We start from the raw sequence: 72,089 nt of genomic DNA, 5'->3' as shown, positions 1-72,089 counted from the left end.
ACGAAGATGATAAATCGCCAAGCGGGAACCATGCGTCGTTAAAGAGTTCCATTTTGATCAGCATCAGCAGTTCCACTTCATCAAATATCACTTTATTAAATGTAAATGCTTGACTTGTTGATGAAAGTACAAAAATCACTATATGTATGCTTTTCACATTTGAAGAGTTCCCTCAATTCCTCATGGATTCCATCATCAGAACTGAGTTTTGATAAAAACGGGACCAATCTGTATATACATATATTCAATCAAAAAAATAATTTTCTAAATCGGTTCAGAAATGACGGAGTTATGAAGTAACAAACATTAAATAAAAAAACAAAAAAAAACATACAACCGAATTGATAACCGCCTCCTTTTGAAATCTTGAAGTCAGTTAAAAAGTGCGAGTGTGGCGCGGGAACGCAGACACGTGGCCAATGATGGGGTTAATACTAACAGAAGCCGTGATGGTATTAGTTATAGTGAGTTGTGACACTTGCGATGTATGAGGTTCGGTTATAGTTTACTAGTATATATGTGTATATTACATGTATGTTTCTTTGTTGTTAAAGTATTAGCGCCGCCTATGACCTCTCTGTTTTGCCTGGAGGTTGACTGATAGAGAATGCTTTATGGCATTTAGTCTGCCTTTTGTCCTGTAAGTTTTTCCTTTTGCGCAATTATGGTAAGGATTCGTCTTTCACCTTTTGGCACGGAAATTAGGGTTCCGGAAAGGTGTCAGATTTGGTACATTTGAATAGGGGATTCCTTGACAAAATGTATTTTTCCCTTAGACATTTCGATTTTGTATGCAAATGTAAACATTTAAAAAGTTAACGCAACGGAGAATAATGGATCTTCATACCCACACAAAAACTCATTAATATTGTCCGCTGCGTTTTAACTTTTTAAATTTGAAAAGATATAAATTGGGCACTTCCCTTGTTTAACAAACAAATCGCAAGCGTTACCGAGCATGTATAAGTAAATTATATTTTACCACTACCTACTAGGTAAATTCCTCAAAACAAAAATCAGAATGAAAAGTATTCCCATCACAACATTGGTTTTAATTTACTTTCTTGGTCGGCACTTATTATCACCGTATCGAAAACATCATTTACTTGCCGTGATAGTCCTCAAGTTCACGTGCAAGTACGTCTACCTACCCCATTTACGCGCAAATGATTTCACTTATTTTATTTTATGGGTAAGATAAGCAAAAGTCATCACGCGTGCACAGTATATAGGTACTGTGCGTGCACAGTATAGTACATTGTGTGACATGCATAGTAAGTTATAAACCCTTTTGCGTTACCAGTGTGCCATATTTTTGTATTTCATCTCCAGAAAATGTGTTTCAGAAATGTGCTATAAAAATATAACTTGTAATTGAATAAATCAAGACTCTGATGTATTTTCGGTAAGTGGCTAACTAACATTTTATTGGAAAACGCAAATAAGTACTAGTACTAGGTAGTAGTAAGCTTGATGAAGTGGGATAACTGGGGTAGTAACAGTCTTTGCCCCGGAGTAAAGTATCAACTCGCTTTCTGGGATTCTGAGGTACCAGCACAGCCAGACTTCCAGGTGGCAACGGAATTAGACGTCACTTGAGATGTCAACACCGAGAATCCCAATTCCCCCTGACATTCTCCATTTATGTTAATTATTCCGCCGTTTTGAATAATTCCCAAAAAAATATCGACAAAAAGTTCTACCTATATAATGATCAAACTAGTTTACCAAATTTCCTGAGGTTTGGTTAAGAAATGCGACCAGTAAAGGAAAATAGCTGGACATACGAAAGCATTTTTGCCCAAGTGAGACCTTAGCTTTCGCTCGAATATTGTTTTATATTTCACTACGTTGTGAGTTAAGGCACAAACAACCCTATAAAAAAACTGGAATATAGACGGCTGGACTGACAGATAGATATCAAATCTAAGCATATACTGAGAGAGCTGCAAGATTTTCATACAAATGTACATGTCAGTTGACGCGACCCGAACATCCTTTTACTCTACTCTCAGGAGATGTATGAAGGCGGTGGCTCTTCATTCACTTTTCTTTCTTACTTGTTCGCCCTTGAGCTGCCCCATAAAGTTTATATAATATTTTGGAAAATGTTCCCCTCAATTAAACTTAAAGCTCCACAAGTAAGTTAAGGTACGAACGATAATCATTCAAAACTTTTTGATCGATGAGACAAAAAGTGTATATATACCTATCTACAGCAGATTTTATTTTCCTCTGTTATTCTAAAAAGGAAAACCATTAATTTACTTCCATAAATAAAATCTATTGAAATCAGCCGCGAACCAAGTACGAGAGCATTAAATCATTCTGAAAAGCCATTTGAACACAAAGGATATGGTTAATAAACAAATGGGACTCTGAGCGGGCACTGGCGCGAGTCGCGTCGCGGATGTAACTTTTCCGTCACAAGTCTACCTGCCGCGATATATATCGCGACGAGCCTCATTTCAGACCCTTTATCTGCAAGGGAGCGGTGGAAATCAGAAATCTTGTTTCTTTGGCCGACCACCTAGCTAAATGCGCGACTAATAAACTGGTCACGTCAACGTTATTTATTATTATCGCAACAGAGTAGAACAAAACATCCAAGCCCAGTCTCATTTTATTTTATTGCTCAATTCCTATTGGATGAAGCGTAAATACATAGGAAGGTTTTCTGAATTTTTAACTTTATTGCGCTATATCTGTAATAAAAGGATTAAAAATTGCAAAAGGTTGATTCGTTAATAGAAACGAACCTAAAAAGTTATACTCGTTATATCGACATAACTAGTAAAACTTTTACTCTTTTTTTATTGGTCACTTTTGGGTTTCAAGCAACTACTCATATTTCATTTAAAAATATTAAATACACTTTTCATATAGATATTGAATAGCAAAATAATATGATATAAATTGCTTCGTACCTAAACTTCAATTCTAGTAAACTTTCTTTGTAGATTCTAAGTCTAAATAAGAGTATTATACAATATACGCAATATTAATTTACCTCTCATGTACATATGAAATTGAATGTCTAAAATATCTGAATAACGATGCATGCCGTAAAAACGCATTTCGTTGCACAGATTCTAAAATTATTTGAAATTGTGTCAACATGCGGGGCGCAGGCGGCAGGCGGCGGGTGCAGGGCGCGGGCCTGTGGCGGCGGGAGCAGTCGGAGACGGCTCGCGCGACCGCCCTCCGGTCCGGTAAATACAGCCTCCTCGCTGCTCCGGTATGGATTATTCGCGCCGAACGGCGAGCGGCGGCAGTGGCAGTGCGACCCACGCGCTCCTCGCGGCTGCTCGCTCCACGCCGTCGTGCCGTTAGCGCCGCCGCCGCGACAGATCCGCTCACCGCTCCCGCGGTCGCTCGGGCACACGCTGCCGCCGAGCGGAGAGCGCTCTCTCGTCCTTCCCACAGCGCCGGAGACGAACGCTCCGCGCGGCGTTAAAAGCATGCCATTAATACGGACCTCCTTGTGTTTGAATGACGAGACTAATGTCACATTACTATATCATGAAAAGCTTCCGTGGAGCAATTAATTTATACGACTTTCGTGCGACATTAAAGTGATTGTTGAACATTATCTTCAAGTCGAGAACAGGTAGGTATTTATATTAAAGACGATTTGGTTAGTAAAAGTTTACAACTACTTACCAAATTAAGTTTTTTCCTGTTTAATTACGGCACGAATAATTTTATGCTCTATATATTTTTATTCAAATTGTTATTTAAGTTTGTCTTAAGCTTTTAGTAGTTCACTTATACATTTCAAATACCTACCTACGTAACATAAGTAAGTAATCTTTCAAGTAAAATTTATAAAAAATAAAACAGCTAAGTGGAATTCAAGCAGGTGGGTATAATCGTAACTTGTTTTTACATCAAATAATAATGATATCGTCAATACATAATTTTCACTTATGATATTTACTATTTATCGTTCGCTGCTAGCAACGCACATTGGCATATTACTATTAAGTCGCATATATTTCTTAACCATTAGTGTATCATCTGGATATTCTATTAAATTCTGCACCTAATTCTTTGACAAACAGAACGATCCGTTTACAAACCTTATTTTATTAGGAACGGTAAATAATGCAAATTCTGTTACGAGCTACAAAGCTACGCTGCGCCAGCGCTGCCTACGCAGTGTCGTAGCACTGCCCTCGCCGTAGGTACGGTTACCCAATTTGCACCAATTAAGAGGATAGGGGATCTCCATATAAATGTTGTCCCCATTTTCCTCCCTAGATATTGACACTATGCTAAATATTTTTACACAATTTATTGAATATTTACCATAGCTATGTCCCTTCATTTGACTTTGTTAGATTTTGTTATTATTTTAATAATAAAAAAAATCACATTTATACAAGCTCCTAACTCTTGTAATTATACTAATTATCGTAATTAAAATTTAAACGAGCGGTCATAACTGCGGTTAAAATACATCAAATAGCATAAAAGTATTTTCTATAATGTTCATATTCAGAGAGGAAAATGGGGACTACGTTTGTATGGAGAAACATTCGTGTCCTTTCATCTTAATCATACAACTTATTCGAGAGATGTTCGAGAGATTGCACCGGCAAATTATTATAATACCGATACAAAAATAACCAATTTCCTTTAAAATGTTCATTACAATTTATAACGTTTTTACGTCAGAATCCATAATACATCTTACTAAAGTGACCGTCTCGCTTAAAGTTTCCTTGTCGATCATTTTAACCCAAACACGACGCCATCAACGATATTACCGATATTTAAAATTTTATTTCTGAATTATTCTTTTTGGTAATAGCGTTATTAATCATGATTTATATATACCCCAAAAGTATTGCTAACAAATCATTGCAGCTCGACTAAATACACAGGGCAAAATAATAGAACCGATTATTGCTCATTCCAATTTATATTACGTGATGATAAGCTTGTAATAATCCCCTCTTTGTATAGGGGGTTCAAACTTTGTGAAAAGGGCACTGATTGTTTGAGCCGTATAAATACTTTGGAGATATTTCTGTGGTTGCCTTTATTCTCAATGTTTCTGTAACTTTAAATTAAATTTCTTTACCCAATTTGTATACAAAGAAAAATTCAGATTTGTTTTTCGTAAGTAGGTAATAAATCATTGCTAAATAAATAAAATACTTACTTTTTAAAATATGTGTTTTAGATTCGCCTTACTGCTTATGTTTGCTTAAAAAACGCGAGCTCGTTAAATAACAAATTTTATAACATTTGGGCATTCATAGTTCTTCGCTATAAATTCAACGTCTGAATAATAATATCAGGCGGGTATTTTCGTAGTCGAAGCTGCATAATTGGGTTATTAGCATTGTAGGTATGTATATAAGTAGAATAATATACTACTCATTTTGTTACAAATCCCGTACAGACATTTAGGAGTGCCTTCCATTTGATTTAAACACCTGTTTTTACATTGCTCCTCATTTTCTTAGTTTTATTTGATTCAACAAACACATTTATTAAACACCTATTTTTATTCTATTTACAATGTATTCTATGTATAAGTAAGAAAACAATCGCAGCTATTAACGACCCATATATTAATGGGCCCAGTAGGGCTAAGATGGTCGGCTCTTTATCATTTGTCACCATGCCTGTCACGCTCTAACAAGTATATAAGTCCGAAAGTGACGGGAATAGTGACAAGCGATAAAAATGGAACCATGCTGACACTGCTGGAGGTTTTAAAATCTTATGTTGGGCCATTATAATATATTTAAAAATAAATTAAACTGCATTTTTTTTATTCGCTTCTCTCTCTCTAAAAGCGCTGGTGGCCTAGCGGTAAGAGCGTGTGACTTGCAATCCGGAGGTCGCGGGTTCAATCCCCGGCTCGTACCAATAAGTTTTGTGGGACGTATGTATGAAACATCATTTGATATTTACCTGTCTCGGTTGTTTGATTATATGGGTATGTAATAGTTGTATGTTATAAAACAATTGACAAACAAGTACGGTATGGTTGGTGGTGGTTGTGATTATGGTAAACATTGAAATCTTAACTGAATCAAACAGAAAAGTGACGTGAAACCGGGTGTGTATCGACAATAAATTCGTGGATACCATTTACAATAAAAATTGTTGTGATAGACAGATAGAATAGACTGTTAATATTTTTTTTTTTTCTGTTTTACGGTGATATATATTTATAAAATATAAGTTCATAATCAATTTCTTCCAGATCTTACAGGCCAAGGCTGTATGAAAATCGTTAGTTAGCTTTATGGCCGTTTCTTTGAGTATCCTTTAGATGTTGTAACAACACTCATCTTAGCCTCATTTTGTTTCGGTGTTTTTAAATAAATAAAATAAACTATTCAAGACATATTGAGGCATTATCAAATTTTTATAAAATTAATTCAAGCAGGGACGATTGGAGTGAACCTATTCCCTTTTGTCCCAGTGACGACGATGGGGTATTCTCATATTAGCTCTCGTACTCAGAAGTTGGTGACAAATGGGATATAATATCGAAGCACCTGTTAATGGGATAATTTTTAACTAACCTACTTATGCATAGAAGATATTTCGAACTAAAAAACACCAAACAATCAGTTTTAATTTGTAAATTATTTTTTTAATCGACTTTAGCTACGATACATTTAAACCCGCCGAGTCTCGTCGGAAATTGACTCGAGCCTCAACCCCGACTGCTGTTGTTTTTCCCAAGGGACGAGTTGTCTTTTGACGGCGACTTTCAGAACAATTTGTAGGTGGAAGAAGGACAAGGTTTATAATATCGGAGCGTGACTTAGTATTATTTGTATTTAAAATATTATTTTTCGAAGTGATTGTTTTTTGAGGTGAAACTAGGCTGGTCTGTCTGGCGCATTAAAGATGACTAGCAGAAAAAGATCACCACGTATTGGAGCACTCGAGACTGAATGTAAAGAACCGGCAGATCACATGACAAGGACTTCTTTTTGAGAGACTAGAAAAGGAATCCCATTCGATCCTGGTTTAACATTACTGACAATACTTTATGTGCACAACAAAGCACGAGCAAGATGCACTGTGAGTAATATCAAATTATCAAACGGGACGAATGGAGAATTGGAGAAACAGGCGGAATCTTTGCCCTGCAATGAACACAATGGACTTATAATGCTACGTAGGCAATAGCATATGGTACCTACGTCCTACATTCGAAAACTCATTTAATTTGACGCATTCTCGTGCAAGAAGAGTACGAGGAAAAACAGTTTTTCCACACGATTATTACTAACGCGTCTTGTGGTCGAATTATATTAGGTATTTTTATATTTTTATCTTTTAAGACCAAGTTAAAACAATTTTTATTTGTTTTGCTTGTTAAGCTGATATAAAAGTAAGTTTACCACAAAAGGTCCGCATAAACTTAATATAAATATTAGTATAAAAAAAACGATATAGGTACCTAGTTAATATTAGGTTATAATATAAACATGAAGCTCTCATATTGTAAAGATGCAAATTTATGTCCCTATCCTAGATTCTAGTATATTCATCTGAAGAAATATGCATTGCACGGGTATAGTATATATCTAAATACCTACTCTGTAAATAAGTAATAAGGCATTATGTGTATTCCTACAACCCCGAAAACACGTTATTGTTACGAGCCTATTGTATCCCACTGTTGGGCAAAGGGCCTCACCCTTCTTCTTCTCTCACATCCTGTTACTCGTCCCAGGTTTGAGCTACATCTGGCCAGTCTGAAAAAGCAGTCCAATTTATCTCGCCATAGCCGACGAGGTCTGCCGGATACTCGATTTGACCCACGGGACACCCACGCCGTGGTTATCCTGGCCTTTATATTGTTGTCAAATAACTTTAATTAATCAAATTTGTTTTATTAACCTTATACTTATGTTACCAATAGCTATCAGCGTCATTTTAAGCATTAAAAGACTCAAATATGATCGTCGAAATACGAATGCAAGTGTATGCGCTATCATTTAGCGTTTCCAACATATAAGTACGGTTATTTTGACGAGAAACGAGCCAGGACCGCAGGCAAACTTTACCCACATCGATTAATCTGTGTGCCCGCACACGCACATTCGCTCACACTGCCCATAAAGACCATTTTGTTGAAGAGGGCGAATACGAATATCCAGTACTTACTCGACTAACGAGAGATGCCTTTTAATATAAATTTACAAGACACACCCTTTCCCCTTTTATTTCAAATTATATTCTTCGAATATGGTAATTGTTTGAATTCCAGTATATATACGGTACGGTTATTTTATTACATAGGAAATTCTATTTCAAATCAACAAGGGTTGCAAAAAATATTTTTGCTCTGACTGGATGTTTCTTCGTTTTCGTATTATTTTTACCTGTCTGCCTCCATTAGTTAAAGTTAGGGAGACTTATCCAAATGACTATGGTCCAAGGCCAAAGAAAAATCAAGCCATAAGGTAAAATAAAATATGTGATTTTATGACTAAAATCATCAATAACATAGATAGATAGAATATTAATTTTTGGCATACCTCAGTAAAAAGATACAAAAGAAAAGAAACAACTGATTAAATGTAGAGGTAGATAACACGCGGACTTATCACTAAAGAGCGATCTCTTAAAGACAACCTTTGGGTAATAAAATTGAGGCGAAATAAGCCGTACGGCGTCAACCTTATTCAAGTCTAATTAAGTATTCACGAGTGTAAGATATCAAACAATAACCTCAATTTGAGTCTCGGCAAATTGTTTTAGAACTCATGCTGACAGTTAAAAAGCGAGCTTCTTTGCGAGTTAAACTGAATATCAAAGTGGTCTATACCATGAAAATAATTGGAATTTTAATAACTTTCGCCGTATATTCTTTTCTTTTCGCTACGTTTAAATACTTCAAATGTATGAAGGTAGGTCTTGAAAATAACATGTGCTTCTGAGTCTCCAGTACCGGAAACGCTGGGGTTTTTATTCTAACATTTAGTGGGTATTGACGCCATGGTAATCTCTACCTCTATTTCTACTTAATATTAGTATATGTTAATGAAAATGTATGTATACAATTCCTAGGAAAGGTATATAATTCCTGAAATCGCCCGGAAATCCGTGAAATAATTTATATTAGGCAAATTTCCTAGGAAATCTATACATTTTCTAAATAGCAATCGGAAATGTATGTTTGTGGGGATCGCAATTAAAGATAAAAATAGTAAATTTTCCAAGTAGGCATATTACAATGCGCTTATGAACGTCAAATAAAGCTACTCCGGCTCTAACCCTACACCTCTGACCCGATAAGATAATACAATAATAGTTCTAACCTAACCTACTATTCTGGCAACAATTCGTATTCGTGGGGATCGCAGTTCTAACCTAACCTAACCTGCTTGCTGCTCAGTTTACTAACGTGTTCTATTTATATTATTCACAGAAAGCATTAGTTTTACACATTTCCTAGTACAATATCGAAATTTCATACAATTTCTAGATATGAGTGTATTAAAAAATCTTTTAAACAATATTTTATACATTTCCTAAATAGCTTCGGAATTGTATACATTTCCTAGGTTTCCGGTGAAGGATATAGGTATACTCGTATAGTATGTATTTATACATAAACATATTACAAAAAAGCTGATCAAGTGCGAGTCGGACTCGCGCACGAAGGGTTCCGTACCATTATCTATAAAAACGGCAAAAAAATAACGTTTGTTGTATGGAAGCCCCGTTAAATCTTTATTTCATTCTGTTTTTTAGTATTTGTTGTTATAGTAAGCGATTACCGTCGTATATAGACACCCGCGCAACACCAAAAAGATTGTAAGTGCGTTGCCGGCCTTTAATATGGGAGTACGCTCTTTTCTTAAAGGTTTGGAGGGCGTTCGTTGATTAAGTGAAATACATACCTAATTAATACAAAAGTTATAAAATTCCATACCTAATTCAATAAGACTACCCGAAAGTATCTGTACCTAATAATAATAGATATATTGAGAAAGACACTTAAGTAAAACCATAACTTTAAACATTTCACTTTAACAAAAATACAAAAGAAAAGGAAATCTCGAATCACCAAAAATCTCAACGGAGTATGCAAACCATCGTATGTTAATCGAAACTCCCAAGATGCGACCGAACAATCGACGAGAGGACTTCGCTTCTTTCTTTCTGAGAATCGTCCATGTTGAGCTGGATAAATCTAATTTCCTGCGAGAGATCACGTTGTGAAACTTTTCTCAAGTAACTGCAAACAGGAAGAAAGAAAACTATTGTGGAATATATTATAAAGTGCCAATGGAGAGCAGCATCACTTCATTTTGGTGAATATTCCGGAAACTTGGAAAGTTTTATGACAAGGTTCTACATCTTATTGTACTAAAAAGTTTGTTTCACAAAGTAGTTTTCCGCGTCCCAACATTTTGTTACGCATAGTAATCTGCGGCCACCGCTTTCGTCTCTGGTCGTAAATAAGTCGGTCGTTGCCAGAACCGGTGTTATTTGACTTAAATTTAGTTTTGGTTATAGTGATTGCATCACGTAAACCTTCTCGAAAAGCCGCTGGCCGCTGGAGCAGATTTATAGGATACCAAAAAATCTGCACGGAATTATGAACCATAATACATGAACTGACACCCGCAGAATGACCGGTCGTTGTAAAGATCCTAGGTGAAATCTTCAGGCTAATTCAATAGGTTATAGGAGATGATGGCTTACTTACTTCAAAATATACGTACATAAGTACGAATACACGATTCGCCATTTTCACCCTATTTTGAATAGGCGATCGCTCTTGTGTAATCAATTGTTCGGAAATACCGGTGTTTACAGTGTTTCGAGAAACGTCGTAAATAAGGGTGAAAAATTCGCAAAAGGAAGGTACGTCACTAACCGTTCTCGATTATTTTTTCTGGACGAGTGAGCATTTTTCTCGGCTGCTTACAAATGACCGCTTACTTACTAAGAAATCTCTCAGCCACATTTTATTTTCTCCCGTGTGGATATTTCCTATTCTATTAATGGAACGCTGTTTGAGAGATGCCCAAACAATGTAACTCATTGTATGTTGGCGTACCTTCACTTCGTTGGAAGGATGAATTTCGTAATAATTGGAATAGTGTGATACAATAATAATATTTTTCCTTGGTTCTGTTAATTGCTTATTCCTATTATTTCGTTGGTTTATTGTATAAAAAGGGCACCTATTCGGACTGAGGTCCATTATTGTTTGCCCCTTATTCGGGACACTAACAATAATCAACGTTAATTGAATGTTTCTTACGACGAAACCTTTTGTACATGACAATATAGAAAAATGCTATTTTTTAAAGTTTAAACACATTACATTCCAAATGAAAATTACAATTATTATTATTAATTATTAATTAATATTACACTCTAAAATTAAAAAGGTGTAATTGAACCCTTACTCCTACAATAGCATATTTCGTAAGACCGTCGTGTAAGATCGTGCGCATATTGCTTAATAAAATCAAAGACTATAATTTTCATATTTTTAAGGATCTCATGCGTGCACATTCAGCTTATGTTGCACAATTATTATATTGAATGAACGAATGCTGAATGGCAGAATAAGTTGTGCCTTTAACTTTTCAAAAATAATTAAAGAGGGAAATTGAATTTGACGTTTTTGATATGAAGGTTCGATTTGAGTGCTGGTTGATGCTTAAAATATGGTTATTTTACCTTATTTCTTCGCATGTTTGGAGAAAAGCAGGATTCCGCTTCGCGACGTCCGACAAAGTCGAAACTCATCTACGAATTGTCCTTTCCCGGCCTCTACAATAATGTACTATTACCACTCCTTGATTTTTACCAAAATATATAATATAAATATAATATATAATATATTTTACACAGTTACTTTACAAATACATTTTTTTACTTGTAACTTCTAAACTAAATAGCGGCTCAAGAAATACACCTATGTTTTGACAAACGGATAGACGGACGGAGACGGACATGACGAAACTAAGAGTTCTGTTTTTGCCATTTTAGCTACGGAACCTTAAAAATCGCAAAGTGATATCGCAGACGGATTCTTGGAAATTTAAAAGTATTCTGAAATTTATGTATATTGTATAATTATCTACCTGTAATTTATACTACTCATGTAAGCCTGACCTGTAATTTATATTATCAATAAACTATGAGTATGAGTATATAAAAGGAATATCAAATGAATTTAGGTATATCAAATATTCAATGCAGATTCAGGCTGCTCTACAGCAATTCATCATGAATCGTTAAATACGTCCCAACACCTTGGATAGATATTGTTATTTCTGCCTACAGCACAAGTAATACGTATTGAGCATATTGTGTATTGAGCATATATTTAGCATATTGTAGGTATAGGTTTTCTTTGTTTCAGCACGGCTAGCACATGATTACACGCGGGATAACTCGCGCCGCGAGAAACAACAGTCGCGTGTCACAAATTTCTATCTCGACCTGTCAGTTTCTCGATTTTGGTAGCATAAGTTGGCAGATCGAGAAAATAATTCCACGCGAGAGAGCCATCCCGCGCGCGACTTAGCCAGTGTGGCCATTTATACTTGGAACAAACTTTTCTTTCGTGGCAACACTGAATCGGTACTAACATAATCGGAAAAATAATGAATAGTCAGCTTTAGAAACGGAGCGTCCCTAGTCACGATAACTTTGTCTCCTTCTCGCAGTATTAAGATTAAAGAAATAGCAAATATTATTTTGAAGTCGGAAATGTCAATGTGTCAATCATAATTTGATTCGCTTTGTCGTTACAAGTTGGAGTACATTATTATATCTAAAGATAATTACCTACCTAATAATTAAATACCACTCCTTACGAATGATTGGTGTTTTTTTATGATAATTGAGATTACCCGAAAGTGTTGGCTAATAAGCTACCATCTTTACGAAGAAGACTGAAATTCTCATGATAATCCCCAACATATCTTCCTTGTGGCTGGCTAGTTGCAGCCCCGCTGGTTTTGAAGATAGATTGATGACATGCACAAGTCTGTCATCAAACACGGCGCCTATACCTAAGCATGCTGCTGCTGGGCGCAGCCATCCTGCCACGGAGGACATAGAAGGGCTCAAGTTGGGAACCTACTCCATACAACGATACTCGAATGTTAAAAACAATGAGTTATTTTTGCATGTTTTGTATTTTAGCGATCTATGGATGCAGCGTTAGTTTTTTAAGTTTTCTCATATTGCAAATACACAAAAACATTAAGTTATTTTATTTACTCTGACCTTTTTTAGATATTTAGATTTAAGTACGACTACTACGACTCCCACCGAACGGGCGGAGTCGGATCGCATTTCACATTTATGTGGCCGCAAGCCGGTCGGCTGCTCGCGGACGCGGAGACGCCTCCGGACGGATTCTATCGCTTCTGCGATATATCATATATAGGCACATTAAAAATGCGCTCCGGTGCGGCCTGACTCCAGCCAGTCGGTGGGAATCGTGCATTAGGGTGGTAACTACAGAATACTCGTATTACGGCCGTGGCCTTTTGTAAGGTGGAGGTTGAGTTGGGCCGCCAGATTAATTATTTTGCATTATTTTATTATACGCAGATATAGTAACAAAAGTGTACTTAGACACCTACTTAGGGTAAGTTATAGGTACCTAAGTACAGTAGGTGTAGGTTACCCTACCCAATCGGAAGGCTTTCTCCAAAGTTTTAAAATACATTGCGTTTTTGTACTACTACTACTTCTTCACTCGCTCAGTGACCCAAACAAGATCTTGGCCTCTGACGCAAGAGACCGCCACTCTGCCCTATCCTGCGCCACTTCACGCCAGTTGGGTATTCCGAGGGCGAACAGGTCTTTAGGACTTCGTCACTCCAGCGGTATCTGGGACGCCCAGACGTACGTTTTCCACCCGGGTGCCCCACATACACTCTTCTCACAGCACGATCCTCTCCCATCCTCTCTAGGTGGTGCGTTTTTGTACATATATTATAAATCATTAGTACCCGGATATACCTATAATTAAACCCCAAGACCGCGGTTTATATCCCACAAAGCACGTGACGAGTTTTTGTACTTAGGTGGTGGTTTATTTAACTATTTGCGTATATATTTTTTAGATGGTAGGTTGCATGCATTGACTGTAAAAATACGCGTGTAAGTGTAATGGGTTAGCACTGATTGACTAGCACTTAATTATTTCGTGGATTAGCGAAGTAATATTTTTGTATCAATTAATACGGATTTCCACAAAGTAATTTCTATTAATCACCCTCCAGTCAATTCGCCATCAAAGCGCGTTCGCGTTTGCTTTGTTGATGTAGTGGCACAATCTTAGGCTTTTAATTTTTCTGTCGGGTTTTCATTTAACTTAAGAGAACAAACAAGTAAATGTGAAAAAATACAATCATTTTGTTATTACCGGCATGATATAGATATAGGTATCTTAATAAAGATAAAGATAAAGATATATTTATTTGCAAAATGTAGTGGTAAACATAGTTGGTATGTTATAAAGCAATACCACGTACCTACACCTTACCTACCTAGCTAACGGACAAATCATAAAACTCAGGATTCATATTAAAATTACACAGAAAATTGCTGTAGTATGAAATAAATACAAAATATAGAAAATTAACTTTCTTTGAGGATCAAAGTCAACAAAACTTGGACAAAATATGCTTCTCGCGACCGTCTAGCCTCGAAGACAGTTTCTCTCCTTTTGACGTTGAAACGCGGGATATTTTCTCTCTCATAGTGCACTTGTGCTACGAGTTTCGAGAGTATCCCGCGTGGAACTGTCAAACGACAAAATTATGTCGCTTTGACATTTGTCCGCGAGACAGCGGGTTGTCGCGCGCGTCTTATGCTACCGATTCGCGAGAAAGCTCTATGTCGCGGCATTTTCTCGCCTGTCGACTGTCGCGCCCGTCATGTGCTAGGCGTGCAGGCTAAGACACATTTTTATAAGAATATGACATTACCCTTTTCCAGCACGGCTAGCACATGATTACACGCGGGATAACTCGCGCCGCGAGAAACAACAGTCGCGTGTCACAAATTTCTATCTCGACCTGTCAGTTTCTCGATTTTGGTAGCATAAGTTGGCAGATCGAGAAAATAATTCCACGCGAGAGAGCCATCCCGCGCGCGACTTAGCCAGTGTGGCCATTTATACTTGGAACAAACTTTTCTTTCGTGGCAACACTGAATCGGTACTAACATAATCGGAAAAATAATGAATAGTCAGCTTTAGAAACGGAGCGTCCCTAGTCACGATAACTTTGTCTCCTTCTCGCAGTATTAAGATTAAAGAAATAGCAAATATTATTTTGAAGTCGGAAATGTCAATGTGTCAATCATAATTTGATTCGCTTTGTCGTTACAAGTTGGAGTACATTATTATATCTAAAGATAATTACCTACCTAATAATTTAATACCACTCCTTACGAATGATTGGTGTTTTTTTATGATAATTGAGATTACCCGAAAGTGTTGGCTAATAAGCTACCATCTTTACGAAGAAGACTGAAATTCTCATGATAATCCCCAACATATCTTCCTTGTGGCTGGCTAGTTGCAGCCCCGCTGGTTTTGAAGATAGATTGATGACATGCACAAGTCTGTCATCAAACACGGCGCCTATACCTAAGCATGCTGCTGCTGGGCGCAGCCATCCTGCCACGGAGGACATAGAAGGGCTCAAGTTGGGAACCTACTCCATACAACGATACTCGAATGTTAAAAACAATGAGTTATTTTTGCATGTTTTGTATTTTAGCGATCTATGGATGCAGCGTTAGTTTTTTAAGTTTTCTCATATTGCAAATACACAAAAACATTAAGTTATTTTATTTACTCTGACCTTTTTTAGATATTTAGATTTAAGTACGACTACTACGACTCCCACCGAACGGGCGGAGTCGGATCGCATTTCACATTTATGTGGCCGCAAGCCGGTCGGCTGCTCGCGGACGCGGAGACGCCTCCGGACGGATTCTATCGCTTCTGCGATATATCATATATAGGCACATTAAAAATGCGCTCCGGTGCGGCCTGACTCCAGCCAGTCGGTGGGAATCGTGCATTAGGGTGGTAACTACAGAATACTCGTATTACGGCCGTGGCCTTTTGTAAGGTGGAGGTTGAGTTGGGCCGCCAGATTAATTATTTTGCATTATTTTATTATACGCAGATATAGTAACAAAAGTGTACTTAGACACCTACTTAGGGTAAGTTATAGGTACCTAAGTACAGTAGGTGTAGGTTACCCTACCCAATCGGAAGGCTTTCTCCAAAGTTTTAAAATACATTGCGTTTTTGTACTACTACTACTTCTTCACTCGCTCAGTGACCCAAACAAGATCTTGGCCTCTGACGCAAGAGACCGCCACTCTGCCCTATCCTGCGCCACTTCACGCCAGTTGGGTATTCCGAGGGCGAACAGGTCTTTAGGACTTCGTCACTCCAGCGGTATCTGGGACGCCCAGACGTACGTTTTCCACCCGGGTGCCCCACATACACTCTTCTCACAGCACGATCCTCTCCCATCCTCTCTAGGTGGTGCGTTTTTGTACATATATTATAAATCATTAGTACCCGGATATACCTATAATTAAACCCCAAGACCGCGGTTTATATCCCACAAAGCACGTGGCGAGTTTTTGTACTTAGGTGGTGGTTTATTTAACTATTTGCGTATATATTTTTTAGATGGTAGGTTGCATGCATTGACTGTAAAAATACGCGTGTAAGTGTAATGGGTTAGCACTGATTGACTAGCACTTAATTATTTCGTGGATTAGCGAAGTAATATTTTTGTATCAATTAATACGGATTTCCACAAAGTAATTTCTATTAATCACCCTCCAGTCAATTCGCCATCAAAGCGCGTTCGCGTTTGCTTTGTTGATGTAGTGGCACAATCTTAGGCTTTTAATTTTTCTGTCGGGTTTTCATTTAACTTAAGAGAACAAACAAGTAAATGTGAAAAAATACAATCATTTTGTTATTACCGGCATGATATAGATATAGGTATCTTAATAAAGATAAAGATAAAGATATATTTATTTGCAAAATGTAGTGGTAAACATAGTTGGTATGTTATAAAGCAATACCACGTACCTACACCTTACCTACCTAGCTAACGGACAAATCATAAAACTCAGGATTCATATTAAAATTACACAGAAAATTGCTGTAGTATGAAATAAATACAAAATATAGAAAATTAACTTTCTTTGAGGATCAAAGTCAACAAAACTTGGACAAAATATGCTTCTCGCGACCGTCTAGCCTCGAAGACAGTTTCTCTCCTTTTGACGTTGAAACGCGGGATATTTTCTCTCTCATAGTGCACTTGTGCTACGAGTTTCGAGAGTATCCCGCGTGGAACTGTCAAACGACAAAATTATGTCGCTTTGACATTTGTCCGCGAGACAGCGGGTTGTCGCGCGCGTCTTATGCTACCGATTCGCGAGAAAGCTCTATGTCGCGGCATTTTCTCGCCTGTCGACTGTCGCGCCCGTCATGTGCTAGGCGTGCAGGCATAGTACGATTTATCGACCACATAGGCGCCAATAGAATTTCTACTTAAGCATTTCAATTTAAGGTTCAAATTACATTTCTCTTTCGGGAAATCTCGGGTCTTCAAATGAATCATCAAAACTGGAGTTATTGGAATATATTTGAATTGTATGGGAAAGCCTTGTAGATTGGTGTAGCCTGGAAAAGGGTTAACAAACCTAGGTGCTCCACTAGGTGCTTTGTTAAAAATAATCGAATTAATAGCGATCAAACGTTTAAGGTTTGACCAACAAATTAAGGACACGTTGTATATATCCGAGTCACTGACGATGGCGGGAAGAATATGTACGAAAAATGAGCACTCGGCACATGTACGACAAAGCTGTAAAAGCCTATTGTCATTGTGGAGCGGTAAAACGAGCATAAGACAAAATGGCTTACCGTCGTCCGCCACGCGTTGCCGTGTCTGTGACACGTCTGTCGAGATACCTACTACATATGTCTACTCATCGTCTCGGCTTGGATTTTCCGCCGCTGACACAAACACTCTCCCTCGTGATCTGCGAAAACATGTCAATGATTATTCATACGGCAACTAGGAACGCATCAAGCCGGGCGAACGGCGGCCTTAAAAAGCTGTTTTATGGATACACATACATATTACACATAGTGCCACATTGTCGAGGAAAGAAAGTATAAATTTAATAGAGATGCTTTGGATTAGCTCGAGTTGAGCTATTATGTGTTAACACGAACAATGTTGAATATAGGTACATAAGGTACAGCGTGTATTTTTGATACGACCGCATAATCAAAGGGTAATTTATTAAGGCTTTAATGAACACACTTTTTTAGGGTTCCGTACCCAAAGGGTCAAACGGGACCCTATAACTGAGACTTCGCTGTCCGTCCGTCCGTCCGTCCGTCCGTATGTCACCAGGTTGTACCTCATGAACCGTGATAGCTAGACAGTTGAAATTTTCACAGATGATGTATTTCTGTTGCCGCTATAAGAACAAATACTAAAAACAGAATAAAAAAAATATTTAAGGGTGGCTCCCATACAACAGATATTTTTTTTTGCCGTTTTTATAAATAATGGTACGGAACCCTTCGTGCGCTAGTCCGACTCGCACTTGCCCGGTTTTTTAGGTTTTATATAAATGGTACGACTTTTATTTTTCCTCATAAAATAATACATCAAGCATCACTTCTTTTTTTTAACACAAAACGTTGTATTTTGACGCGACGTCACAACTGTCACGGGTGACAATGATGTACGAAAAACATTGCCGCTAAAAAAAAAAAACAAGAATCAATTATGCTCTGGTAGTTATGGTTAAAAAATCGTTCTTAAATATTTTTTAGCACTAAAACCTACGTCTAGTTTAAGTTTGCAGTCATAGATTAGTGTATATTATTACTGTTTTGCGGTTATATCAAAATACACTGTATAAAAATAGATATAAAACCCCCTTTGTATTTCTATGGTTACCGATTTTAATCTACATTTATAATCCCTCTTTATTTTATGAAAAAAATATTTTACTACTTTTTTTTTAAATGCTTCATAGACGAGGATCTCTAGAACTGTGCCGTATACATAATCGTTAGACCGCAGTTTGACTTCTGATTTCTGATCCATATAACTAGGTAAGTTTTAAGAAACTCGATGTTGCCAGGCTGAAAAGTCGTGTCGATTCCACCACCAGCCTGTTTTCATTTCCCTCTTACAATTCTCATACATTCGCAAGAGTTACACTTTTTTCACAATTCGGACTTATGTGAGCCTAGCTCTTGGCGTACCTAATTGCACTATTTCGTTGATATAATATTAGGTACATTACTGTGTGCCAGAGGTTGTACAAAAAATCGATGGAATTATCAAAATATATAATAATATATATATAATTCAACCTTATACGTCCCACTGCTGGGCACAGGCCTCCTCTCATGTGCGAGAGGGCTCGGGCTATAGTCCCCACGCTAGCCCAATGCGGATTGGGGACTTCACATACACCTTTGAATTTCTTCGCAGATGTATGCAGGTTTCCACACGATGTTTTCCTTCACCGAAAAGCTAGTGGTAAATATCGAATGATATTTCGTACATAAGTTCCGAAAAACTCATTGGTACGAGCCAGGATTTGAACCCGCGACCTCCGGATTGAAAGTCGGACGTCATATCCACTCGGCCACCACCGAATTATCAAAAAGCTATATTAAATTTGTACTATCAAGACGGCGCTCGAACCGGAAGTCCAATGCTTATAAGATGTCACAGCGATACGATACCGATCTGTCAGTGTAGAAAGGGACGTTTTTGGTTGAAGAAATGTCACTTTTGACACTGACACATCGGTATCGTATCGCTGTGACCTCTTATAAGTATTGTTCGAATACGGCCGTCACTTTGCTATATATATCTTCAACATAACCCAATTTATTGAATGTTTATACAAGTCTAACAAGAAAATAATCTACCCGCCGCCCATTAGGGTAGATTCGGGTAAATACCCGTGACCCATCTCTACGCATGGCAACTTGTCACGCGTTTTAAAGTAGCTTATATCGAAGCCTAAGAAAATGAAAGTTGGTTCGGGCCTACTTAATAAAATATATTTTTTAATACAGATGCTCGATACATTAAGTAGCTGTTTAGCGTGCGGAAAGTTTAGCGCACGCTAAACAGCTACGTAAAATAGCACTTTTTGAGCAACTGTATTAAAATAGTACATTTCGATACTAGTGCGGAAAGCATGTCATTACTCCACGAGTACCGAGATATCGGACGGGACGAGTGAAGAATGACATGTCCGCACGTGTATCGAACGACGTTTTAATACAGTTGCGAAAAAATAAGAAAACAAGTAATTTTATTAATGTATGCTCTATAAGACAGAAACAATTGTAAATATAAAACATTGTACTATTATTACCTCAGATCGTTATTTACAATTATTTGTGTATCGTATATTTAAATTGTATAAAAAATATCGAATGTTGCCTTTGTAAAATTAAAACATACTTGCCGTAAGAAAAAACGCCTCTTCTTTGACAAGCGTTTTCAGCAGCTATTCCCTTCCATTCAAACAACTTATTAAAAACGATTTTTCAATATTGAATATTAAAAAATAAACGTGTTATAATGATGAAGACGTAGGTAAGTAATAAAATACGAAATATGTTTATTTTTATTATTCTTACATTAACAGTACGCTTATGTTAATTATGACTTTTAAAGGAAACTAACATTAACACTCATCAATAAGTAGTCATGAATTGGAACGAGTATAAATTTAAAAAAATTGGAAAGGTAAAAAGCACTAGTTCGCGAAAACCAACTTTCCGCGCGCTAAACAGCTACGAAAAGTAGCACTTTTTGAGTAACTGTATTAAAAAATATTTTTTTGTATGGAGAGGGGTCTCGACACTGTCGACCTCCGCTCCGGGTCGTTCCTAGCGCAGACATGCGGAAACGCGGCTAGCGTGATGGGCACTTTTTCGCCCGGAGCGATGCGGGGTGGGTTGTTCGATTAGAGTTTATAGATTACTTTAGGTTTAGATGTATTTATAGTTAAGTGCTTAAATATTTATTATTTCTTAGGATTTATTTACGATTGTTTTTTTGGATTAGAATTAAATAAAGCGTTTCGTTATTCTAAAGAATTTTGATTTAAATAATAGTACTGATTGAGATTTGTCTACATTTGAACAAATCGTCTCGACTGAAATTAGTGCTATTCAACCATTGACTAACAATCTACTACGTATTCAAGAGAGCGCTACAGAGCCCTTGGAAATATAATATGAAATTTTATATTGTAGGTATAGGTTTTCTTTGTTTCAGCACGGCTAGCACATGATTACACGCGGGATAACTCGCGCCGCGAGAAACAACAGTCGCGTGTCACAAATTTCTATCTCGACCTGTCAGTTTCTCGATTTTGGTAGCATAAGTTGGCAGATCGAGAAAATAATTCCACGCGAGAGAGCCATCCCGCGCGCGACTTAGCCAGTGTGGCCATTTATACTTGGAACAAACTTTTCTTTCGTGGCAACACTGAATCGGTACTAACATAATCGGAAAAATAATGAATAGTCAGCTTTAGAAACGGAGCGTCCCTAGTCACGATAACTTTGTCTCCTTCTCGCAGTATTAAGATTAAAGAAATAGCAAATATTATTTTGAAGTCGGAAATGTCAATGTGTCAATCATAATTTGATTCGCTTTGTCGTTACAAGTTGGAGTACATTATTATATCTAAAGATAATTACCTACCTAATAATTAAATACCACTCCTTACGAATGATTGGTGTTTTTTTATGATAATTGAGATTACCCGAAAGTGTTGGCTAATAAGCTACCATCTTTACGAAGAAGACTGAAATTCTCATGATAATCCCCAACATATCTTCCTTGTGGCTGGCTAGTTGCAGCCCCGCTGGTTTTGAAGATAGATTGATGACATGCACAAGTCTGTCATCAAACACGGCGCCTATACCTAAGCATGCTGCTGCTGGGCGCAGCCATCCTGCCACGGAGGACATAGAAGGGCTCAAGTTGGGAACCTACTCCATACAACGATACTCGAATGTTAAAAACAATGAGTTATTTTTGCATGTTTTGTATTTTAGCGATCTATGGATGCAGCGTTAGTTTTTTAAGTTTTCTCATATTGCAAATACACAAAAACATTAAGTTATTTTATTTACTCTGACCTTTTTTAGATATTTAGATTTAAGTACGACTACTACGACTCCCACCGAACGGGCGGAGTCGGATCGCATTTCACATTTATGTGGCCGCAAGCCGGTCGGCTGCTCGCGGACGCGGAGACGCCTCCGGACGGATTCTATCGCTTCTGCGATATATCATATATAGGCACATTAAAAATGCGCTCCGGTGCGGCCTGACTCCAGCCAGTCGGTGGGAATCGTGCATTAGGGTGGTAACTACAGAATACTCGTATTACGGCCGTGGCCTTTTGTAAGGTGGAGGTTGAGTTGGGCCGCCAGATTAATTATTTTGCATTATTTTATTATACGCAGATATAGTAACAAAAGTGTACTTAGACACCTACTTAGGGTAAGTTATAGGTACCTAAGTACAGTAGGTGTAGGTTACCCTACCCAATCGGAAGGCTTTCTCCAAAGTTTTAAAATACATTGCGTTTTTGTACTACTACTACTTCTTCACTCGCTCAGTGACCCAAACAAGATCTTGGCCTCTGACGCAAGAGACCGCCACTCTGCCCTATCCTGCGCCACTTCACGCCAGTTGGGTATTCCGAGGGCGAACAGGTCTTTAGGACTTCGTCACTCCAGCGGTATCTGGGACGCCCAGACGTACGTTTTCCACCCGGGTGCCCCACATACACTCTTCTCACAGCACGATCCTCTCCCATCCTCTCTAGGTGGTGCGTTTTTGTACATATATTATAAATCATTAGTACCCGGATATACCTATAATTAAACCCCAAGACCGCGGTTTATATCCCACAAAGCACGTGACGAGTTTTTGTACTTAGGTGGTGGTTTATTTAACTATTTGCGTATATATTTTTTAGATGGTAGGTTGCATGCATTGACTGTAAAAATACGCGTGTAAGTGTAATGGGTTAGCACTGATTGACTAGCACTTAATTATTTCGTGGATTAGCGAAGTAATATTTTTGTATCAATTAATACGGATTTCCACAAAGTAATTTCTATTAATCACCCTCCAGTCAATTCGCCATCAAAGCGCGTTCGCGTTTGCTTTGTTGATGTAGTGGCACAATCTTAGGCTTTTAATTTTTCTGTCGGGTTTTCATTTAACTTAAGAGAACAAACAAGTAAATGTGAAAAAATACAATCATTTTGTTATTACCGGCATGATATAGATATAGGTATCTTAATAAAGATAAAGATAAAGATATATTTATTTGCAAAATGTAGTGGTAAACATAGTTGGTATGTTATAAAGCAATACCACGTACCTACACCTTACCTACCTAGCTAACGGACAAATCATAAAACTCAGGATTCATATTAAAATTACACAGAAAATTGCTGTAGTATGAAATAAATACAAAATATAGAAAATTAACTTTCTTTGAGGATCAAAGTCAACAAAACTTGGACAAAATATGCTTCTCGCGACCGTCTAGCCTCGAAGACAGTTTCTCTCCTTTTGACGTTGAAACGCGGGATATTTTCTCTCTCATAGTGCACTTGTGCTACGAGTTTCGAGAGTATCCCGCGTGGAACTGTCAAACGACAAAATTATGTCGCTTTGACATTTGTCCGCGAGACAGCGGGTTGTCGCGCGCGTCTTATGCTACCGATTCGCGAGAAAGCTCTATGTCGCGGCATTTTCTCGCCTGTCGACTGTCGCGCCCGTCATGTGCTAGGCGTGCAGGCTAAGACACATTTTTATAAGAATATGACATTACCCTTTTCCAGCACGGCTAGCACATGATTACACGCGGGATAACTCGCGCCGCGAGAAACAACAGTCGCGTGTCACAAATTTCTATCTCGACCTGTCAGTTTCTCGATTTTGGTAGCATAAGTTGGCAGATCGAGAAAATAATTCCACGCGAGAGAGCCATCCCGCGCGCGACTTAGCCAGTGTGGCCATTTATACTTGGAACAAACTTTTCTTTCGTGGCAACACTGAATCGGTACTAACATAATCGGAAAAATAATGAATAGTCAGCTTTAGAAACGGAGCGTCCCTAGTCACGATAACTTTGTCTCCTTCTCGCAGTATTAAGATTAAAGAAATAGCAAATATTATTTTGAAGTCGGAAATGTCAATGTGTCAATCATAATTTGATTCGCTTTGTCGTTACAAGTTGGAGTACATTATTATATCTAAAGATAATTACCTACCTAATAATTTAATACCACTCCTTACGAATGATTGGTGTTTTTTTATGATAATTGAGATTACCCGAAAGTGTTGGCTAATAAGCTACCATCTTTACGAAGAAGACTGAAATTCTCATGATAATCCCCAACATATCTTCCTTGTGGCTGGCTAGTTGCAGCCCCGCTGGTTTTGAAGATAGATTGATGACATGCACAAGTCTGTCATCAAACACGGCGCCTATACCTAAGCATGCTGCTGCTGGGCGCAGCCATCCTGCCACGGAGGACATAGAAGGGCTCAAGTTGGGAACCTACTCCATACAACGATACTCGAATGTTAAAAACAATGAGTTATTTTTGCATGTTTTGTATTTTAGCGATCTATGGATGCAGCGTTAGTTTTTTAAGTTTTCTCATATTGCAAATACACAAAAACATTAAGTTATTTTATTTACTCTGACCTTTTTTAGATATTTAGATTTAAGTACGACTACTACGACTCCCACCGAACGGGCGGAGTCGGATCGCATTTCACATTTATGTGGCCGCAAGCCGGTCGGCTGCTCGCGGACGCGGAGACGCCTCCGGACGGATTCTATCGCTTCTGCGATATATCATATATAGGCACATTAAAAATGCGCTCCGGTGCGGCCTGACTCCAGCCAGTCGGTGGGAATCGTGCATTAGGGTGGTAACTACAGAATACTCGTATTACGGCCGTGGCCTTTTGTAAGGTGGAGGTTGAGTTGGGCCGCCAGATTAATTATTTTGCATTATTTTATTATACGCAGATATAGTAACAAAAGTGTACTTAGACACCTACTTAGGGTAAGTTATAGGTACCTAAGTACAGTAGGTGTAGGTTACCCTACCCAATCGGAAGGCTTTCTCCAAAGTTTTAAAATACATTGCGTTTTTGTACTACTACTACTTCTTCACTCGCTCAGTGACCCAAACAAGATCTTGGCCTCTGACGCAAGAGACCGCCACTCTGCCCTATCCTGCGCCACTTCACGCCAGTTGGGTATTCCGAGGGCGAACAGGTCTTTAGGACTTCGTCACTCCAGCGGTATCTGGGACGCCCAGACGTACGTTTTCCACCCGGGTGCCCCACATACACTCTTCTCACAGCACGATCCTCTCCCATCCTCTCTAGGTGGTGCGTTTTTGTACATATATTATAAATCATTAGTACCCGGATATACCTATAATTAAACCCCAAGACCGCGGTTTATATCCCACAAAGCACGTGGCGAGTTTTTGTACTTAGGTGGTGGTTTATTTAACTATTTTCGTATATATTTTTTAGATGGTAGGTTGCATGCATTGACTGTAAAAATACGCGTGTAAGTGTAATGGGTTAGCACTGATTGACTAGCACTTAATTATTTCGTGGATTAGCGAAGTAATATTTTTGTATCAATTAATACGGATTTCCACAAAGTAATTTCTATTAATCACCCTCCAGTCAATTCGCCATCAAAGCGCGTTCGCGTTTGCTTTGTTGATGTAGTGGCACAATCTTAGGCTTTTAATTTTTCTGTCGGGTTTTCATTTAACTTAAGAGAACAAACAAGTAAATGTGAAAAAATACAATCATTTTGTTATTACCGGCATGATATAGATATAGGTATCTTAATAAAGATAAAGATAAAGATATATTTATTTGCAAAATGTAGTGGTAAACATAGTTGGTATGTTATAAAGCAATACCACGTACCTACACCTTACCTACCTAGCTAACGGACAAATCATAAAACTCAGGATTCATATTAAAATTACACAGAAAATTGCTGTAGTATGAAATAAATACAAAATATAGAAAATTAACTTTCTTTGAGGATCAAAGTCAACAAAACTTGGACAAAATATGCTTCTCGCGACCGTCTAGCCTCGAAGACAGTTTCTCTCCTTTTGACGTTGAAACGCGGGATATTTTCTCTCTCATAGTGCACTTGTGCTACGAGTTTCGAGAGTATCCCGCGTGGAACTGTCAAACGACAAAATTATGTCGCTTTGACATTTGTCCGCGAGACAGCGGGTTGTCGCGCGCGTCTTATGCTACCGATTCGCGAGAAAGCTCTATGTCGCGGCATTTTCTCGCCTGTCGACTGTCGCGCCCGTCATGTGCTAGGCGTGCAGGCATAGTACGATTTATCGACCACATAGGCGCCAATAGAATTTCTACTTAAGCATTTCAATTTAAGGTTCAAATTACATTTCTCTTTCGGGAAATCTCGGGTCTTCAAATGAATCATCAAAACTGGAGTTATTGGAATATATTTGAATTGTATGGGAAAGCCTTGTAGATTGGTGTAGCCTGGAAAAGGGTTAACAAACCTAGGTGCTCCACTAGGTGCTTTGTTAAAAATAATCGAATTAATAGCGATCAAACGTTTAAGGTTTGACCAACAAATTAAGGACACGTTGTATATATCCGAGTCACTGACGATGGCGGGAAGAATATGTACGAAAAATGAGCACTCGGCACATGTACGACAAAGCTGTAAAAGCCTATTGTCATTGTGGAGCGGTAAAACGAGCATAAGACAAAATGGCTTACCGTCGTCCGCCACGCGTTGCCGTGTCTGTGACACGTCTGTCGAGATACCTACTACATATGTCTACTCATCGTCTCGGCTTGGATTTTCCGCCGCTGACACAAACACTCTCCCTCGTGATCTGCGAAAACATGTCAATGATTATTCATACGGCAACTAGGAACGCATCAAGCCGGGCGAACGGCGGCCTTAAAAAGCTGTTTTATGGATACACATACATATTACACATAGTGCCACATTGTCGAGGAAAGAAAGTATAAATTTAATAGAGATGCTTTGGATTAGCTCGAGTTGAGCTATTATGTGTTAACACGAACAATGTTGAATATAGGTACATAAGGTACAGCGTGTATTTTTGATACGACCGCATAATCAAAGGGTAATTTATTAAGGCTTTAATGAACACACTTTTTTAGGGTTCCGTACCCAAAGGGTCAAACGGGACCCTATAACTGAGACTTCGCTGTCCGTCCGTCCGTCCGTCCGTCCGTATGTCACCAGGTTGTACCTCATGAACCGTGATAGCTAGACAGTTGAAATTTTCACAGATGATGTATTTCTGTTGCCGCTATAAGAACAAATACTAAAAACAGAATAAAAAAAATATTTAAGGGTGGCTCCCATACAACAGATATTTTTTTTTGCCGTTTTTATAAATAATGGTACGGAACCCTTCGTGCGCTAGTCCGACTCGCACTTGCCCGGTTTTTTAGGTTTTATATAAATGGTACGACTTTTATTTTTCCTCATAAAATAATACATCAAGCATCACTTCTTTTTTTTAACACAAAACGTTGTATTTTGACGCGACGTCACAACTGTCACGGGTGACAATGATGTACGAAAAACATTGCCGCTAAAAAAAAAAACAAGAATCAATTATGCTCTGGTAGTTATGGTTAAAAAATCGTTCTTAAATATTTTTTTAGCACTAAAACCTACGTCTAGTTTAAGTTTGCAGTCATAGATTAGTGTATATTATTACTGTTTTGCGGTTATATCAAAATACACTGTATAAAAATAGATATAAAACCCCCTTTGTATTTCTATGGTTACCGATTTTAATCTACATTTATAATCCCTCTTTATTTTATGAAAAAAATATTTTACTACTTTTTTTTTAAATGCTTCATAGACGAGGATCTCTAGAACTGTGCCGTATACATAATCGTTAGACCGCAGTTTGACTTCTGATTTCTGATCCATATAACTAGGTAAGTTTTAAGAAACTCGATGTTGCCAGGCTGAAAAGTCGTGTCGATTCCACCACCAGCCTGTTTTCATTTCCCTCTTACAATTCTCATACATTCGCAAGAGTTACACTTTTTTCACAATTCGGACTTATGTGAGCCTAGCTCTTGGCGTACCTAATTGCACTATTTCGTTGATATAATATTAGGTACATTACTGTGTGCCAGAGGTTGTACAAAAAATCGATGGAATTATCAAAATATATAATAATATATATATAATTCAACCTTATACGTCCCACTGCTGGGCACAGGCCTCCTCTCATGTGCGAGAGGGCTCGGGCTATAGTCCCCACGCTAGCCCAATGCGGATTGGGGACTTCACATACACCTTTGAATTTCTTCGCAGATGTATGCAGGTTTCCACACGATGTTTTCCTTCACCGAAAAGCTAGTGGTAAATATCGAATGATATTTCGTACATAAGTTCCGAAAAACTCATTGGTACGAGCCAGGATTTGAACCCGCGACCTCCGGATTGAAAGTCGGACGTCATATCCACTCGGCCACCACCGAATTATCAAAAAGCTATATTAAATTTGTACTATCAAGACGGCGCTCGAACCGGAAGTCCAATGCTTATAAGATGTCACAGCGATACGATACCGATCTGTCAGTGTAGAAAGGGACGTTTTTGGTTGAAGAAATGTCACTTTTGACACTGACACATCGGTATCGTATCGCTGTGACCTCTTATAAGTATTGTTCGAATACGGCCGTCACTTTGCTATATATATCTTCAACATAACCCAATTTATTGAATGTTTATACAAGTCTAACAAGAAAATAATCTACCCGCCGCCCATTAGGGTAGATTCGGGTAAATACCCGTGACCCATCTCTACGCATGGCAACTTGTCACGCGTTTTAAAGTAGCTTATATCGAAGCCTAAGAAAATGAAAGTTGGTTCGGGCCTACTTAATAAAATATATTTTTTAATACAGATGCTCGATACATTAAGTAGCTGTTTAGCGTGCGGAAAGTTTAGCGCACGCTAAACAGCTACGTAAAATAGCACTTTTTGAGCAACTGTATTAAAATAGTACATTTCGATACTAGTGCGGAAAGCATGTCATTACTCCACGAGTACCGAGATATCGGACGGGACGAGTGAAGAATGACATGTCCGCACGTGTATCGAACGACGTTTTAATACAGTTGCGAAAAAATAAGAAAACAAGTAATTTTATTAATGTATGCTCTATAAGACAGAAACAATTGTAAATATAAAACATTGTACTATTATTACCTCAGATCGTTATTTACAATTATTTGTGTATCGTATATTTAAATTGTATAAAAAATATCGAATGTTGCCTTTGTAAAATTAAAACATACTTGCCGTAAGAAAAAACGCCTCTTCTTTGACAAGCGTTTTCAGCAGCTATTCCCTTCCATTCAAACAACTTATTAAAAACGATTTTTCAATATTGAATATTAAAAAATAAACGTGTTATAATGATGAAGACGTAGGTAAGTAATAAAATACGAAATATGTTTATTTTTATTATTCTTACATTAACAGTACGCTTATGTTAATTATGACTTTTAAAGGAAACTAACATTAACACTCATCAATAAGTAGTCATGAATTGGAACGAGTATAAATTTAAAAAAATTGGAAAGGTAAAAAGCACTAGTTCGCGAAAACCAACTTTCCGCGCGCTAAACAGCTACGAAAAGTAGCACTTTTTGAGTAACTGTATTAAAAAATATTTTTTTGTATGGAGAGGGGTCTCGACACTGTCGACCTCCGCTCCGGGTCGTTCCTAGCGCAGACATGCGGAAACGCGGCTAGCGTGATGGGCACTTTTTCGCCCGGAGCGATGCGGGGTGGGTTGTTCGATTAGAGTTTATAGATTACTTTAGGTTTAGATGTATTTATAGTTAAGTGCTTAAATATTTATTATTTCTTAGGATTTATTTACGATTGTTTTTTTGGATTAGAATTAAATAAAGCGTTTCGTTATTCTAAAGAATTTTGATTTAAATAATAGTACTGATTGAGATTTGTCTACATTTGAACAAATCGTCTCGACTGAAATTAGTGCTATTCAACCATTGACTAACAATCTACTACGTATTCAAGAGAGCGCTACAGAGCCCTTGGAAATATAATATGAAATGAATAATTAACCTGTCTTCACCTTAATTTTCCTTCAGATTAGTATGACTAAAAAAATTATATATGTACCATAGTATAGTCAGCATCGAAACTAACGGATCAAACTGCACGTCAAAAGTATCGATAATTCTCTAATAGCTTTACACAAAGAAAAATATACTTTTGAACAGGAACAGTAGAATATCTATTTTGAAAAGTATTCCAGGCAGTTACTTTTGTTATTGATGGTGACTGTACATGAGTAGGAACAATATGCACTTACAAATAGGTAAATGAATAACGGATCGGGGCTCCATTAGCAATGAAACCCCTTAGGAACCCACGCTTCAAGGTTTTCTATCATCAAAAACATAATCAGGTTTATACTTATTCTGCTTTGGCCGATTTTCTTTGTAGCACAAGGAGATTATCGCAGGGTGCCAAATTGACAATCACATAAAAGGGTCAACATATGGTACTCGTATATCTGCTTAAGGCTTAAAGCGATCGTACAGTCAGCATCAATAGTAGCGGATGAAACAACGCCCCAAAAGTATCTGATATTTCGAATAAGTTTTCCAAATATAGATAAATCTCTAAAATTCACGTTCAAAAATCTTTTACAGTCTTAATTGTTCGACATATAGAACCATCACTTTTTGTTAAGCTGTTATATAGAATGGTAGATACTTTTGACATCTTGTTTGATCCAATACTTTTGATGCTGACTGTACGTAGGAAATGTAAATCTTATTAAGATTCACAGATAGACTCAAGTGAACGAGCATCGCAAATATATTTCAGAAAAATATTGAAATACGTAAATAAGGGTACAAACATTAGGCAAAAAAAGTGAATAGGCTTATGAAAAAATCATAATTACCCATGATTGTAGTATTCGCTTGTACAAACAGATTTGGCCCATAAACTTTGACTCACCATGGCTTTTCAATAATTTTCGATAACTGTCGGTATGTTACCTATTCTAGATACACACTGAAGGTTTTAGAATAGACAAAACTGTAGTAATGAAGCAGTTAATCATTGTTTGGATGTTTAGCAAACTTTTTCTGACCATGCATATATATTTCCATTAGGATGGAATCACCCCGCTTTAGCACATGGGTCAAGCAAATAAATAACTAAAACTAGAATTCTTCCTTTGCTGCAAAAAAGCTTTAAAAACCCTAAAAACTGCTGAATGAAAATAATGAATGATGATGCTTATTGAAAGCTTTGTTGGAATTTAAGTCATAACTCTATAACATAGTAAATAAACATCAATGAGAATTTGTAATAAAGGTGGATTGTCAAAGTAAACTTTGTAGCCACAGTAAATTTACTACCATTTTTCGACACATGATTAAAACTTTTAGAACGCCATTTGACTTTGACCCTTAATTTTTCACTGATATGTGTTAAATTTGTTAAATATCAAAAAGTGGCGCCATCTACTACAGCATAGACCATGGCGGCATGTTTTCGAGCGATGCGTCAATCCACCTCTATTTCAAATTCTCTTTGATATTAAGTATGTAAGTACTTAATAATATCAAATTAAAGCCTACTCGTCTTGGCCAAGAATCATGCCTCATTAAAACATGTACTGATTCATTTTTTTTAAGAAATTACCAGTTTAATTTTTTTCCCAAGTCAACCGATTTTGGATTCTCGGTCGATGTGTATGAGGATCATTGACGGCCTGCGAAGTCGGAAGTGACCCTGCCTATGAAGCGAAGGTTGCGGGTTCGAATCCCGCTCAGAGCATTTATTTCTGAGTTTATCAGGAATATTTGTTCCTGAAATATGGATGTATAGATGTGTATTTATTTATTTATTTATATAAATAAGTATGTATATCATCGCCTAGTACCCATAGTACAAGCTTTGCTTAGTTTGGGGCTAGGTAGATCTGTGTAAAATTGTGCCCAAATTTTGTTATTTATTTATTTTTTGGATATTCTATTTATGATTCTTGATTACTAAATAATTAATCAAATATAAATGCCATAATCGGCAACAATTCGGTATTTGGCCATTTTGCCGTATATTCGGTATTCGGCCGAATATTGCCTACTATTCGGCTGAATACAGTATATCCGTTACACCTTCCTAAAAATAAAAATTACACTAAAAATAACCGCAAACCACTATACTCGTATTTAATTTAAACATATTTTCTTGGAATATTGTGAGATACGAAGACCCTGTTTTTAACCATTTGTTGATTACAAAATAAAAAATATTTTTACTATAGATCTGATTTGATTAACTCTAACTATATAATTTACTAGTTATGAACTATAACTTAAAATGTTCACATGTTATGCCAAATATTCGGCGCTTAGGCCGAGAGAGGGGCTGAATATTCGGTATTCGGACAAAACCACTATTTGGGTTACTTCGCGGAAATCCATATTAATTAAAACAGAAATGTTACTTTGCTAATCCCAGGTGGACCGTCAACATCTCCGGCATCTCCTGATGATACCTCGTAGGGAGGCGAAACACGTGTCGAATTTTGTAGGGTAGGACACACATGGATTGAAAGACTTTACGTTTCACCACCTGTAACTATTTTATTTTTACAGTTAGAAGGGTATGCGCCTGTATTATTAAAGGTTATTTATTTAGTTTTTTAAATATGCTTGCAAGGCCTACCGCCCAAGGGTTACGTAATGATAGGGAATTAAAGAGAATGTGGAAGAGTGGTTCAATTGACCCCATAGGTACGTTAATTGAATCACTGTGTGTGGACGTCTGGAACACCTTAATATATTTGGTAAAATGTAAGACCTTTCTAATCTTTTTCAAATAACTTTCACGGTAAGCTTCATTTTCACGGTATTCACTTTATACCGCGAAATTCTTAAACTGCTCCTCAAGACTACTGCTAATCGCTCAGGGCTCGAGCGCTATTGGTTAAGGATTTAAGAATATCAGCTGACTGCATAGCCTGAGTATTGAGTCACACGCATAGGTATTGTAATTTCCAAGAAATTTGACTTATTTCCATCATAACCTGTTTCAATTTTCCCCGTCCTACCCTACTTTTGGTGGTGGTTTGTTATATTTGTTTGTGTAGGTACTTATTTTCGCGGTGCGAATATGGGAACATTAATTGCATGTAAAAATCCGCAAATAAGTAATAACGGGTTAGCACTGATTGACTAGCAGGTTATTATTTCGCGGATCAGCAAAGCAACATTTTTGAAAAAAAAAATTATTACTGTCAGATTGATACCTAGGGAAGTTAGAATCTGGCGGATATGCAACTTTCATGTCGTTTTTAGGGTTCCGGAGCCAAATGGCAAAAAACGGAACCCTTATAGATTCGTCATGTCCGTCTGTCTGTCCGTTTATGTCACAGCCACTTTTTTCCGAAACTATAAGAGCTATACTATTCAAACTTGGTAAGTACATGTATTCTATGAACCGCATTAAGATGTTTACACAAAAAAAGAAAAAAAAACAATAAATTTTGGGGGTTCCCCATACTTACAACTGAAACTCAAAAAATCTTTTTTTCATCAAACCCGTGTGGGGTATCTATGGATAGGTCTTTAAAAATGATATTGAGGTTTCTAATATCATTTTTTTCTAAACTGAATAGTTTGCGCGAGAGACACTTCCAAAGTGGAAAAAAGTGTGTCCCCGTAACTTCTAAAATAACACAATGAAAAATCAAAAAATATATATATAATATACATTGCCATGCAAACTTCCACCGAAAATTGGTTTGAACGAGATCTAGTAAGTAGTTTTTTTTAATACGTCATAAAATTTAAAAAAAAAAAATTTTGATCAAACCCATACGTGTGGGGTATCTACGGATAGGTCTTCAAAAATGATATTTAGGTTTCTAATATCATTTTTTTCTAAACTGAATAGTTTGCGCGAGAGATACTACCAAAGTGGTAAAATGTGTCCCCCCCCCCCCGTAACTTCTAAAATAACAGAATGATAAAGCTAAAAAAATATATATGATATACATTACCATGCAAACTTCCACCGAAAATTGGTTTGAACGAGATCTAGTAAGTAGTTTTTTTTAATACGTCATAAATGGTACGGAACCCTTCATGGGCGAGTCCGACTCGCACTTGGCCGCTTTATTTATTTACGGCAAATTATTAATGCCAGTGAGGTATATTTTTAAAAATTAAACGCTTGTTTGTATTGCATGATCTCTAAATAAATGCCCGATTCTAAGAATATTCAGTGTTACCTATGGAATGTGATGGTAAACAAATGTATGGTAAGAAAACTGAACTGCAACGAAACAATAGTAAAAACCGGTAAGTGCGAGTCTGACACCCACATAAAGGTTTCTATGCATATCACCAACAATCTTACCTATACCATTTTTTTCTTAGTTGAACTCACTTCTACTTGAAATTAAGTTTATTCGTATTTTGCTTTGACACATATACCTACCGTTCTCAACAAAGAACAACAAAAGACTTGTTTGTTCAACAAAAGAAGTTTTTGGGTCTCTCTAACTTTTATTTAACCGGAATTGGGACCGTGCGAAGTGCATGGTGGGGGTAAGTAAAGCGATCCCAGCGCATAAGGTGGTAAAAATTTGAACTAACTGCGGATAGCGTCTTTAACATTTCGTATAATTATATGCCTCGAAATGAAACTTTGATTTACGATTACTTCTGAAATATTCATTTAAATTGAATGGTGTAAGGGACCATTGTAATCTGTATGAAATGCTTAATATAACTAACGTATTTATTTTGATAATTGTTAATAATGTATCCATGTAAATAGCTTTGCAAATGCCACATATTACGTGATCTTTTTCTATAAGTTAAGAATGGATATAGTAAGTTATCCTTAAAAGATAGACATTTAAGATCGCGGACTTTTTTGTAGACCTATGAATGAGAAACAACCCCACCATACATTGTGTTGTTATAGCTCAAACAGATTAGGCAGCGTTTTCGATTAAAGCTCCTAGCCAGCGTGATTTGTTCCGACAACATCGTTATATTTCAAACAATTTACACAAAACCTTAACAAGTTATATACTTAAGCCTTCCTCACGAATCACTCTATTGATAGATGAAAGTCGTATGAAAATCCGTTCAGTAGTTTTTAGTTTTAGAGTAGTTTTATAAGATGTAGTGAATTGACGTTTTCCCCTAGACTTGCGGACACTAGGTTGCGTGACAGTCGTGCACGCTCCCAATAGAAATACAGACTAAAAATTTCAACTGTCAACTATTGTACTTAACTGTACCTACCTATTATACCTACCCATATAATTATATTATCTTGTTTGAGCAATCCATCGTTAATTAGCAGAAGTCCTTTTGTTTTCGATTTCCCATTTGTACAGATAAATTTAGACATATTTTTTAAGTAATCAAGGATTGATGGAATAAATGAGCGTTAATGTAATAGTACATTGTGAATATTGTGATACAAGTGTGCTTGTGTTGGTCATTACACACGGGGCGATATTGTGCGTGCGAGCGCGCAATAAGAAAGCCGATGTGTGTAATGACCATAGCACACGCGTTTCATACGACGTTTTTCAACACACTTGCGAGGAATAAAGAAACTTTCATATTAATCAAATTTTATTGTTAAATCGGTTAGTAAAAATCTTACATCTGTCATACTGCCTGCCGCCCCTCACCCCGCCCCGGCAGCGGGCGGGGCGCCGGCTCCCGCCAGTCCACGTTGTAAAATCTACTCGACCAATTTAAGAAGGCTCCGTTTCCATACATATTATTAGCAACTAGTTATCTTCTTAACTCAGTCGGATAATATAATGAAAAAGTGCGAGTGTTATAATATACTGAAAAAGCACGCGTGTTTAATATCTAGGATTATCAGCCAAAATTCAGTGGAAAAAAAACGCCGTTTTGAAGAAATATTTGACTGACTATTACTTAAATTAATAACAAGCTGAAGAGTTCTAGAAGCTGTAACAAAATATTAGTGTAGTAAACCAATATTCTAAGTTCATTTATTTCCACGTAGACTTTGAAATCAGTAAACTTATGGAGATACAATAATAAGTATCATTAGTCTTCGATGTTTATGAGCATTATAACAGTGTTTACCCAACGATACCCTAATAATTTATAATTTTAAGATTACGCTAGAATACCGATTTTTAGTCTGACACTGCCAATTCGTTTTTGGTCTGACTTTCTTTAAATCAAGTCATGAAATAACATTAGCGAGTAATAACATTAGTAGTAAAATACTAGCGAGTCCTTTGTCAAAAGTTTTATTTATGATACAAATCGGATTTTTTAACAAATTAAATTTTGAAAATACAAACCTACAGAGATCATCAGAGCACAAAATTTGACTCGAACATACAAACATTGCAAGTTAAATAAAAGCTTGTAAAAGAGTAACGTTAGGTATGTAAACGACACTTCACAGTCATGTTCCTGCATTCACAGCGAATTTTCCACAGGTTACTTACAAAAGTCTTATTAGTTGATAACTTCGTTACTACAGACTTTACGGTTGTCAATAAGCATATATAAGTACCTACACAGTCAGGATTTAGGCTGAATAATTCAAGCGGCTTTCGTGAAGCCTTCAGACATATCAGATTTCCCAGTTCGGCGGGCCGTGGAACATCCGGAAAACCGACCGGATACACAAGACTTTTACCAAACTGATAGGCGCTTTTACCAGGTACATATTAAGGAAAAGACGCGATTCTTTTGGAATCTTGTTAAATGAATTAGGGGCGTTTAGCGTAGGTAAATTCCTACGCAATCCAAAAAGGAGCTAGGTGTTTAAGTTAGCAATTAGAATTTACGTGAAATCTAAATGAACGAAAAATACGTTTTATTTAAAGACCATATAGGCATAAAATGAATAACCAATGTAAAACCCCCAATAAATTGTTTCGTTAACTGCTATTAACCCGGCGCAATACATAGATAATTAGTTAGATAAGTAGTATCCTGCATTAGTATCATCCCACAACTTGTAAGATTCGTAAAATCACATATGTAAGTAGATAAGTTGGTTATGGTTTATTTTACTGACTAACCGGTTAATATCGGAAAAGATTAAAAATAGGTGCACGGGTTATCTTTCGCGAATAAAGTTGTACATTTAGCTCCAAAATATGAACATTAGATTTTTTATATACTTACAACTTTCTCAAATTTTCGTAAACATTTTGGGAAAGGGTCACTTCACTTCAAGCGTGTTCTTTAGTGATTTTCTGATACTTGCTTTTTGGCCGATTACCTTCCTTTGCACATTTATCAAATACTCGAGGCGCTTCAAATGAGCACATTGAAGACATGCGCGTCCTAATAAATAGTAGCCGTTAACATATTGATTATTTTTCTTTTCACAGGTACAGACTCCACAAAAGCGAAAAGTTGAAGACTGAAGCATGCTTCAAGTAGACGGATTCAAGAGACCGTCGCCTTCGCCATCGCGGAGTTCGGTGAGAAGCGACAGTCGAGTATTCCGGCCACCGCGCGTCATCCACGTTAACCGAGACGCCTCCACCATGGTAGATGACGACGCAGGTGGCACGGGCGGCGCGCCCTGTTTGCCTAGTGGGGCCGGACTGGTCTCCGACTGGGAAAATGTCGAACAGAACCCAGCCAATTTTCGATCACGCACCTTCAGCGATGGCTTCATCAGAAACACGAGTCTTGAGCTGTTACTAGGTGTCGACTGCGAAGCGTGTCTCGCCCTCGCAGCACAACGACAGTGTTTCAATAAACACATATCAGATCATGACTTTGACTTAGTTTGCAACTGTAGCATACAACAGAACAATTACTTAAACTGCCATCGCGACATCGTGGATCATCGAGGTCATACGCTTAACATCTATGATTTAGAAAGAATAAAACGCGGAGCCAACCGAAATCATTTAAACGTAGCCTCTCATCGAAGCTTAGACAGAAAATATACAAAGAATAAGCATATTGGAGTTTCTAACTATTTTTCTAAACAATTGATTTCGTATGATCCTACCAATACACTTGTGCAAAAAATAAAGAGAAAACTATCTAATTTAAAAAAGATTGGTGGTGAAGCGATTTCAAAGAAAAACCAAAATGCGGTCCAACTGGCCGAGATAACATCTGGCTCGGCGAGCTCTCTCAAGAAACTATCAATGTTGTCTGTAGTCGACAAGTCGCAGAGGAGGGTCAACAGCCAAAGCTCCATTTTTACTTCGTCGGAATTTCAATCAAAAGACGATTTGAAAAACAATGCTTCTACTTATGCAAATTTTTCAGGGAATGTCGACCAATGTTTTGATAGACTCAGGGAGTGCAATGTAAGTGCAGATAACAGCAGACGGCCACCCCGCAAAATGATTAAAATGCGAAGTTTCGACAATAATGATGAAATGCTAACCAGACACTCTCCTGCGCCTGAAAGGATGAAATTTTCCACTCTAGATAACCGCAGCCGATGTCGAAGTATAAGAAGGCAAATGTCATATAACGATTTTCCAAGTGAACGGTTCAGGGATAGAGGGTCAGACCTATGGACGCGTGATGAAAGCTTGGAGGGGTCAAAAAGTACTCACAACGATTTAGTAGATGACGAGGCACAAAGTTTTGTGGAAGCTGACAGGATAGCGATGGGCGGGCTGCGAGGCGCGCGCTCTCACTGCACGTGCGAGTCGGGCGGCAATAACCGGATACCTTCCATATTCTACGATACCCATGTAAGTTTAACCCGCTCACCCTCTTTTACTTAACATAAAACTGGTATTATATTTTATCCGCGCAACCAATTCCAATATTGTATAGGTATGCTTTGCTTAATTTCCATAATATTATTTATCGTGCAAACTTTACCTGCGTACAGAACTTTTTATGAAAAATTGTGGGAATATACAGGCCAATTCCAACAATATAATTTGATACTGATCTTACATGGATCTGACAACATTCCTATATGAGTTGATTGCAATTTCCTTTAGAAGACCTGCTGAATTGCGCATTATGTCAACCTTCAACCAACAACGTCACTTTTTACATTGACAGATCAGTATCATATTGGAGTGCGATTTAATAACTAAAACTCGAAGTGTCCCGATTAAGAAAAAGTGCTATTGTTATTGTAGGTAACCAATTTTACGCTTTCGCAATCCACGAAACTATTAAGTATAATAAACGTAACCGGTAAAATGAAGTCCAATAGAAATTGCAAATAATGTAAACTACCTACTATGACAGATTTTTTAGCATTTGACATACTTATAACTTTATAACCTAAAGCTTTTACGATGTTTGTTTTCATTGAAATATTAATTATTAACATTTATTTTAACTAGTAATTGATACATATAAAATGTTCAAAAAATAAACTGTTGATAAAATTATCATTGTCCACTAAAAGTACGTGATTACGAAGAAATAAAGCTAAATTGGTTAGTTTACAATATTTGCAATTTCTATTGGATTTCACTTTACATACTATATTTTTGAAACTCTTAATTTTGGGGATTACGATATTTTTTTAACTTTGCTGTCTTAAAATAACTAAAACACGCGTGATTCAAACGTTTCAAAATACGCATCGATGTATTACAATTCAATTCTGTATAGTTTAACAAGCTTATTTCTACTCGTGTTAATTCTACGTCACGAGTTGATTGCGCGCCTAATTTAGACTATAATCATTTTCACAAATCACACATTATTAAATGCCCAGAGCGTACATCACTAGTGATAGAATATGGCACTAATGATAATTATGAAACGATTTGCTGATTATGATCCATTAATGTATGAAATGAATCGGAAATTAATCGGCATGGAATACACGATAAATTTATGAGAGGCATGTAATGCTAGACGTACAAATGGCTTTTGTACATAACATTAAGAGAAAAGGGGACGGCCGCTTCTCCATACAAACGTAGTCCCCATTTTCCTCTCTAGATATTGATATAATGATAATATTTTGACATAATTTGATGTATATTAACCATCGCCTATACGCCTACGTTCGATTTTTTTATTATTGTAATAATTTGGGGTGAAAAACATACAATTTTTTAAATGCTCCTAACTCTTCTAATAATCAAAAATTCGAAAAAAAATCAAGCTAGCTGTGGTTAATATACAACAAACTGTGACAAAATATTTTGAATCATGTTAATATCCAGAGAGGAAAATGAGGACTACGTTTGTATTAAAAGGCGATTTCGCGCGTTCGTCTTTTTTAATTTATTATTTTGAATGAAGTATTTAACATTGCGCGAGTAACTTTAAACAACCAGATACCTATATAGAAATAATACAAATCATTTGTTCAACGCAACTTTTTAGGGTTCCGTAGTCAACTAGGAACCCTTATAGTTTCGCCATGTCCGTCTGTCTGTCTGTCTGTCCGAGGCTTTGCTCCGTGGTCGTTAATGCTAGAAAGCTGAAATTTGGCATGGATATATAAATCAATAAAGCCGACAAAGTCGTACAACAAAATCTAAAAATTTAATTTTTTTAGGGTACCTCCCCTACACGTAAACTGGGGGTGAATTTTTTTTTCGCTTCAACCCTAGAGTGTGGGGTATCGTTGGAAAGGTCTTTCAAAACTAATAGGGGTTTTTAAGAAACATTTTTTGATAAAGTGAATATATTCGGAGATAATCGCTCCGAAAGAAAAAAAAAATGTGTCCCCCCCCTCTAACTTTTGAACCATAGGTCCAAAAAATATGAAAAAAATCGTGGAAGTAGAGCTTAAGAAAGACATTAAATGAAAACTATAGCGGACATGATCAGTTTATCTGTTTTTGAGTTATCGCAAAAAGTTTTCCCTTCATAGTAAAAAGACTTACTTTAATTAAGTAGGTACTGATTATGCAAATTTACCTATTTGTTTAACTCGGGTTAAATGTACCGTTTCATCCCTTGGTTAACAATTTACTATACTTTAAGATCCAGTTTAGCTTATTGTGACGGAAGAGTAACTACGGAACCCTACACTGAGCGTGGCCCGACATGCTCTTGGCCGGTTTTATTCTAATTAGTTGTGCTTGCACACGACATAATACGGTCAAATACGGCGTTCTCTGAACAAAGGATTTCCCATAGCAGAAGGGTTTTCAGCGTCGGCGACGTCTGCGGTTAATAATTATTTGGTAATTTCTAAGCCAGATTTGATATAATTTTCAACTAAATCAAAAATATAGACGTAGATTTCGTTTAAATCAGTTCAAAGATTAATTAATCCCCACACAAACTTCCACCTCCTCCTCCTCCTTCCAATCGGCCAAGTGCGAGTCGGACTCGCGCACGAAGGATTCCGTATCATATAAATATTTATTTTATTCTGTTTTTAGTATTCGTTGTTATAGCAGAAACAGAAATACATAATCTGTAGAAATTTCAACTGGCTAACTTTCACGGTTCATGAGATACAGCCTGGTGACAGACGGACGGACGGACCGACGGACAGACGGACGGACAGCGGAGTCTCAGTAATAGGGTTTCGTTTGACCCTTTGGGTACGGAATCCTAAAACGGTATTTATTTTTTATGATTTACTTCGGAATGGTGTCAATATGATACCATATATTAATTCGGCATCCCCGATTTATGCGAAAAATACGAGATACCAAACTTACAAAGATACGAGCTTAAATAAAGTTGAGAGCAAGAAAACAAGAAAAGTGAATATTTGAAAAATATTGTTATTTACCGTGTGGTAGAGCGGGTCTAATCGTTCAGACGCATATGACCTGATTTTGTTCATTTGTTATAAAAACTTATACACAATTTGTATGAGAATTATTTGTGCTAGGCTGCGATCGGAGAGCATACAAATATATGTTTTTCATTATTTTATCAAATCAATAACTCTTTAATTTTACGATAGTCTTTCTCGTTATCGGTAGGTAGTCAGATTGTTATATCAGATATCAGAGTGACTAACTAATACCATTTGTAAGGTTGAACTTCATATTTAACACTTATTTTTTAATTGAACTCGATTAAAGTTTCCTGTGCCTTTTTTAAGTAAGAATATTAATCAATACATATTTCGATTTGTATTAATTGGAAATTTCGTTTAATTTCATTCCAAATGTTCACATTGTTACAATACCGGCCTTTTAAATTCCTATGCATCTGTTCAGGGCAAGAAGCGAGCAGCGCCAGCTCCTGACGTAACTGAACGTGGCACCGTGCGGCCCGCGGCGTGCAGCGCCTGCAAGTCCCCGCAGTGGCTGTCCACCGGCACCACTTCAACTGCCAGCCACAGCTCTACTACCACAGGCAACTCGTCCAGTGAGTGAGGCTTCAGTGGCTAGCTACCGTGTCTGCGTCTAGAGAACCTCCAACTCCTCGCTTTGAACGATACGAGGGTATGGTAACGATCTCCTTGCTCTTACCCACACTGAGAGGGTAGTGAGTGCCGGATAAGTAATCACCGTAAGCAATTTCTCAGGGCATGTCATGGGGGGACCAAAATGTCAAGAATCGATTTATTCTCACACTGGGGACCCAGTGGCAGGATCATTGACTACACAATCTACATCACTACTGCTAACTGCAGTAGTACGTATCTATAAATTAGGCCCTTTGCACTCCTTACCTAGGACAGTCGAATGGCTTGAGGTGTAACAAGACACGGAATCGCGTACGTTTTTGCTAAAAATAGGAGTTACCTATTTTATAATGGAGGACTGAATTCAAGCTGTACTTAATACGCGAGGCAAAAAGTCACGCATTGTCTAGATAAAGATAAAAAGCATTAACTCAGCTAAGCCCATTAAGGCTAAAGTGCTCAATTGTTCTCGTGTAAGATCGTAGAAACGTAAAAAGATACCTACCTACTCACAACACACTAAAACTTCACATGTATCCCAAATGTCGTAGCGTAATTCCATTTGAAAATTACACAAATAGATAAATAGACCTTTTGGAATTAGATACTGCCTACTACAGCTGACCGTTACACGAGCAAGCACAATGACACATGCAATTCAGTACTTTAACTTCGTATTATACACCGTTTTCTGAAAATGTCCATAAACATCATAAACTTTCATAGGTAATTGGAGTACCTTCTTCCAAAGAGATTGAAATTGACAGTGTTATTGGTGGCATAATATAGATAAGTGTGGTAAACAATATTTATTTATCGTTGTCTAAGTACCCATAACACAAGCCTTCTTGAGCTGTTGGACTTAGTCAATTTGTGTAAAAAATGACCCTATAATATGAATGCTTCGTGAAGACAACTTTCGGAGAAGTCAAGTTACTGTCAATAATATGTGATTGTGGTTTTGGCACAGCTCGGGCCGCCCTCCAGCAAACAGTCACGGTGAGCAATTTTCTAACGGGACGTGTATAGCACTTCAGCCGCCGCTCATGCGAACGTCTTTTAATCAATAGACCTCCCGCTTGTTTTTGCCCTTCCTCTGGGCTCTGACGATTGCCATCGTTATGTAATAGTTGTACGTAGCATGTAAACACTTTTGTAGGTCATAAAGAAAAAGTTATATCATTTCATTAATGGATGGGTATTAATGAGCTAATGACGTCTGACTAGTACTGGCCACTGGGCCGGTTTTGGCCATTTTCAACTTTAAATTGAGTTTACTAAGTTATAGACAAGTTTACAAGTCGATTGTTTATAGTTGATACAAGAGGAAACTATAGCAACACTTCGCGTGTTAGTTGATATTCAGTTGTTTCTTTTTTGTTAATTATAATGATTAGGTTGGAAGGTGAGTAATCCGTCATCATTTTTTAATCCCTTCTATATTTCTTTGAGTTTATTGTTAAAAAGTATTGTCTAAGGTTATGTTAGGCTATTTTCTTGGCGTGCATATTATTAATTTCGTTATGCGTGGTAGTACTATTATATACTCTGCGATTATGCACTAGTCCCGAGATGAGATAATAATGGCGAAATAAATACTATTTAAAGTTTTTGAATATCCAAATCCTTTGGTGTGGACGTATGGATTTCGATCAGGCATACATTAATAAAAATTGCGCACCAAAAACGCACTGGTTTGCAATAAACAGCCACAAAGTAGTACCTTTTGAGCAACCGTATAAAAAAAATATAAAATACACTTTTGAAGAGTGAGCGTGATGCTCACTTCCAAGCGTAAAAGTATGACTGATAATAAGGCCAATTGTCAACTATCGTCTACCTAAACGTCAACATAAACGTGTTTAAGGAGGACAAAAAAGTCACCCCAAAATTTAGAAACCACTGCTCCTGTATCAGCTCAAAATGGTGCAAAACTGCGTACAATAGTTTTGCAGGGTGATGTAGGTAATTTGTCCGGTGTCCCAGCGGCCTATCACTCAATTATTGACCTAGTTCATTTTGTTACAAGGCTTCGGTGATCTTATATTTTACGTACCCTCAGTTATGAAACGACATAATCGAGACAAGCACCTGCCAACTCGCACCTCAAAGCCACTTTATTACTCGACAAAGCCCTACAGAGTTCATGCGTTATGAAATACTTTTTATTCCCGTGATACCACAGACATATTTATTCTCCTGGGTTTGTTTTATTTTGAATTTTGAACCTTTTTAATTAAATAATAGTTCGAAATTTAATTTTAAATGTGCACAATTTAATGTACAATAGTGTCACCTAACTGCATCTTTGCATGCCATGAAGCATTATTGGGTTATTCCCACTAGTTAGGTACCACCAAGTTGTTACCAGAGGTAACTACTGGGATTTTTTCCCACATTTTACCAGTGGTAAGTGGTAACTACAGGGAAAAAAAACCCCGGTAGTTACCACTGGTAAAAAGTTAGGATTTTTTTCCCAATAGTTACCACCAATGTTTTGTTATAGTCCAAAACTAATAAAAACATTATAGGTAGTATAGTAGGTATAAATAGTAATTTTAATTAAGTTTAATAAATAATCATATGTCGATTAGGGTTCCTGTAAACTGCCTTAAAGTGATCAAAAATAGTCGGTTTTCGACTGAATTGTTTTTTTTTAATACAACGTCGGTGGCAAACAAGCATACGGCCCGCCTGATTGTAAGCAGTGTCCGTAGCCTATGTACGCCTGCAACTCCAGAGCAGTTACATGCGCGTTGCCGACCCTAAACCCGCCCTCCCTCGTTAAGCTCTGGCAACCTTTACTCACCAGCAGGAACACAACACTATGAGTAGGGTCTAGTGTTATTTGGCTGCGGTTTTCTGTAAGGTGGAGGTACTTCCCCAGTTGGGCTCTGCTCTAGATCTGGAATGACATCCACTGGCTGTGCCCTACCACACAAAGCGAGATGGCATTCACAATGCCCATACCTCTCTTTTGGACGTAGTTTAAGGACGTACCCGGGTCCGGGTGTTTGGTCGTACGTATTATTAATTCAATTTTATAATTTTTTTACTTAATCATTTTTATTTTAAAGCATTTTACTGAAACACGATTCGACTTATAATTATTAATAAAAGTACTCTATATTATATAATACTAATTTATACTTACTGTTTTTATTGGTACTGAACTCTAACAAAATTTTAGAAGTAACTACCGGGAAAAGGTGGGAAAAAAAATCCAGTAGGTACCACTGGTGAGAATACCCCATTATTGACCAAGTCAAATTTAAATTTGCCCTCTTCTATGCTCGATTGAAAATGGTTTTTAAAATTGCCATCGAAATTGCTTCTTATCGCTAGAGATTGCATAATAGTGAGGTGGTGGTGGTTCAGTTCAGAAGGCGTCGATATCTTCTGCCAGTTACTCAATAGTTAAATACCCTAAAAACGTCATATACTGTATGACGTGTCTTAACTCAAAAACTAACTTACTTGGTTTTCACAAAAATTGCCAGAATATAATAAGACTTCTGTTCAGGAATACTTCTGTGCGCGATACACAACCCCAGCCATTCCACAATAAACAAGTGAACGGTATAAAATGGCTGCTACGAAATAAAATGCTGAAACGATATAAAATGCTTTTTGCACCATACTTTTTATTGCAAAAATTGGATCTCTAAATTTCGATTGGCACAAAGAGTTGCGGGCTAACGTTAGAAACTCGATTACGTTACTGGTATTTGATTTCCAGAATTTTCGCATCATTGTTACACTGGTTATTGAGTGCCCGTATTATGTAAATCATCAGGTGTTGCTTTACGCTTTCAGCAGTCATCAATAGATGCTATATATGTGATTATTGGTTATGATGATGAATTAAATAACTTTTATCGTTCTCGCCTTGTTCCACATCAGTTGGGGTCGGCTCTCTTTTTATTTCTTGTAGAACATTATGTTCTAGGTCGTCTGCGGCTACCTTTAGATATTGGTTGTGATGTTCAAGTTCGTCCGAGTCTGCTTCGTCCTCTTGTTCCGGTTTCAATATCGAACACTGTTCTTGTACGTAATATTGCGAGCGGGCGTCTCATTGCAAAAGCAACGAAAACCTATTGATGTAATAATATATTAATGTAATAAGCTACTAATATCCTTTCTTTTTGGTGATGCTATTAGCTTTCGAGCTAGATCAAATGCAGCCCTAATATAGCTATTAAAAACAATTATGTTTATTTCGCCGAGTTGACAGTAAGAAAAACAAAATGCAGTATAATCAGCGTCAGGCTCTTACGCATTCAGCAAGCATCGAAGGCACAGTCGGGAATGAAGCCACTAAAAGGATACATGTGCAATGTAGTGTGCGGTTATACGGCGGGGAACAAGCCGCTAATTCTCCGTACAATTTCCACACACGTCCGCCTCGCCATCGCATCGCACGCCGCTCGGTGCTTGCGTTTGACAGCAAGATTATCGGAGGCTTCCCCACGACCGATTACTATGACCCCAATCGCGTTTTATTTTGTACTTAAGTCAGTTGTTAAGATAAACGTCGATCACAATTGAGCTTTTATCAGAGATTGGAACAAGGGCAATATTGATTTTGGCGTTCTGTGCTCCGATTGTAGGTTGTTACGAGTATGTTCATGCAAAGATCATTACTACACTACAGCTTATAAAACAAGTTTGTATGTATGTTTGTTCGCGATAAAGTCAAAAACTACTGAATGATTTTTCAGTAACCAGTGTGATGCCGAGACAGGTCGCTAGTAACATTATAAAAGGGAGAATGTTATGGCACAAACGCTTTTATGCACCTAAATAAGTTTTTATTATTATATTAATTTGTGATACGGTGTGTGGGTACTCTCACGTTTTTTAAATTGGTTTAAACAATGTTTACGTGCCTAAGTAAGTACTAGATACGATAATTTGTAGCATGACATTTGTATGGTCAAAGTACCCGTATAAATGTCGACTAAATATTTTTTTTCACCACACCAACTGGTAAAGGTCCTCGTTATTGTTCAAAACTAATGAGATAGCTACATTTTATCCAAATGTGGAGCAAAGTAACGAGATGCATATTTTAAGTTGTTTCCTTGTTAGCTGATAGAATTGACTTTTAAATGATGATTTTTGAATGGTACATTCCACTTCCCTCCATTTCGCTGTTTTTAGGGTTTAACATGAGATTTTATCACTAACAATACATACAAAGGAACAATAGTATATTTTTTTCTCAGTTTAATACTGTTCGTTCAATGTAAAAATAAATAAATGCTCATTTGAAAATTGACCCATATACCTAACCTAACAGATATTTCTCTTTACAACATACGCTTACTACACAGGGTTTTCCGTTTGGCACCGGCGCTGGTGTTGCGTAGCGATCCTAGTGCTAGTGGCCGGCACGGCGTGCGTGGCAGGCCCGCTAGCGCTCCGCGCGCCGCCGGGCGCGCCCTTGCACGAGCGTCTCCGGTTGGCGGAGCGCCTTCTCCATGAGTCCCCTCTCATCGACGGACACAACGACCTACCCTGGAATATAAGGAAGTTTCTACACAACAGAATTAAAGATTTCAGGTTAGTAGGTATATTTAGCTAACGATCGTAAAGTGGCATTATTCGAAGTGCACTGATGTATTCAGATTATATTTGTATCATAATATGCACGTATAAATGTCAACCACCGGTTCTGTAATCTATACCACCGTTCCGAGAACATACCGATGCAAGATTGGATAATTCCGTTTCCATGGTGTAAATGCCAGTGTAATAACTTGAACCACGATTAGGATGTACTACGTGTTTACTAACGTGTTCCCGTGATCGTTTAGTCTGCTTTACATCAATACTTTTGTTAGTTTTATTAGTAAGTAGTAGTGGTCCTACTTGTAGCCCGTAAAATGCGGCGATGCGTGAACAATAGATTTCCTTTGGCAGGATTGATCCTTAGGATCCAAAGATGGATTTAAGAAGTGGAACCACCAAGATTTTTGATGTAAATTTTTTGGCTCTCAACTTTATCTTGAATAATATATCATTTAAGCTACTAGACCAAGTTTGGTATCGTTTTCTTGTACATCGGGGATGCCTAATTAATCTATGTATCATATTGAAACCATTCCGAATTAAAAACATAAATATTTAAAAAAACTTTAACTTTTTTTATTTACCGCTGAAACAATTTAGTTAAAATTTATTTTTGAGTCCCGACAAAGAACATAGTATAATTTTCATCTCAAAAATCATCCCTTAAGGGTGTGAAAAGGAAGGTGTAGATATTTGTATGGATAGTTTTCATGCCAACAAAATTCACTTGTATGGGGAATCAGTAATAAAAGTAATAAAAGGGTTTGTATGGGGAATCAGTAATCGCTGAACCGATTTAGGTGAAATCTACGTCTACATCTTTGATTTAGTTGTAAATGATACCAAACTTGACTTAGAACCTAAACTTAAACAAGTATTAGCCTCAGACGTCGCCGATGCTGAAAAACCTTCTTTACATAGGTATTATAAGATATTTAGCGATGTGACAGATAGACGGACCTTTTTATTATTTTGGTGCGGAACCCTAAAAACCGTTAAGAGAAATAATTATATTTCTTAGAAATTAATAAAAAATATCCTACATTGTGATTATCTGAATTTATCCACCAGTTTTTGCTTGAAAATGCCTTTTAAAAATTAGCTGAGTATTATATTACTTTACCACAGCCACAGTTTGTTGAATTAGACGTTAAATTAGGCAAGCGCTTATCCGTTTGAAGGATTATTGCCCCAGTTACCAACCTTAATGGCAACACAGTAATCTATTAATCTTATACGAGCTAACCTCGATAGACAGAAATGAGAACTAAGGAAAACTGCAATTTACTATTTTTGTTCCCTCTTTTTCGTCTCTGTTATCTCTTTGGCTCGTCTTAACAAGAATACGTTATTAAGATCTTCTATCTCTACGAGATAAAATTATTTGCAGGCGCCGAGGAGTTTATTACCTGGGCTTAGTTATTTCTAAATTATTATTAGTACAAAGGGTTTTTAACTAATGCATTTGGAACTTTACTGAACATTGGAATAAATGCACTCTGTTTTGACTTATTTATTAATTATTGCAAAGCATTTCAAGATTAATAGATATGCCAGTAAAGTAAAGCGAGCGTTATAATGAACATTTGTGAGCTAGTGTAAAGGTAGTAGTTACGAACATGGATGTAACATACGAGTACATATACTTATAATATACTCAATTATTATTAATATTACACATAGGACGTATATATATGTAATTCAATTACACAGACGTGTTTAGAGTCAGACCAAGATAAGTTGGCAGCGATTTTGACAGCCCAGACAGTGTATCTGTTATTATAAATATTACACTCCATAAAAAACCCGTTTCTTTATCCTAGGTTAGTAACCACACAATTGCCCAGCTGGATGCCAAATCACAACTTACTAGGTCATCTGGAAGTGGGTTAGGTTTTTGATGTTAGGTCAGTAGCTCAGTCAGTCAGTAAGAAAAATCCCGATTTTTAAATGTTCCTTAATAACCGGTTGAACTATATTAATGTAAGGGTCTCAATAAATGAACCAAATTTCAAGTTTATGTTTAATAGATTTTGAGTTACGTAAGGGTCAAAAATGGCTCCAAATTGTTCATGTAATATAACGCACAGCCGCTGCGTCGCCAGTTCTCTTCTTTTGAACTTGGCTTGACACGATGCCGCGTGTCTAGATTTTTACATAAATAAATCGCGCATAGACCCGTTCATATATTAGACATACAAAACCCAAAAGTTTAAACTGTTAACTTTGATTTCATTTTGCACATATAACTCTTCACCTTAGTAGCTAGAACACAAATACAGCATAAAAAGTATTAATTACATTAATACTTACACTACAACGTACCTGCATTGAGTGATATTTTCACTCGGAATATGTGTGACAGACTGAGAGGACATTCTCTGAAGCTGACACGGACGCAGAGTAGTAGCAACCCAAGACGACACTTCCTGTCTAACCGCGTAGTGAAAGTGTGGAACATTTTGCCCGAATCCGTAATCAGTGCACCCTCAGTGAATTCTTTTAAAAATAGACTCGACAAACATTTTATAAATGGACAAAACACAAGTGCAGGACATTGATGTGCACATATCAGCCATAAGCTGCCTGTGCATTCATAAATAATAAATAAATAATAATAATAATATAATTTACGTCATATTAAAAAGTTCCTTATTGATAATTTTGCATTATACGATTTCGCTCACTGTTCGCATTCGCACAGCAAGGTATGTACGCATGTTCGAACAGCTGAGGTGAAAAGCCATTTTCGTTGGATACTCCGTACTATACGAGTACCCCACTGCCTGCCTTCGTATCTAGGCCAAATTGCTAGAGGCGTGATAAATAAATTTGTTTTAGGTTCGATGAAGATTTGCGAACGATATCACCGTGGGCCACCAGTTCATGGAGCCACACCGATTTGCCGCGATTAAAACAAGGGAGGGTGGCCGGACAGGTAAGTAGAATTTATTGTCATAGAGGTCCATTTTCGAATGAAAATATGACGTAAACCTACGTATCTTTGTGCGCTTGGCGTACCGATGATCGGATTACGTACATCAAAAAATATTTCTATCACATACAAAATGCTTATTTTAGTAATCCAGGCGAATACTAATACTATCTCCACTTTAATGAGAATAACATAATTTAATATTTATTTGTTTTGCGGGGGGTGCTAGTTTAACCCCTCGTGCTAATACCCGAGCAAGCGAAAGATTCCAAAAATGGAATCTTATATAGATTTATACTATGTATGTAATGTAAGTATATATTATCATTTTTATATGTGTATAACTATATGTTTTATTGTTTACATCTGGATTTGTGTTTCATATTTCATCTCGACATTTACAATTCTGCACTAACCACGAGTTTCTGTTTGACCCTATGGTAGACTGGTAGAGAATGCCTTAAGGCATTGAGTCCGCTATTTGTACATTTTTTATATGAATTATTTCACGCTAAAAATGCGTATACTTACAGAAAAGAGAAAATCGATTGTGGACAACTGATTTATACAAGCAAGCGTATACTTTTGATTACAAATCAAAATTGGGCCGAAAACCAAGCCCTTCAATCTAATGGACGATGAAATATGTTAAATTTGGATTAGAATACGCTATCCAGAGCAGAATATTATACAGTAAAAGATCAATAAGACACTTATCAGTGACTGAAAAATCTGAAGCAATTTGTGTTTGTGGTCTAAAATCAAATAATTTTTTTACTACATCTACTATGATAGCAGCTATCTATATAAAGGAATGTCTTAACAAACAAATCCTGCCCATGGTTAAAAAGCATAAGTTCCACCTATATTTTGGCCAAATTTCCCATCTTACCACTATGGATTCAAGGCTTTGCAGAGGTATGAAGATAATAAATATATTTTGTCAGCGAACTATATACCTACTAAACTGCCTATATCTCATGCCAATTAAACATTTGTTAAGTATATAAATTTATAGTCAAATGAGATACTTGTTGGAGCGTCGAATGGATATTAAATAAAACCAATCATTACCGAACACGTGTTGTATTCTCGGTATTCAAGTATAGACAGGTCAAGTAAATCTAAACATAACTTATTTATAGGCTATTATTGCTTATAATGCTATTTATACAACTACCTATACGTGCGTCGCATATTTAAGTTGCAGGCCGTTCTTGTTATATGTTAATTTAGGCATACAGTATGGTCGTTCTACGGATTTCAAAGAGCAGTTTCGTTGAGAGTTGAGACTGGTGCAGAGTGACAAAAACGTTTTGTTAAGATGCTGTCCGATCTTAGATATCGACGTTCAGACAGAAAGCCAGAAAATCAAATCAGATCAGGAACGAATCAAGTTTCTTTTATTGAATATGTTATATTAATTTTAAGTTAGGGTAGTATAGTAGATATTGTTTTTTTAAACGATACAGTCTTCATGGGAAACAACTCAAAATTTCCATCTAAATGCTTTGCCATTCTTGTACATAAAACGCAACTTCCTCATCCATTTTTGAAGTATCTACGGGACCTTTACGAGCTGTTATGGTGAAAAAAAATGACACGTCACAACTTTAATACTATTTATTTATTACTAAATATATAAGCATTACAGTTTATAAAAGCAAGTCGCTTACATACTAGAACTAGTCGTAGGTAAAAAAATAAAATACAATTTTCATAAGAACCCAAAAATAATATATATGTAAAATGTAATAAATAATGTCCTTCCTCCGGGATCTGGGTCGTCGCCTGCTAGAAAGGGGCCTTGACCCCCGCTCTGGGTTTTTCCTGATGCAAAGGCTATCCATCGCAATCCAACGCGGCAATGCAGCGAGCGTGATGGGCACCTTTGCATCGGGGACGGCCCGGTAGCCAATAGGTTGGTAGTTTTTTTTTATACATATTTAGTTTATATTTATATTTAAGTTCTGATTTATTTAGGTTTAGTTTTTAATTAGTTTTATGTTTAGATATATTTTAGTATACCTATATGTATCTTGTATGAATTATATGTACATAATATGTGCTCAATTAATAAATAATACTGAGTTTTTTTGTAAAATAAAATGTCAGAAAAGTACTCACACTCGGATAAGTCGACAAGCTACCAGTACCCCTAGTGTAAATTTTATCGACATCATAACGTGACGAACGCGTTTGCGTTAAGTCTCATTTTGTATAGGATTTTGAGTTTCCAAAACGTCCCGCTTGGCGCGCTCTCACTAAATCACATACAAAATGAGACTAAACGCAAACGCGTACGTCACGTTTCGAAATCGAATTTATTTACACTAGGGGTACTGTAAGCTCATTTCTGTCACAGTTTTTCAACCACTGCTACGCAATTGTTATTTCTTTCGTAGTGAACATTGGATGTACGCCTTCGTGTCACGTGATTGACGCTGTAATATATGACGGCATTTATCGTAACATTGCTATATCTCATTTTATTTTCCGCGCTAATATCCTATTTATTAAATAGCTCTAGGGGTTCTCAGACGGTTAATTTCACGAGGTACTTAAGAAAAATCCCATCATATTCCTACGTAAACAAAATATTTTTTTTTTGCATTTGTGCCAAAGGCTATTTGTGTTTTTTATGTTACTACGAGTATTACTTTTTGGGTGTAAATTATTGTCATACACACTTATACAATTGAAGCAAATGATATTGACTACCTACTGTTCCCAAGAATCGCAAAAAAAACCTGCGGCACAAGGCATGAATCGCAAGCTTGGAGCCCATTGTAGGTTTTTACACCTGCAATAATAAAAATAGCACCATCACGTCATTTTATAGTATTCAAGTTAAGGATGACTCACGTTAGACCGGCCCGGGGCCATTTTGTATGACGGGTGATCGGTGGTCACGTGATGCTTTCGTGAAAACGAAGTGTCGGACGCCCCGGCCCGGCCCCGGGGCAGTCTAACGTGAATCATTCTTTATCCGTCTGCTAAATATATTTCCTATAGGTAGATAGAGTCAGACGAAGATAAATTGGCAACGATTTTGATAGCCCAGACAGTACAAGACGTCATAATTTCATAGAAGTTTACACATGTACCTACCGTCTGCGCTGTCAAAACCGCTGCCATCTTAGCTTGGTCTGACTCTACCAATAATAACACGTCTCCTGCTGCATTAGATTAATGTATTACACAAACGCCAACTTTTAAATTAATATCTATCTCAAAAACTAAGCATATCAGAAACCAACGCTGTCTCACTAGCCCTGCTAGCCGCAATCTTATTTCGCCGAAATGGTCGTTTGAACTCGATATACTGTCGTAGTACAATCTTTCGTTGACAAAGCAGTGTTAAGTTTCCTATATTTCTTTCGGTACCTATTTTATTAACGACATTGTACCCTGCCATTCATAAATACGTCTATGAGAGTTGTTTGAGCACCTGTGACTAATGGGTTGCAAAAACATTACCGTTCGTTCGTGCGTAAAGTATAACAAAACAATGTTGTATATTCTTTTACTTTGAGTTAAAATAATATCTTATTCTCATTCAACGCCATGTGGGCTCGTGCGTGATATTTAATCAAGTTTGTGTCTTGTCTTCCCGCAGTTCTGGGCCGCGTACGTGCCGTGCGACGCACAACACCGGGACGCGGTGCAGCTGACGTTCGAGCAAATTGATCTCATACAGCGGCTCACGGATAAATACCATCCGCAGCTCACTCTCTGCACCTCCGCCGACGGTAACCCGTTATTAAATATTTCCCTTGTCCATTGTCATAACCGCTGCCGTTGGCTGGCTACGGTAATTTTGTACGTTATTAAGTGCTATTATTACTAGTATTAATTATTAATGTTTGCAGCTGCGCAATATATCTTGCATTTTAGTTTGTAATTAACAAGCGTTAGATACAAACAAAGGGTGTACCTAAATAATATTTTTTTAAATGAGGCACTCATGGCAGCTACCAGATCCCGTGCTGCTACGCCAAAATGTTCTTGGGAGACCATTCCTGTCTTTTTCATTAACGGTTATTGACATTTATAGTTTCAAAAAATGTAAAAGTAAAAGTAGTTATCGACAAAATCGATATATTTGTTTTTTTTTATTTTATCGATCTCATTTCTATTCAGCCGGCCTAGCCAATGTGACAAGCGCTATCGCTTCGACAAAGAAACGCTTTGTCTCTCTATCACTCTTTCATATTAGTGCGACAGCTACAGTTACGTTTCGATCGGTACGTAAGCGATTTGCACGTTGGCTACGCGGCTAGGATTAAAAGCCTCTTCGAGACTAACCTAGTGTCGGGCACTAGAAAAGCCAAAAATTTAAACGAAGTTTTTCATACATTTCACACATTAGGTGTGAAACAAAATAAAGATGTTCACAAACTCTGTATTCATGCCAATCAGATCAGTGGCAAGCTTAAGTACCATTACACTGTATCGACACATCACAATAGGGATTAAATGAAGATTATTTTCGGTGCTAAGTACCTACTCTACCAATTGTTAGCTGTCAAAACATGTGCTCAATTAAAAGTAATTATGCAGACACTCAACCAGGGAAAAGGCATCGTCGACACACTTATTCTTTAGATTAACATTTCACAAAAGACGGATTGTTATAACGGCGCAGCTGTACAATCAGATTTATATTTTTAGGTAATCTACTCTTTGCATCCGAGCTATTTGCATGAAAAACTCGTTGTCTTGACTGTGAGACATAAAAAAACCCTAAATGGTTTTAATTAATTTCTATCGGCGAGTTTCTTTTTGCCCCATTGTTTAGGTATTTAAATTAGTTTTTTTTTAATTTACCTCTCCTTAAGGATAATTTATCTAAAAACCTACAAATTTAAGAGTAGGTAATTAAAAAGTAGGTGAGTAGACACAATTTTCAAATCAATCCATCCGTGGCATAAAATGCACACTGTATTCTGTAGCAACATTTTTCCGCTATGTTGCGAAAACCATCAGTAGGCCTGTGACGCACAAGAGTCACCATGATCCTAAACTGGGTTTCACGGATTTTTAAAGTTATTTTTTCATAAGTGTTAGATGACAGGCGTTATTACTTAGAAAAAGTCGACACTTAAAAGTTATGACACTTAAACACCGAGTGTTCCCTTGAAAAGTATGTTCCTTGCTTATTACAGGCGTAGAGTACATTTTTCTCTTCGCAACGAAGTAAATATTTTATAATGCAATGTCATTTATTTTTCGTTAACATATTTTATTCGCTGCGTTTACCTAAGTTTTTTAATATGAAAGCTTTATTATTAAACTGTCAGTTCCACAAACTGTTATTAAATTTTTCCTTTAAAATTATGTTAATGAGTAATGTAAACTTGGTTAATTGGTTTGGTCAGGACTTTAAACTGAATTGCTTATTTTTATAAACCCTGAAAACATAGTTATTGTCCAAATTTAGGCTTATGTTATTAATGTTATTATATTAGATCATTTAGATCTCCTATAACATCATTGAGAAACTGCATTCGTTCGGATCAAAAATATTTCTATGAGTCAAATGAAAAGGAAGCCTTTAATTAATATATGAACCTACGATTTACCTACTTTTAATACAAAAACTAGCTTTTCAGCCACATGACAATGGACTAATTCATGATAAAAAATACATATAAAAAGTATACATACGTGTATGTGTAACGCGCTTCTTCGTAGCACAATGAAGCCTTAATATTTCTAGCACCATTATTTACCGAAAAAAATTGGCGAGTGTATTCATGTGTGATCGTAGATATAGTATCGGCGCACGCGAACCACCGCATGTGCTCACTGGTTGGCGTGGAGGGGGGGCACGCCATCGGCGGCTCGCTCGGCGTCCTCAGGACCCTTTACCAAGTGGGGGTGCGCTACCTCACATTGACCTCCACCTGTGACACCCCGTGGGCTGAGTGCGCCTCTGCCGACCGAATCGAGCCTTCGCCGCGCGGTGGACTTACACCTTTTGGAAAAGTTAGTATTTTATTTTTTATGATTATATATACCGTGTTGTGTTAAAGACCCAATTACTTTACCTATGTGGCAATCATTTCATAAAATGATCGGTTCATTATGAAAAAATTAAACGTAACCTAACCATATCATGAAGTGATCAATTCTAAAATGGCATTTCATGAAATGAACAAAATCTCTTATATGGCCACGGCATACATATAAGCATATACTTACCTATATTAAAATGCTGCCATTTATTTTAAATGATGCTGCTATTTTGAAAGCAAGTTTTAATTTAATTACGATGCGACTCAAAGTAAATTAGATGAGTTTTGATATTTTTTTGGTATTATTTTGCCTCTGTAGCCCGATTTCCAGCTTATCTGTCTGTAGTCTTCATCTTTCTTTAAGAAGTTGTAATCTCTTTTATTGCAAATTCCTGAAGGAAGCTCGTTAGGACTGGATTTATTGTCAGATCCCTTTTAATAAGGACATTTTATGTCTTTTTAAAGTTTTGGACCGAGAATAGTGTTCAATTTGATTGTACTTCCTTTTGTAAGCAGGTTGTAGTGGTATAATCCACTTAATACCTAAAATATTGTAATTAAAACACAAGGTAGCATTACAGAAATAAATAAATTAACACATAAAAAAATAAGAGGAAGTTAGAGAAATGAGCCATTATCAAATTATGCGTACTACCTACCAATTTTGTATAAGTTATGATCAGATTTTCACCACCTTACTCGGTTGAAAATATGATGAGATGTTTTGTAGTCATATTGATAATAAAGAAAATGTATACACCAGGAAACATAAAATTAAAGAATATCTTCGAAATCAGCATCTGCCTGTTCACTTCGTAAGTTAGGTACATAGACGACGCCGGAAATATCAACATTCAGCTGTAAGTAAAATAGTCCCATACTCGAAGTAACATTGATGCAGGTACTCAAAACGAAACCGTAAAGATTGAGACGTCGAGTTGAGTGAGTGTGCCATAATCATAAACATCCTGCCGCACCGCAATATTTCGCTTTGTATCAACTCCAGCTGCTTGCGAAGCAGACTCTTTGTTTTCCTTGCAACGATACTTTTCGAAATATTTTCTTTTGTTCAAACAACTCTCAGCGCGTAACGCAGGCTCGTGAACATCACTTACGAACTTTTCAAATAACAAAATAACAAGTCGTCAAAACATACGAACCGTTAGGTTACAAGCAAACATTTACATCTTTAAAGACTGAATAAAAAATAGATACAGCTTACACGATTCTCCTCTTTTGATAACCCAAAAAGCCGTTGAAATCGCTGTAGGTATACATTAAAGGGCAGATGATGGATCCTTAAGGTTAAAGGAGTTCTTTCGCTGTTAAGGATATTATTTGTGGAACTTGTGGAAGTATTCATGCCCATTACCATAATAATACCGAATCAGAACCATCGTTGCGAAACGGCACTCGCGAGGATTTTTTAACAATAATATTAACCTAATAAAACCGTACACAAATTTTAAACGTTATTATTCTATTTTTAACATTACATATTATTAACGTACATAGTATAAAAAATCTTACTGAAACATTATGTAAAAATGTAATCTTTTTACTGCTACTGTACAACGATAGGCTATGATGCAAAGGAGCCATTCCATGCATGAGTCTAAGTGATTTCAGTAAGCAACTGTTTTTCCAAGCGTGCAGTAATGAAAGGATGAATAGGAGTAGTGTTACAGTGGACACAGCCTAGTCAGACATATGTAAGGTTTCTACTACATAATTAAGTAGGTATACTATCTTCAAATACAGGGTGTTTATTTAGTCACCTGCAATAACTTACGGGGTGAAAATATAGGTCATACTGAGCATCTTTTACTATGGAACCAACCCCGAAATCACGAAAAAAAAATTACTCTCCCATACAAAATGTCAAGGTCAGACAGCCAAAATTTATGAAACATACAATTTTTTTCGTGATTTCGAGGTTGGTCCCATAGTAAAAGTTGCACAATATAACCAATATATTCACCCCGTAAATTATTGCAGGTGACTAAATAAACACGCTGTATGATTAATTTGAACTCAAACATGTTTTTATTGGTTTATACAGCATCATGCGCAATCAATCAAAGTCAATCTCATAATGGGACGTACCTATGTAACCTATGATACACTCGATCTACATCAAACAATGGCACGCACCGCGTGATTAACATGATAACAAGATGCGACATGGGAATCCATCACAGAAACGCATGGACATATTGATAGGTAGAATGGTAGATAGTCGAGATAACTAAAGAATCTTCCCTTAGAAGTTTACCGTTTTATTAGCCAAACAACAAAAGGCAGTACAGAAGTCATAACGACTTTTCCAAAGGGAAGTAGTTATCTATATTAAATATTGCTTGTGATTAGTTTACTTGAAATACAGCAAAGTTAACCTAAATTATTTTTTCCAGAAATGGATATCTCTAAAAACGCATTTTTCCAAAATACTATCACATGGAATACTTAACAAGTTCTTTTAACTCATATTATTATAAAGATATGGAGATATACTTGTGGTTTATACCATCTCATGATTTTCCTTTTAAGTTACGTAAGGCTCATAAAGGTGCACAGCCTTAAGCTTTACGTTGTATTGTATCCGAGTTGCGCACACTTCAATAGTAAAGAGCAACACCGAGCGTACAATTCCGATACGGCAGAAATGGAGCGCCATCAAATACCCGACCCGTCTGGCACTGGTTCCTAACGTAGCTACCTCGGGCTATTTCACGACTTGCACTGCTTTCCACCTCCATTTCAGAACCACACTATTGTTGGTATTGTATTCCAAGCGGCGCCTAGCAATTAATTTTACTAGGCAAACTTAAACAGACGGCAGGAAAGAACAATGCCTAGCTAGCCAGCCTTTCACTTCTGGAAACAAGGAATGCTTACTTAATAACAAGCAATATCATATATATCTTTCACAATTAATTGCATTGCATGTCATTCAGAATTAAGAAATAATTTTCAAATCGGGATTTTTTGAAATTCTGGATTTGAACTTCTAACATATTACGGCATTTGGACAAAGGTTTCCAACAGTGTGTTTGGTGAGCGGAATCCAATACAATTCGGGGCTGGTTGTCATATTTTAGGTATTAAATATTAACATGTATCACCATTTGGTTTTTTAAATATGACCTATTTTTATCCCGCGAGCGGTTTGATGTATTTGCATCTGTTTGTTATGAGCACATCAACGACTTCTACGCATCAGGGATGCGGAGGCTAGGTATAGGTACCACGTTAACAAATATATGTACGATGCATTATACCTATTCTGTGCACTTATAATAATTTTAATGTATTTTTTTAGATTTGAATTGGATTTTATGATTAGGTGGTGGTGAAGGAGATGAACCGGCTCGGCATGCTGGTGGACCTCTCGCACGTGTCGGAGCGCACGATGCGCGACGCGCTCATGGCGTCGCGCGCGCCAGTCATCTTCTCGCACTCGTCTGCGCGCGCGCTCTGCAACGTCACACGAAACGTGCCCGACACCGTGCTACGGCTCTTGGCCGCCAACAAGGGACTCATCATGGTCAATTTCTACACTTCGTTTCTTACATGCAAGGAAACCGCTACAGTTCAGAATGCTATAGGTACATATTTGACACTAATAAATAAAACATAAGTTTCCCATCGCTACCCACGAGTATGAATACCACCCGATTTCACCTTTTTATTTTCTTAATAATTAATTGATTATGTACTTTCTCCATCACATATCACTTATTTTTTGACGGGGGGTGCAAAGGTAGTGTTTACTTACATTTTGTAAATTTACAGCGCATATAAATCACATACGTGATGTCGCCGGAGTCGACAGCGTGGGGCTTGGCGCTGGCTATGATGGTATTAACTAGTGAGTATTCTCACCTGGGTCTTAGCAAATACAAATACAAATACAAATATTTATTAATAACAAAAAGTTACAAGTCATTTCTTGATAGTGAGTACATTATGTACTTTATACCTTGTAATTACGATTATAAAAACACAGTGTTGAATTAATTAATTATTCATTATAAAATCAATGTATAAAAGTTCAAATTATAATAGTAACAACAATATTATTTATATAATCAGAAACAATAATATTATTTACTTTAAATTATAATAGGTAGGTTAAAGTATTCTGCGTAATCGTAGAACACTTCGCTCATGAGCCACATTTTTAATTTACACTTAAAGCCCGCGGTGGTAGCTGCGTTTCTGATACTATCGGGTAAGCGGTTGTAAACAGACGGTCCTGCGCAGTATACAGATCGCTGGGACTTAGCGAGTCTGTGCGGATCAGCGATCAGTCTGTTTTTATGCGCATTGCTACGGAGATGGTAGTTATCATTCGTTCCCTTGAGTTTGAACTTGTTCAGATTTTCGTGTGTAAACACCGCCACTTGGTAAAGGTAAAGGCAAGGAAGGGGCAATATGTTGAGATCCCGGAAGAGGTCTCTTGCGGGGGCATCTGATGGTTTACCGGTCATAATACGGACGGCACGCTTCTGCATAACAAATACGCGATTCCAGTCTGAAGCGCGGGCCCATAACTCCACGCCATAGGTGAGGAGTGAGTGCATAGTTGCGTAATAACACTGGCGCACCGCGCACAGCCCGGCGGTGCTCGCTAGGCGCCGTAGCGCATAGCATGCCCGCCCCAACCTGCCACACAGATCATCGATATGGGACTCCCTCGTTAATGCGCTGTCGAGCTGGAAACCCAGGAGGCGTGTGCCGGAAACTTGCTGTATAGGGGCACCGCCCGCACACACCCTCAGGGTTGGGCTGGGGTGACCGTTTAACTTGAACGTCATGAAGCATGTTTTTTCTTTGTTCATGGCCAGGCCGTTGGACTGGAACCATTGGTGTAGTTGTTCCATGATGTCATTTATCGCTCCCTCCAACTCATGTTCAGCGGATGCGGTTACGACTGCCGTGACGTCGTCAGCGTACATAAATATCTCCGCTCCTTTTATCGCCTTTGGCAAGTCGTTTAAAATAACGCTAAACAAAGTGTTGGAAAGGCACGAGCCCTGGGGAACGCCCATGAGGTTTCGTAATTCCGCAGACACAACACTACCTCCGGCGCCAACGACGACCTGAGCTCTGTCTGTCATAAATGACAATATTAGCTTATTGGCCGGTCCCCGAATGCCGTAGTGCGCAAGTTTGTCGGCGACGAGTGCGTGGTCCGCCGTGTCGAAGGCGCGCGATAGGTCGCAGCAAATTACGGCTACATACCGCTCTGCCTCGCGGGCACTCAGTACACCGCGCACCACTTCGCGCACCAGGTCTGTGGTGGACCGGCCTTGTCGATAGGCGTATTGGCTCTCGGACAGTATGTTCCGCGGTGCCCAGAAACCAAGTAAACGCTTATTTAACCCCGCCTCAAAACACTTGCTCGGGCCTGGAACCAATGATATGGGGCGATAGGATTTAATAATTGATTTTTTGCCTTTACCCTTATAAAGAGGGCATATTTTAACTTTTTTTAAGGTTTCCGGATACACTCCTGATCGCATACAGTTGTTGAATAAGTGGGATAACACGTAGCTAATTGTAGGGCTGGCTTGCTTTAGCAGGTTAGTGGATAAGCCATAAGCGTCAGTGCTGTTTTTAGGCGCAACAGAATATTTAAATAAATTAGCGACTTCGTGCGGTGTGAAAGCCCTCAGCCTCAGCGAGCAATCGGCGTCAGCGTACCCCTCCGACAAGGCGGAAATGCATCGGCCGTGGTCGGCAGAGGGCGCACCGCACGCAGAGGCCGCCGTCACGAACTCGTGGTTGAGCGCGTCCACCGCGAGCTGTTTGGACTCAAATCGGCGGCCGGCGTTATCCACGAGCAGCTCGGTGTAGTCGACACGCTCGCGGGGGGCCCGAGCTAGCTCGGTGTTGATGGCCTTCCACATCGCCCTGCTTTTATTGGGGTTATTATCAATGATTGAATTAAAATAGTCACTGCGCTTAGTTTTTAATTTATAGTGGTAGCATTCCTGTAACTTACTCGAGGCGTCATGTAAGGGAATATTATCCGGGTATTTTTTTGATAGGCTAGTAAACTCTAAAGCCAGTGCTTTTAGATCTTGGATTTCGCTATCAATCCAGGGATTGTATTTAGGACGTATTATTAAAGGTTTTAGTGGTAGGTGGATATTTAGTAAGTTAGTGAGGACATTAATTACTGTGGCTGCAAATTGTTTACATTCGCCGCTGTGTTTAGCCACAACTGCTTGCCAGTCTATGGACTCCAGTGCTATCTAAGACGAAAGCCGTTCTGTTTTTGTGGCTAAAAACCCGTTTTGTTATCACTTGAGGCGGTGGGTGGCGCGGGGGGCACGGCGCGATCAGTCGCTGCGCTGCGTGATCGCTCAGATGGGTGTCAACGCAGGCGGCGGTAACTCGATCGTCGCGGATGTTTGTGTACACATGGTCTAGCAAAGTTGAGCTTGAGCCGTCCCGTCTGGTTGCATCGTCGATATACTGCCGAAACCCCTGTGTCGTTAATATATCCATCAACTGCCTCTTTGACGGAGTATTCTCAAGAAGGTCGATATTAATATCTCCCATTATTATCGCTGTCAGTTCGTCATTGTTAATTTTTGTTAGTAACTCTTCGAATAGTTTTAGGTACTCGGTATGGCTGGTCAGATTTGAATGGTAAATTCCTATTATTAAGATATTTTCGTCTACAAGGTATACAGCACATACGTCGAATATCTGTTCCCGGGATAAATCGCGATAATCGGGTTTGTTTACAGCTTTTTTATCGGACTTGACGTATATGCAGCTACCACCGCGTTCTACATTCGGTCTGCAGTAATAGGATAGAAGGTCAAAATTTGTTAGGGTAACAGATTGGATTTCATAGTATTAGCCAACGTATCAATCGTTAACGCTCCGTAGCGTGGCGTAGTCATCTCTCTCCATCACTCTAAGATATTAGTGCGACAGTGACAGTTGCGTTTCGTTCGCTACGGAGCGTTAACGATTGACACGTTGTCTACGCACTCTGTATATACGAATCTCTTAGTAGTTAAGTACATACAACTTTTTCTAAATGAACTTTATTCAACAGCACGCCACAAGGATTAGAAGACGTATCGTCGTATCCTTTACTCTTCGCTGAGCTAATGGAGTCCGGATGGAGCATAGAAGACCTTAAGAAATTAGCAGGGTTGAACCTTCTGCGAGTGTTGGGAGCCGCGGAGCGCGTAGCACAGGAGCTCGCTTCTGCGCACGTCACTCCATATGAAGAGGTGCCGCCGCGAACACTGGACACGCATAACTGCTCCAGTCAAGATCTCTAAATGAAATCAAGCTGCCTACTCATTAGTTTAATTAGATGCAGTAGGCACTTATAAGCGGCATGTTCGACTCAAAGATCCACTTAGAAGTTCGAAAATCCAAATGCTTTTCGTTATGTCTCCGGTTGTTGAAAAATCGAGTCGAAGCAAATATATTTCCAAACTTCTGGAAAGCAGATCCAAACTTTTAGTAACTGCGGCTATGGTCGTGGATTCCAAGCTTTAATATTTCCGTAGTTTTATAAATTCATTAAGCTGCTTACACACGGAAGTACAGGACCGCGACCTTGGTCCGGTCCGAGACTGTTCGATTCGGTAGTGGTCCGCCGTACGTCCGTTAAAGACTCAGCTATAATTATTATTGAGCACGAGAAAGAGATATTTTTACCGGACCAAAATCGCTGTCCTGTACACCCGTCTGTTACAGCTTTTACATATAATTAGGTAGTACTTATAATACCATATAGCTGTACTCCGATTATCGTCCGTTTATTACAAGTTGAAATTTTAGGGTACCTACCTGCTAGACTGTTATTTGTCGTAAGTTATGTAATAGCTTAGACTACTTTCAGGCCAAACTAGATCGCATGTGTAATGCAGCACAACCCGGCTCTTGCATAGTACGTAATGAACGTATAAGTATACCCCTCTGTACTTATCTATGTTTATAGCTTGGGCTGCATGTCCTACGCGTTCGTTTAGACTAGGTACGTAACGCAAAGTGTATTGATGACGCAGAGACAGAGCTATGTACTTATGCTGTTTTACGCATACGGTGTTGTTTGGTATTTAATCAAATAACACAATAGTCACGCATTTAAAATTATTTAGTATATTTCTATTGTCGATATTAATTCAGTTTATATTAACAGGCCGTTAACAATAAAGCGTTTCATTATAATAAAGGTTTGTCAGTCAGTCAATCACAGAACATCACATTTTGCAGCCAACTTTGCCCACTCTTAAATTATATTCCATATAATTCCAATATATACGTCAGCAATTTACTCGTGGCTTCCCACAAATCAGTGATGTGAACTTAGTTAACCAGCAATGAGTATTGATAAACAGTAAAGTGAATTGAGTGCTTTATTTTCAGATAACGCATACAAGATTCTGTTTGGCCGAACGGAAACGTCTCATTTAAAAAACTTACTTTTTATCGTAGAGCTTAATATACCCATAAAGAGAGTTAAAGACACACAATGTCAGTATCGGTTATGTTATCTATAGTACATTATGATACAAGTGTGGTAAGGTTGGTCACACGAGGCGATATTGTGCGCGCGAGCTGTAAGCGAGCACGTAATAAGAAAGCCGATGTGGGTAATGACCAATGCACACGCGTTTCATACGACGTTTTTCAACACACTTGCAAGGAAAAAACAAAACTTATAAATTAGTTTTTTTTGTCAAAACAGTAAAGTACAGTTTTCAAAATGGTGGCTTACGGCTTGTAGACACTTATTCGCCAGTTCATTGAAGTAAGCTATCAACACGTTTTCCACGAAAGGCAGGGCGTTTTTGCTAATTTTCCATTGAATAAAAGTTTCATATGCCGCCAATTATTTTTCACCCGATTTTGATGGTAAAAGGCTATCGTTCTCGGCCTTTTCTCGGTTCTGTGTTCTTCATTTTCAATGCTTGAAAATGAAATTTTCGTCAATATATAAATTAAAAACATGCAAAACTACTCCAATTTTATGACAAATACGGAAAATGGCTGGCGCGTTATTTATTTTTTTAAAGCTAATATTTTCGTATTTCTATTCGACGGATGGAGATCAAATCGATAAAATGTTATGTTTATTCATTAATGTAATTTACGAGATAATGTAATCTATAAATTATGTTTGTAGTGCAGTTACCTTCTTAACTCAGTCGAATAATATAATGAAAAAGCACGAGTGTTGTAATACACTGAAAAAGCACGTGTGTTTAATATCTAGGATTATGAGCCTAAAATCGGTGGAATAAAAACGTCGTTTTGAGCAAGTGTGTTAAAAACGCAACGCTACGCAATCCTTCATTATTTTTTCAATGTAATTATTTTTTTCTTTGCTCTTTGGGAATCTTCATGGAATTATTGTTGTAAAATCGTTTATAATTACGTAAACTTATTTTCTTGTTTACATCGATGATATTTGATGACTATTAAAGTTATAAATTCTTGTATATAAATATTTATATATTTCGGAGAACTCGGAAACGGCTCTGACGATTTCGATGCGGGTTTTCACGGGGCAATAAATCGATCTAGCTACGTCTTATCTCTGGGAAAACGAGCATTTTAAAGTTTTTATATGTTTTCCGAGCAAAGCTCGGTCTGCCAGACATTGACTATTAAAGTCTGTCTGTTATTCATAGTACTCCTTGCCAATAATACTTAACTTAGTTATTTTTATCCCATTTGATCGAAAAAGATCTTAATTTCATGCAGGTGTACAGTCAGCTAAGAAAGTGGTTTACCACTTTTCGACTCTATTACTTGACGAATAGAGTCGAAAAGTGGTAAACCACTTTCTTGGCTGACTGTACTGAAGGACAGAGACCATATTGACCCCGGGAGACTTATGAATTAAGAAAAAAAAAAGTTACGAATGTTATTTTTTTATGTTTAAAAATATTTCATTGGATTAATATAATAAATATAATAGCTGTTTAAAATATTCTTACACCATTTTCAATCTTAGCTGAATGTTGGATGGGTCTGTCCCTTCGATGCCTAATCTATTAAAAAAATATATATAATATGCGGGCGAATGTTTGAAATGTCTCAGTATATAAGAATTATTTCGCTTAAAATTTTGTTTTCTCTTCGCAAGTATGAAACATTGTGTGTAATTCCGGGGATAAGAATATTGCAAACTCGAGAAAAGTGGAAACTTGAGCGTTGCGAGTGTTTCAAGGCACGATGGTTAAACAAACTTTGCTACCGAGTAAAACATAAAACTTCACCACACCAACGCGAGGAATAGTGAGAACAAATGAACGATAGATATTAAAGATTTATCATTATATAAAAACATTACTTAAAATCCAATTCTATATAAGCCACCATGAAAGACAACCAAGAATTTGCATGAAATTACTTTGTCACTCTTGCGAATAAAATGCAACTTTTTCATCCGTTTTTGAAGAATAAAGCGAGCCTTTACGAGCTGGTATGGTGAAAAATAAATGAGTACCACTGAAAATCCGGAATATGACGACGCGACGGTCAAATAGAATCTCAGGCCTAATTATTTGTAATTTAATCGAAGAAAGTTAAATAAATTGCCAATTTATTGGGACCGGCAATTCGGAAACCTTATTGTATATACGCTTTGATGTCAGTGCGTTTCTTCAAATAATATAATATACTCGTATAACTAATTTTCAGTTATGATTGATATGTAGGTATGCTCACAAAGATAAGTACTCAGTAATGGACTACTTAATTTAAATAATTTGAATTTGTTAAAGAACTACTGAAATATAGTTTGAAATAAAAGCTACTTTTTCTTCTCAATATAAATTAAAAGAATTGTACTTCTTTCTCATTTCAGTAATCACTAATAGATCATCGAAAAATTGCACATATTTAAAGGACTATGTATCACAGTTGAAATGGAGATTTAAAATGACTACTTGGAAATGTATTACGAGTATGTGAGTTGATTTTTACCCAACACTTGGACGTCGATTTTGACACCAGTCAGTAACACAATAGCAGTTATTAGATCCACACGGTCGTAGGGCATAGGGGTCGAACGGAAGCCAGTCAACGGGTGCAACCTTAGTCGCGGTTATAGCCCAAAACCTAGAACATCGTTAACAATATTTGGAATTTCGATTTTCCCGGTAGGCCTCCTGTTCTAGAGCACCCATTGAGCGGCGCCCGTTCGCAAGTGCTCAGCGTGTGGATCTAATAACCGCTTTAACCTGTGACAAATTTAACTTTAAGCGCCGGGCAAGTATATATAGTAAATTGTTAATGATTTTATTCAATAAGCATTGACATCGAGTTCTTAAATATAATTATACTTACTATGTAGTAGAATAATCCTAATTTTGTGTTCGCTACTTTAATAATGTCATCCCTGTTTTTAAATAAGTGTAGCTTTACAAAGACCAAATTTAGAGTTAAATAGTTGAATAATATAATATATTGCCCCTATAGTTGTATACTAAATAAATCCTATTGCCAAATTTATTTAGAAATCAATGATGTAAATAATGATCCTGACATAATATGGAAATAATAGACGGATCTTAAGACTGACGTCAATCGTATTATAAGTAGTGCAGGTTACTACAGCATTAAATATATAAAATATTAGGTGCTATCTTAAGATGTGTTTATTATCCATTGTAATGCATTTTTACAATTTTGTTACTCGATTGATAAACCTATTTGCTAAAGTTATTTTTAACATCTTGCTCTTTGAGCTAGGTGACCTGCGAGACATATCTCTTATTTATAGTGAAATTAAAGTATCTTTAAATTACTGTTTACCAATAAAAAGTTTTCAGAAGAAACCGATTTTTCTAATTATTTAATGTTAAGAAGTTAGAGTATGCTTAAGACATTAAACTAAATTTAAACCGATAAACAACCTTACAGTAGACCAATCGATATAATGTACAATTAAACTCTACGTACTAGGGATAATCCAAAAGTAATGATAATCAGTATGAAAGACATATCACATGTTTCAAAATATATTTAAATTTAGTCTCCTAGTAAGTTTACTCACGTAGACCATCATTCCCTAGACCATCTGTTCATTAAAAAAAATGTTTTTGTTGACCTTAGCCGCTGCTATTTTTTTTTATCCTACGTCGGTGGCAAACAAGCATACGGCCCGCCTGATGGTAAGCAGTCTCCGTAGCCTATATACGCCTGCAACTCAAGAGGAGTTACATGCGCGTTGCCGACCCTAACACTCCGCACCCTCGTTAAGCTCTGGCAGCCTTGCTCACCAGCTGTAACAAAACACTATGAGTAGGGTCTAGTGTTATTTTACTGCGGTTTTCTGTAAGGTGGAGGTACTTCCCCAGTTAGGCTCTGCTCTAGATCTGGAATGGAATCCGCGGTGCCCTGCCTTACCACACAAAGCGAGATGACATTCACAATGCCCATACCTCTCTTGTGGACGTAGTTTAAGGAGGAGGTACGAGACCTGGGTCCTCGCTACCTCGCTATTAACTATCATCCAGAAATTTGTTGCTTCTAAGATCTTCCTTCACCCGTGGAAAGGGATAAAAGACGTTGGGGGCTAGATCTGCCGAATACGGGGGTGTTCTGGCAATTTGACCCTGCATGACAGCCACTGTGTGACGTGCTAACGAGCCCGATGGTGGGCCCGAAGTCGGGCCTGAGCAAGTCGTTTTCCGTTTCACGAATCACCAGAAGATCATTAACAATTTATAACTTTAAAAAAATACTTTGTCTCTAATTGCTAAAAATGTTAAAGGTTTGTTTTTTTTTTTGCATTTAAACTATTTTTTTTACATTTCAAATAATGTTAACGATGTGCTTATACTTGGTGAAACTACGTAGTATTTATTCTGTGGTGAAACACTCTTGCTCTGGCCCGATTGTCGGGCCCAACCTCAAGCCCGTACCGTACTCCATAGCATGTGGAATTGTGGATGTACTTAACTGGCAATTTATTTACATTCTTGTTAACTGAGTCTGTCTGACCTGTCTGTCTCTCTCTATGTCACAGACATTTAGCATTTTTTATCACTTAACTTTTTATGTAATTGAGGTCATATACAGTTTATTACATCGACATACCTAATTGATATACTTATACTTACCTACATAATCTCTGATAACTTTAAATTAATCGAAAAAACTATTTTTAGACAACCTACATAAACAATTAGAGATTCGATTTAATTGTGCTTTTAAAGTTAACCAAGAAGCGAGTTTGATTCCTGGAATAATATTTACTTAGGTTTCAGCCTTAGTAAGCAGAAGATGAGGCAGAGATTCGTTGTTTGCACGCTTGTTATTTGTATACCTACCAGTGTACGAATTATGATAACGTATTTTGAAACGTATTATGTTTTAAGACGAATAGTTAAACAAATAAGTAGGCTAATTAAGGACCTACACTATATTAATAGATTTTAAAACGTCTTATTTCTATGTCTGGTAGTTCTGGTCCTAATTTTTGTTGCTAGAAAAAAAAACTTCTACATGATCTATTTTAATTGTTCTTATTACAAGATATATCTAATACCAGACATACGGTCCGATTCGAACTTCAAGATACGTCAAAATGTTCCTAAAGCTACGAAATGGATTGGATATGTCAGTGTCAACAGTGAAGACGTCTTTTGTTTAAAGAAATCTCACTTTTCACACTGACGTATCTAATCCATATCGATCCTTAGCAAATGTTTGACGTATCTTAAAATTTGAATCGGACCGATAGATATATTTATTTTATTTGTTTAATCTTTATTGCACAATACAAAAAAAAACCCATTCTCCATGATTTTGTATTTAGTATGTTATTGACACAACGAAAAACTATTAAGTTTTCCTTTTTTTTTCAAAATTTGCAGTAAGGGTAACCTATGTATAAACCTCTTAAATGTTCATGCCAATATTTTACAGCTTGTCGTTGTAAAATGAAAGCGTAACCTTGATTTTTGGCGAAGGTTTTAGCAGTTAAGTTAACTTTTTTTTTTTATATCTGCCAGATAATACTTATAAACAGTTTAGTAATTGAAGTCAGTCTCTAAAAGCTACGTACACAGTCCCCAGAAAAAGGTATCTTATATTTAGTGCCATAGATTATTTATATAAATTACCAAATTATTTTTAACCGCCTTAAAAAGAAAAGGAGGTTCTCAGTTTGACCCGTATGTTTGTATGTATGTATGTTTGTCCGCGATTATCTCGCGCCAATTTTGATGCGGTTTTCAGAAAAGTGTTTGTTATATTCTGGAGAAGGTTTTATAATACATGGATGGTTTGAAAAAACAATTGGACCCGGTAGGTGGTGCTGTTATCGGTATATCGTCGAATTTGATTTGCTAAAACCGATTTAGATGAAAGTTTGTGTAAACAACAGACATTGATTTAGTTTATTGATTGGTTAGGTATTTAGGTTAGAGCTCAACGAGCGGGGTGGAGGTATGAGGTCGGCAACGCGCATGTAGCTCCTATGGAGTTGCGGGCGTACATAGGCTGCGGAGACTGCTTATCATCAGGCGGGAGCGGGAGCTGGAGCGGGAGCGGGCGCGGGCCAGTGGGAGTAGGAGTATGGTAAAAGTGTGGTATGCGTGTGGTAAGAGTGTGGTAGAGGTTTGGTAAAGGTGTGGTAGAGTTGTGGTAAAGGTACGGCAAAGATATGGTAAAAGTGTGGTTAAGTGTGGTTTAAGGTGTGGTTAAGGTGTGGTAAAATTGTGTGGTTAAATATTTCCAATAATGCCGCAGTAATGCAGCTGCGGACGGAATCCGAACGTTACCTTTATTCGTGACAATTACAAATATGCACGAAGTCCTACCCAAATCCATATCCATATGTGGAAACTTGTAATTGGCTTACTTTTTACTTATTTTGTAACTCTAGCTGTAAGTTTTCCTAAGAAATAAAGTAAAAAATATAATCCATACAAAAAAAATACAAAATTATACTCGTATACAAGTATTATAAATGCGA

General features: G+C 37.4%; 1 protein-coding gene across 1 annotated transcript; it reads left to right on the top strand.

Moving 5' to 3' along the window:
• Positions 1-36,131: 36,131 nt before the first annotated feature.
• Positions 36,132-65,028, top strand: LOC133517929 (uncharacterized). Its single transcript, XM_061851413.1, has 9 exons — positions 36,132-38,975; positions 42,393-42,543; positions 47,920-48,148; positions 50,999-51,095; positions 54,712-54,844; positions 56,866-57,083; positions 60,459-60,720; positions 60,908-60,983; positions 64,194-65,028. Exons 1-9 carry the CDS (start codon positions 37,677-37,679, stop codon positions 64,423-64,425), a joined length of 2,697 nt encoding a protein of 898 aa, XP_061707397.1. The 5' UTR covers positions 36,132-37,676; the 3' UTR covers positions 64,426-65,028.
• Positions 65,029-72,089: the final 7,061 nt, after the last annotated feature.

The sequence above is a fragment of the Cydia pomonella genome, chromosome 5, assembly GCF_033807575.1.
Source record: "Cydia pomonella isolate Wapato2018A chromosome 5, ilCydPomo1, whole genome shotgun sequence".
Classification (NCBI taxonomy): domain Eukaryota; kingdom Metazoa; phylum Arthropoda; class Insecta; order Lepidoptera; family Tortricidae; genus Cydia; species Cydia pomonella.
The sequence above is the reverse complement of the archived record's forward strand: the minus strand, read 5'-3'. Positions and strand labels throughout refer to the sequence as shown.

What these genes read in the sequence shown, in the direction of transcription:
- LOC133517929 (XM_061851413.1), top strand. Translation starts at nt 37,677, where the DNA reads ATGCTTCAAGTAGACGGATTCAAGAGACCGTCGCCTTCGCCATCGCGG. An exon ending in GACTTACACCTTTTGGAAAA is followed by an intron (nt 57,084 to 60,458) that starts GTTAGTATTTTA and finishes TTTTATGATTAG; the next exon opens with GTGGTGGTGAAGGAGATGAA. An exon ending in GGCTATGATGGTATTAACTA is followed by an intron (nt 60,984 to 64,193) that starts GTGAGTATTCTC and finishes TTTATTCAACAG; the next exon opens with CACGCCACAAGGATTAGAAG.